Genomic DNA, 72,089 nt, shown 5'->3' on the forward strand with positions numbered 1-72,089 from the left:
CATTGACACACCAGCCTTTGGGGTTATCTTAGGTATTCCGTGGTTAGAGCTCCACAATCCAAAAATCGACTGGGTAAAACGCACAGTAACATTGGATTCAACACACTGTAAAACACATTGCTATCAAGAACATAGAGACCCAGATCTTCCACTTACCTGTGCAGTTACTCATTCAGACCCGGTAGAACTTCCATTTGAATGTCAGGATTTTTCTGATGTTTTTGACCCTGTGAAGGCAACAAAGTTACCTTCCCACAGGGTTTACGACTGCAGAATTGATTTATTTCCGGGAGCGGTTCTACCCTGCAGCCGTATATACGCATTTACTGAACCTGAAAATCAGTATTTACGAACATATCTTGACGAACTTTTGGAAATAGGCTTTATTCGTCATTCCACCTCTCCAGTCTCGTCTCCATTATTTTTCGTAGCAAAAAAGACAGGAGATTTGAGAGCCTGCATCGATTATCGCGCAGTAAATAAAGCTACTATTAAAAATCGATATCCACTACCGTTGATACCTGTACTTTTAAATCAAGTAAAAGGGTCTACAATCTACACTAAATTAGATCTTCGCGGAGCATACCACTTAATCCGCATAAAAGAAGGAGACGAGTGGAAAACTGCTTACCGCACTAAATTCGGACTTTTCGAATATACAGTGATGCCCTTTGGTCTCTGTAATGCTCCAGCAGCATTTCAATATTTCATTAATGATGTGTTGCATGACCTTTTGGACATCTGTGTCATTGTATATATCGATGACATTTAGATTTTTTCTAAAACTCCAGAGGAACATGTGGAACATGTTAGATCAGTTCTACAGAAATTAAGAGATAACTCTTTATTTGTCAAACTCGAAAAATGTGTTTTTAACACTTCCAAAGTTGAATTTCTTGGTTATTGGTTATCTCCAGAAGGCATTGTTATGGACCCAAAAAAGGTTAAAGCAATTTTAGATTGGCCAGCTCCTACCTCCGTTAAGGAGGGCAAAGAATTTTGGGTTTTGCAAATTTTTATAGGAGATTCATCTCAAAATTCTCAGAAATTGTAGTACCAATTACTAGACTGTTACAAAAAGGAAAGAAATTTCAGTGGAACGCTGAGGCAGAACTAGCTTTTGACATCTTGAAAAAAGCATTCACTTCAGCTCCTATTTTAAAACATCCTGACCCTGGCAGACCATTTTTTGTTGAGGCAGATGCTTCACAAACAGCTATTGGAGGAGTTCTGTTACAAAAGGATGTAAACTCAGGGAATTTTCATCCAATAGCCTTTTATTCTAGAAAACTATTACCAGCAGAACAGAACTACACTATTGCTGAGGGTGAACTTTTAGCTATTAAGGCAGTCTTCCTTGAATGGAGACATCACCTCCTGGGAGCAAAACATACAATAACAATATTTTCTGACCATAAGAATTTACAGTTTTACTCTACAGTGAAGGCCTTTACACCACGACAAATGAGATGGCTACAATTTTTTAGCGAATTTGACTTCATTATTTCTTATCGACCAGGAGCCAAACAGTTGTTATCTGATACACTTTCACGTTTGGTTTGCGATAAGGACAAAGAGCCTAATAAGGAACGACAGAGTATTATTCCAGTAGAAAAGATTTGTGCAGAAATTACACAGGTTGATTTTTTATCTATACTCAGAGATCAGACTAAGGATTTAAATCAAGAAGACTGGCTTTCACAGAAACAGACTTCAATTTCTGATGGTTTATTTTATCTTAAGGATAAATTATGTATTCCTAAAGAAGATTTGAGAGGACAAGTGATAAAATGGAACCATGATTTAGCTATAGTTGCCCATCCGGGAATTAACAAAACTTTGGAGTTATGTCAAAGGTATTATTGGTGGAAAGGTATGAAGTCAGACACACAGCAATATATTCAAACTTGTCCTGTGTGTGCTCGACAGAAGTCATCTCACTCATTTCCTATGGGGTTATTGCAACCAATGGAAATTCCTCCAACACCCTGGCATACCATTAGCTTGGATTTTATAACAGATTTACCAAAGTCATCTGGAATGACTACTATCTTAGTAGTAGTAGATCTATTATCAAAGATGGGACATTTTATTTCGTTACCAAAACTTCCATCAGCAGTAGAATTCAGTAATGTGTTCCTAGCTAATGTTGTCAAATTGCATGGTTTACCACAAAAAATTATTTCAGATAGGGGTCCACAATTTCTGTCTAAATTTTGGAAACAATTAAGTGGCCAGTTGGGTATAGACTTGGCATTATCATCAGCCTTTCATCCTCAAACAGATGGCCAAACAGAAAGAGTGAATCAATATCTAGAACAGAGCTTGCGATGTTTGACCACTACCTTATCTTCAGAATGGGTAGAAGCTTTGCCTTTAGCAGAATTCACATATAATAACACAATACACTCAGCTCTTGGTTGTTCTCCATTTTATTTTCTCACTGGCCAACATCCCAAAACTCTGCCAATAATATTTCCAGAAAGGGTAACTGATATGCCAGCAGTTTCAGATAGACTAATCAGTTTGCGTAAGTTTCAAGAAAATGTAAAACAAACATTGATAAAACAGAAATACAAAATGAAGGTTTATGCTGACCAACATAGGATTCCAGCACCCGGAGATCAGGTTTGGTTGTCAACCAAGAACATACAAATAGAGGGACCTAGAAAACTTAAACCCCGATTCATTGGCCCATTTTCAATTGAAAAAGTACTAAATCCAGTCTCCGTAAGATTAAATCTTCCCCAGGATTATAAGATTCATCCAGTATTTCATGTATCCCTGATCAAACCAGTGCATCCAAACACCCGACCTGATACACCACCTCCTCCAGTTGTAGTAGGTGATTACAAAGAGTATGAAGTCAAGAAAATTCTGGACTCAAAATGTATTAGGGGTTGTTTGTATTATTTAATTGATTGGAAGGGTTACGACAATTCGGAAAGATCCTGGGAACCAGAGAATCATGTACATGCTCCCCGTTTGATTCGCTCTTTTCATGCATTGTATCCTAATAAACCACGACCTTTGAGAAGACCTTTGGGGGGGGGGAACTGTCATGAAAATGTAAACATCTGATTCTCCTCAACACACTAGGGTTTATCTGTAGTTAAGATGTATTGAGGTCTATTTAGATTTAGCAATGCTTGTTGGATAATGTCTGCTTAAAAGGTATTGCTGTATTGAACATTATTGGATTGAGCAATGCTTGATGACTAAAAACGGTAGCTAGCACAATGAATATTCATGAAGGCACACGTGGAGCATGTGCGCTCAACTGACATTAAACAACACGTGCATTGCCCCAAACCCGCGTAGTGAAAGCCTATAAAAGGCTTGCCGGTATGCAGAAAGACGCTTCGCTTCACAGCTACATCGTCACTTCAAGAGCTCCAGTACTCCCGCGTTTGATTCCTGCATTCCTGTTCCCAATCCCGCTTGCCTGTCCCTGCTCCCCTTTACCTCATTCTCCTTTGCGAAGCCCAGCAGCAGAAGGATCCTCGTCGCCTTGGTCATCCGGAAGGTTTCTTGAACACCGTCTCCATCAGAAGGCCCGACTTCCGGTTTCTTCATCGGAGCACTATTCAGGTCGGACCCGTTCTTCCTTATTTCGGTCCCCGCATCACGAACTTCCGGCCTCCTGAAAAAACAGTAAGACTATTCAATATTTGCAAGAAAAAAGAAAACAAACTTTGGCAAAAGCAAATTTCGAGCAATGTTATTTAAATGCAAAGAAAGCTATTCAAAGACCGCCTTTTTTGAAATAAGAGAACTTTGCTTCTAAGACTTTACAGTTATTGCAGGACATTATTGTTACTATACTAAGTGTGAACATATACTAAGTGTGAATATAAGAAGGAGTGACATTCAACTGCTAGAATTGTACTCACAGCTGTTTACTTGTAATTATAGAGTCATTGGGTTCTAGGTGCCTTCTTTTGTTTTGCACTCTCTTGTTTTTTTTAACTTACAGAACCCCCATTAAAGGCCAAAGAATTAGAATGCAAGGTAAGGTACCGTTGTATGCATGAAAGTTTAGTTAAGTTATACTAACAAGTTGACTGGTTCTGCGCTAAATTTCATGTAAATGCAAATCTTTTGACTCTTGTGTTTTAATTTCAAAGGTGACATAATATTGTATGAAAATCCTTAAACCTTGTCAATTTCGAAGTATAGGAATGGGCTTTTCTTAGTGTTGGTATGTATTCTGTTAATTAATAGAGTATATATTTTCTGAGCATTGTGATTGTATTGTATTCAATTAGTGTTAATCTTGTTGGGTGATTAAATACAGCTACTGCATTCAAGGACAGCAACTGCATAGAGAAAGCCCAGAATACTTCAGGAGAAACAGAGACACTCATCTCAAGAAGAGATCCTGTGTTTTGTTGTTTGTTTCTCTTCTACTTCCCCTTCCCTTTAGTGGCTAACAGGTTGTGTCAAGTGTTGAATTCCTTGTCACGCTTGTTAGTTCTCGAAGGAATTGGGACTAGTCATCTTCAAGACGGAAAAAACATGGACTCTTGTGGTTGCACGCCTGACATTAGGTCTCTCCCGAAAAGCAGGCCAAGGTATTTGAGTGGTTTCGTCTGCCATGTCAGTCCTGAGTCACCAAGCACCTCTCTGGTGGTGTGGATGTTCATTGGCTTACATTCTGATTTGTCTTTGTTGAGCTTGTATCCCGAGGCTTCAGCGTATTCTCCTATTGTGTGCATGAGTGCTGTTATTGACGTTGACGGGTTAGTAGTTGTGATGAGGATGTCGTCCGCGTATGCTGCCAGTTTGACGGTTTTTTCTTTGATTTTGACGCCTGCTATTTCTTTATTGTGTCTTATTCCGGCTAGTAGAGGTTCTAGTGCTAGAAGGAGGAGGCCCGGTGAGAGGGGGCAGCCTTGCCTGGTGCCTCTACCCAATGTGAGTGTTTCCGATGTGCTTCCATTTACTACCACTTTTGCTTTTGGTTCGTTGTACATTGCCATCACCATCGATCTGTATTTGGTCCTTAGTCCGAACCTACTCATACAGTTGTTTAGGAATGGCCAGGAGACTCTGTCAAACGCTTCTTCCGCGTCTAGTGCTATCATCACCGCCTGTTTGTTGCTGTGTGTAGTGTGGTTGATGAGATGGCACAGCAGTCTTGTGTTGTCTTGCGATAGTCTGTTTTTGATGTATCCTACTTGCGAGTTGTGGATCAGGTTTGGCAGAACCTTGTTCAGTCGATTGGCCAGTATCTTCACGTATATCTTACAGTCAACATTTATGAGCGAGATCGGTCTGTAGTTCTGCGGGTATTGTGGGTCCTTCCCCTCCTTGGGGATTATTGTGATATTCGCTTCGCCCATGGACTCAGTCATCTTGCCTCTTTGTATGCAGTGAGTGTATGTTTCCGCCATTAGTGGTTTTAGTTGTTGGCTGAAAATCTTGTAGAACTTTGCCGTGTATCCGTCCGGACCTGGTGCCTTGTACGGTTTGAGCTGGTTGATGGCTATTTCTATTTCTGTGTCCGCAATGTCCACTTCAAGTGATGTTCTTTCGTCTGGAGTGAGTTCTGGCAGAGTGGTGTCGTTGAGCATGGCTGTGCCGCCGTCTGCTTTAAGGTTCTTGTCCTCGGTGTATAGTTCCTGGTAGAACTGCCTGAATACCTCGAGTATACCTTTGTTCGTCGTTTGGGACCTATTCGTTTTGTCTGTTATGGCCGCGATTGTGTGTTGCCTCTGTTTTGCTTTTAGGTATGATGCCAGTTGTTTCCCCGCCTTGTTGGCAGCACATAAGTTTATGGATTTGAACTTATTCAGCCATGTGCCGGCTCTTTTACTTAGAATTTTGTTCAGCTCATATTTCTTCTTTGTTAGTGTGGTCAGGGTATTCTTGTCCGTTATGTTGGCGCAGTGCCCTCTCTCCAGTTGTGTTATTACCTCCTCCAGTTCGCTGATCTTCTTGTTCCTGCCACGGTTCATTCTTGCTTTGATGTTGATAATTTTCCCTCTTAGCGTAGCTTTGAGGGCGACCCAGATGGTGCTTTTCCCTACTTCATCGTTGTCGTTGTATTCTAGGTATTCGATTATTCGAACTTCACGTTGTCTTTGTTCTGTAGGATGTCGTCATTTAGCCGCCATCTTCTCGTTGGCCTCTCGTTGTGTCTTCCATGTAGTGATAGTGTGATGTGTGCATGGTCAGAGATGGTTATTGGCGCGATTTCTGTGTGGTCGATTAGGTGTGTGTGGGTATTAGACATCAGTATGTAGTCTATCCTACTGTAGGAGTTATGTGGATGCGAGTAAAATGTGTATTCACGTGCACTTGGATTTTGTAGCCTCCATGGGTCAGCAAGGTGTAGTTTGGTGCACAGGTCCTTCAGGGTGTTGGTGTTTTGAGATTCGTGGCTTATTCTATGTGGGTGTCTGTCCGTTGCCTGGTCCATTACCCTGTTCATGTCACCTGCTACCAGCAAGAGGTCTTCTTGAGGAATGTCGGAGAGCATCGTTTCCACTTCCTGCCAGAATTTCTTATCCTCGGAGTTTGGCCCGTAAATGTTGGCTATATGTATCTGTTCTTCTCCTCTCAGTAGGCTCGTTATTAGTACTCGCCCTTCCTCATCTGTGCTTGAGTTTTTCAGGGTCAGGTTAGCTTTCTTGCTCAGTATGGTGATTACACCTCGTTTCTTCCCATTTGCCGGCGAGCAGAAGACCTCCCCGATCCACCTTGCTTTCAAGAGCTTTGCTTCTTCTTCTGTGAGCTTGGTTTCTTGCAGTGTGTAGATGTCGCCTTTCAGTTTGGCTAGGTGGTCTAGTATTTTCCTCCGTTTGATTGGATGGTTGAGGCCTTTTATGTTCATGGATACCACCTTGAGGTTTGTGGTTAGTTTGGCTTTTGGTGTGTTATTCATGGTGGTCTGGTGTTGTCGCTGTCTTCCGTGTTCTTCACTAGATGCATTGCTGAATGTTTTTTTGGTCTTCCTTGGATCTTCCTAAGAGCCTCCCCCGAGGACTGGCGTGTTGGATGTGCGGTGATAGGTGGGAAAAAGATATATGAAGAAAAATATAGTCTAGTTATACATTTACGTACTGTACCATTCGCTTTTCGGTCTACTTGTCCCCTCCTTCTCCCTCGTTCTCCCCCCTCCCTCCCTCCCCCCCACCCTCTGCCTATGGAATTGTGGGTGTGCGACAGCAAAGGCCCTCCCGCTCTCTCCCCCCCAAGTCTCTGTCTGTTGGGAAGGTGTAGCGCTCTTGCCCTTGTGTCTTTGCATAGTGTTGGCACACTTAGTTCGGTTAGTGTCTCTCGTTTGTTCTTCTGAATCGGTCTGGGTTACAGGGTTTTGAAAAAGATATAGCTGGTTGTCTTCTTCTTGGTAGGCCGCAGCTGCTCCCTTTCCCCTGTGGAGGTAGATGCGGTTGTGTCTATGTGCGTGCACCAATGTGCGTTGTCTGAGGTAGTTTATTTCGTGTAGCGCCTAGCTTGGCTCTAGAGTTTGCTCTACTTAAGTTCTCTTGATTGTCAGTGCGTGCAAGTAGTTTCTGTTGCGGCTTTAGGTCGGGGGCATAGTCTCACAAGGTTTTTGCAGGAAAACAACAACAAAAGCAACGAGGGCGTGTAGGAACACAAGAGGCACCCAGCGCGGGGCTCACAAGACTGAAAGGGGAAAGAACGAGGCAACAGCGGAGAAGAAATCAAACGGGGCATGAGAAAGAAGGAGCACAAGATGGCAGCATGACCACGGAGGAGGAGAGGTGAACACGAGAGGCGACAGGCAGAACCAACGCCGCAGCTGGGAAGCGGCATCCAAGTAGGAGCACCCCAGGCGAAAAGCAACCCCGACGCTTAGCGCGAAGCGGGCGGCCAAACCCGCAACCTCTCCTACTACAAAGATAGACATTTGGCAAGGAGTAAACGGCGGCCATATTGGTGAAGGCAAGAAGTAAGAGACAGCCAGCTCACCAAAGCACAAATAACGGCAACAGTAGCGGCGACAGTAAAGTGAACGCAGTGGCCAATTTGACAAAAGCGGAGAAACGCCAGGGCGGTTGTTTCCCTCACGCAGCTGGTAAACGAAGCGGCGGTTTTTCCCCCCAAGGCGCAAGGCAAGATCTACCCAACGCCCAGTGAGCCAAAAGAATTAAGCGGAGGCCATCTTGGCAAAGGCGAAGAAGTAAGGGACGGCCATCTTACCAAATACACAAATAACGGCGACAGTTACGGGGGCAGAAGGCGAACGTAGCGGCCAATCTGACAAGGCAGAGAAGCGTGGGGGGCAGCCTTCCTTTCACGCAGCTGGTGAGTGAAGCGGCGGCGTTCACCCAAGGCGCCTAGCAAGTTCTGCCCCAACGCCCAGCGCAAGCCATAAGAAGTAAGCGGCGGCCATCTTGGCATAGGCGGAGAAGTAAGGGGTGGCCATCTTACCAAAACACAAGTTAAGGCGACAGCTACGGGGGACAGAAGGCGAACATAGCGGCCTCTTTGACAAGGGTAGAGAGGTGCGGGGGCCTTTTCTTCTATATGCAGCAAGTGAACGAAGCTGTGATGCTCAAATAAGGTGCTAAGCAAGATCTACCCCAAGTAGGGAAACAGCCGAGCGTCGACACCACGGTGGCCATCTTGGAGAAAAGAGAGAGGCGGCCATCTTAACATAGCAACAACCGAAAACAACAAGGGAAACAGCAAACAAACACAGCGGCACCCCGAGGGGGAGGAACTCGGAAGTCTGCAGGCGATCACGAAAGGCAAAGAACTTTGCAAGTCCACTGCAACAAACGGCCGCATGAAATAGCCGGCTGGGGACACAGGAGGCACTGATAAGGGTAACTGCATGAGGGTGTGGAACTCACGATAGCCCAAGACAGGAAACTGCAGGAAGGGAGGGCGCGCAGACAACAAGCTAGCCTAGACAATCCAGCCAACACGAGACAGCGCACACCGCCCCCCCCCGACCAGCACGGCGCGAAATAGACACAGAAGTGAGCCCAGACAACCGATAAAACGAGCGAGAGTGCCGCGGAGGAGGTCAAGCGACAAGAGGCATAGCAAGGATACACAAGCGCAAAAGGCTGGCGAGGGCGAAGGCCAGGACCCGCGTCATTAAGGGGCCGTGCAGGTTCAGAGGAAGTACCCTGCCCCCACTCAGCAACCAAACCACCAAAGAAGCAAAAGGCACAAAGGCAGAACCAACCAAACAACAACAAAAAGAAGGAAGACTTCTGACACACCAGGTCAGAAGAGGTTTTGACACCATGTCGGGGAGAGACGACAAGAAGATTACAAACGACCCCAAAAAGAGCAAGAATGACACCCCTGACTCACCAGCAAAGAAACAAAACGGCCAAGGCAGCGAAACGATTACGCTAGACACACTACTGAGGAAAATCACGGAAGGCAACGATCTAACAAAGGCCACAAAAAAGACCGCGGACAGTATCCAAATGGAGCTGATAGCAATAAGAGCCGAGCAAAGCAGAGCCAACGGAAGGATAGATGAAGCGGAGAAAAGAGTGAGCCATTTCGAAGGCCACACAGGGTCAATGCATAAAGACCTGGGTTTAGTGATAAGGAGAGCCTCAACACTACAAAGAGCAATGGCGGAACAGGAGGACAGATGCCGCAAAGGTAACGTCAGACTGCTGGGAGTCCCCGAAGAGGAAGAAGACACCCCCGGCGCGTGCGCCCTGATGCTGGAGCCCATAATTCCGAAGCTTACCGGCCTTAGCTTCGACAGGGCTTTCGCGATCGAAAAAGCCTACCGCATCCCAGCTAAGAAACCGGCAAACAGCAACATCCCGAGACCAATAATCTGCAAGCCCTTACGAGCCAACCATACAGACGCCATATTCGCTGTAGCTAGGAAAGGCCAGCCAATGTTGATCAATGGCAAGAAGGTGACAATCACTCAAGACTTTTCAAAAATCACAGTTGAAGTAAGGAAAGGCTTCCTAGCCCTACGAGATCAGCTGCGCAGAAACAACATCACCTTCACCTTCGCTGGCCCGTCCAGAATGAGGATAACGGACAGACATGGAAGCAAACTCTTTGAGGACCCCAGCGACCTATGGAGATACTTAAAAGTCCCGGAACCAGAGGAAATGGAGCTACTAAGCCCAGGAGCAAAGCGAAGAGCATCATCAGACGGAGCTGAGGAAGGAGCTGAGGGAGGAGGGGAGTGAAACAAGGATAAAGAAGAATACAAAACGGGCACACTTGTACTTATTGATAACACCCCTCTCTGGAGAGCTGCAGCAGTGGAGAGAACAAGAAAGATAACACGGGAGGGAGGGAGGGGGCACTGGATGCCCTGTTCTGGGGATGTTTAAAATCCCCCAGGTTCTGAGGCAGAAGGAGTGACAGCCGCGCATAGAAGACAAAGCATCAAACATTCCTTGCAGTGCCCGGGGTGAGGAAGAGTCCACAGGTGGGAATGAGGCGAGGAAGCAGGGAGGACACGAGGGAGGGCGGGAAAAGGAGAAAGAAGAATGAAAGGGGAGAGGGACAGGAGGATGAGGCAAAAACAGCCAGAAAAGAATGTGCGACGTGCGGAGGAAATTATAAATACCAAGGAAGGAAAAAAGACAACATCTGCCGAAAACCGGGATCGAACCAGGGACCTTTAGATCTTCAGTCTAACGCTCTCCCAACTGAGCTATTTCGGCCACTGTGGAGGCGTCACTGTGCGCCACTGAGAATGACAGGTCGGTGCATTGTTACTGAGAGGTACTGATCGACATTGTAGGTGTTAATTAAACCCCCACTTTGCAGCCACGTGAACTCCCCCCATAAACACGAGGAGGCAGGTGCGGACAGAGAAGGGGGGGCTTTGAAGATATCATTAAACCAGGGCCGATGCACCTGTGGCCTCAACCTGGCCCACACCTGAACCTATTGTAAATTCATTGTTCATTGTCTGTCGCTGGATTTCACGCACGCAATCCCTTGGTTAGAATTTATTACATTGAGCTGCAGAAGTTGAGGATGAGGCTTGGGCAATACAGAACAGTATTTATTCACAGTTGCAAAAATCACAAAACTCGAACTTAAGCAGAAATTGCAAGGATTGGCACGTGAGACCAGGAAGCAAAGAGAATTGGCTAATACCTCAGCTGCAGCCCACGCATTCATTCCTTCATATCATAACTTGCAGTTCTATCTCAGCTTCTAAATAGCGACCAATGCTGTATTGTAACTAGTTCTGTTGTAAGCACAGTCCATTTTATGGTGACATATCATATACACCACACATTATATCTAGATTTCTTGTAAATGTTATAAATCTCAGAGACCTCGTTTTCTGAAAGCAAGTTGTGTTGCATTTTAAACAGTTTAGACCTGCTCTGTTATATTTACAGTCCTTGCAAACTTTACCCATCTGCGCTGTGGTTTTAAGTTTTGTAAACAGAGTTTTGAGGATCAGGAACACTTTACCTGATGAGCACGAGGACCGTATTCAATCTCATGACTTTTTCATCTTTTTAATATGCCTACTGTGTTTATTGCTTCATGTAATCATTTATTGTTGTATAAGATACACTCATTATAGACTATTTGACTTGACTTGTACGCTTCTCTCTATCCCTTCATTTCACTGGACCAGACAAGGCCCCAAACCACAGGTGCCTGATGTGGGGAAACAGCTGGCTGGATGTGGTGGGACAAAGGATACAGGGCTACAACCAGCCTTGCCACCACTGACCTGCACAGGTAGAGCGGGGGAGCTTCACCAGGGGGTCGTTAGACCGTGAGTGGACTCCAGTGGAAAGACTCTGGGGGATGGACGAATGTTGGGGGTCATGTCCGGCAGCCTCGCTCATCTGTGACAGAAATGAGTCCGGAGTCCAAGACCAGCTCCCCTCCAGAGACCCCCTCAGGTGCAAAATACACCCGCCGCCTCCTGCCCTCGCCTTCTTGGGGTGCTCTGTGCCCTGTCAACTTCATAAGTGGGGGACCGCGCCCGAGTGTCTTCTCCAGTCCAGTGAGATCCTCTGTGGAGAAATGTCTGCCATCACTGTCACTCTGTCAATGCTGTCTGGGGCCATATCTCACCTGGTCACCATAGCAACACCCAAGCAGATGATGCTTCTACTAGGGGCTGAGGCCCCTATGACATCTCTGCAGCCTGCAGACTCACCACCCTCCAGCCCTCCCCACTTCAATAGACCCAAGGGCAAGGAAAGGAAAACAAGCACAAGCAACTACCAGCAGGACAGCAGTAGGGTCATATCTCACCTGGTAACCATAGCTCACCCAAGCACTGGATGCTTATACCGGGGGCTGAGGCCCCTATGACATCTCTGCAGCCTGTAGACTCACCGCCCTCCAGCCCTCACCACTAAGCATGGGCGTATTTTGCGAATTGGCAATGCGCGAACTTGCGTATTTACGGATTCGCAATCCGCAAAATCCGTGAACTCTCGCGAATTTGCGGATTTTTTTTGTGTTCGCAAGGGTTTCTGCCAGTTCGCGAGGGTTGTGTACCAGTTCGCAATTGCGAACTTACTTGTCGGCTCGCAACAGCCGCGACTATGTTGTTTCTACGTCTGGTTCATCATCACAGGTTCACAGCACCCTCTGTTTCACCACTGCCACCCTCTGGTACATCACTGCCACCCTCTGGTTGGTTTATCAGTGTAGATTATGGGGGTGAAAAAAAGCAAGCACACCTGCCCTGCTTCAACTGACATGAATTCATTTGGGGTTGATTAATGTGTCACTAAATTTAAACTTCCAGTCTGGCTCGCACCTGCTTCCTTATCTGTAATTTGCTTTCTGTTGCAGTGCAATTTTTTTCACAGGACCTTTGTGGCCTACTTGTAGCTATTCTCTGAGCCTGCTGTGAGGGTCAGAGCAGGGTCATAGAATTGTTGCAAGTAGGCAACTGAACTCTGAAGGGGCCCCTCAGGAAGCACTACAGGGAATGGTTACTAATGATAAGATTGAACTTTTGCACCTGCTGAGTGCCTTCAGTTTTGTCTGTAATTGCTTTCTGTTGCAGTGTAATTTTTTTTAACAGGACCTTTGTTGTATACTTGTAGCTATTCTATGAGCCTGCTGTGAGGGTCAGAGCAGGGTCATAGAATAGTTGCAAGTAGGCAACTGAACTCTAAAGGGGCCCATCAGGAAGCACTACAGGGAATGGTTACTAATGATAAGATTGAACTTTTGCACCTGCTGAGTGCTTTCAGTTTTGCAAAAATCCAAATATCCAGCAGCATCCACAAAAAGTAATCCTTCCAGGCACTACAGGGAATGGTTACTAATGATAAGATTGAACTTTTGCACCTGCTGAGTGCTTTCAGTTTTGCAAAAATCCAAATATCCAGCAGCATCCACAAAAAGTAATCCTTCCAGGTCAAGATCCAAATCAAAGTGACCAGCACATGAAGAAAGCACTGGGAGGAGCATGCTGGACAGGAACAGGAAGTTGGAGACTGTGGGGCACTTCCTTCCTCCCACCCCCCCACCCCCCAAAATGGACTCCTTGCTAAGAAAAAGTACAGGCAAATGTCAACCTGAGGAGTTATTCTGATAAAAATCATAATTTTCAAGGTTTATGCTGCCTGCTGGTGGATTTCTTGTGCGAAATTGCTAATTTTGCAATCTCGCAATTGCGAGATTGTCGCTGCCCGCCGCATCTACGTGTTCGCAAGTGTTTACTCCCGCGAAATTGTATAGTATTCTAGTTGGCAAGTGCGACCAAGCAAAAAATCCGCTTCGCACGGATTTTACTAATTTTCGGCAAGTTCGCAAGAGTTCGCGGATTGCGAATTTGCCGAAAATCCGCAAAATCCGCGAGCGGAACGGATTTTACGCTCATGCTTACTCACCACTTCAATAGACCCAAGGGCAAGGAGAGGAAAACAAGCACAAGCAACTACCAGCAGGACAGCAGTAGGGCCATATCTCACCTGGTCACCATTTATTTATTTATTAAAGTTTTGTATAGCGCTGGCTGGACCCGAGGGTATCAGAGCGCTTCACAGCAAGAATAAAGGCGTTTAGACAGATAATGCGGACAAAAAGCAAGGCAATGAGCACAGGAGTGAGTACAGTCTATACAATAGCAGCCAGGCGTGAAACAGGGCGGAGAGTCGTAGGCAAGTCAATAGCTCTGGGGTGAACGAGAACATGGAACTATAAAGTCTAGGTTGAGATCTAGTTGTTTCCGGGGCGCTCAAGGAAGAGGACTTTGAGTAGCTTCTTGAATTTCGGGAAGGATGCGGTCGTTCTGATGTGTGGGGGGATGGAGTTCCATATCTTAGGGGCATTGCCCGCAAAGGATTTGCTAGATGTAGAGAGTTTCTGGGATTTCAGAGGAATGAGTAGGAGCGTGTTGGAGTTCTGAGGTTTCTAGACTGCCTGGCCCTTTTGAGCTTGTTGGCCAGGTATTCCGGTTTGCCTGTATGCAGGGCTTTATGAGTGAGGCAAGCTGTGCGGAAGCTAGCTCGTTGGTCAATAGGGAGCCACTTCAGATCCTTCAGAGCTGGGGTGATGTGATCATATTTCTTTGTTCCCGTGATCCTTCTTGCAGCGGCATTTAGGGTAGAGGTCAGAGGACGCAGGTGAGATTTGGCTGTTCCAGTCAGAGTGGCAATGCCGTAGTCAATTCTGGAGAGAACCAGAGCCTGCGTGGCCTGTTTCAAGTCTTTTGTGGGGAGAAATGGTTTTAGTTTGTAGAGCAATTTCAGGTTCAGGAAGGCACTTTTGGCAGTTTTTGAGATGTGTTCTTTTATATCCAGTTTGGGGTCAACGGTGATCCCTAGGGATTTTATTGAGTTCGATGGAACAAGCAGCACATTCAGGCCGTTTAAGGCTTTGAGCCATTCAAGAATTTGGGGGTTTTCTTCTTTGTTAGAGATGAGGAGCACTTCAGTTTTTTCCTCATTGAGTTTAAGGTGGTTGGAAGAGAGCCAGAGCTGAACTTCGGTAAGTGTGTGGTTCAGTCTGTGGATGTCCGAGATCGATGTGGTTTCCAGATAGAGTTGCGTGTCGTCCGCATAAAGGTGGAAGGGGATGTTAGCTTTCCTTAGAATTGACGTGAGGGGCTCCATGTAGATGTTGAAGAGTTGAGGAGAGAGTACAGACCCTTGAGGAACTCCTCTGCTGATGGGAAGAATGTCTGACTCGCAGCTATTCATTTTTATTCTTTGTGTGCGGTTGATGAGAAAGGAGGAGAACCATTTTAGGACAGTCTTTTCGAGGCCTGCTCTCTCCTTTAGGACATTGATTAGTAGGGCATGATCGACTGTGTCAAATGCAGCCGAAAGGTCTAAGAGGATGAGAAGGCTGCATTGGTTGGAGTCGAGCGACATGTGAAGATCGTCCAGGACGTTAAGTATTGCGGTTTCAGTACTGCAGCCTTTTCTGAACCCTGATTGATGTGGGTCGAGAAGCTTCGTGTTCTCTAAGTGCTGGGAAAGTTGCGACAGCACACATCTTTCCAAGATTTTGGATAATAGTGGAAGGTACGAGACTGGTCTGAAGGTATTCATATCCTGTAGGTCAAGGCCCGTTTTTTTTAGTAGAGGCGTGACTTGACCTATTTTAAGGCAGTCCGGGATGGAGCCCTCGCTCAGAGAGCTGTTGATGATCTTGGCCCAGATAGGGGCTAGAGTGAGCTTCAAGTCTTTGGTCACTCTCGGGGGAAGCTGGTCCAGAGAGTGGTTTGAGGGTTTGGCGGTGGCTATGAGCTTACTTATCAATTCAACCTGGATAGGTTTGAAGGAGGACCAGCGAGTGGATGTGATTGTTGGTCTTAAATGGGAAGTTGTAGCGAGGTGGTCTGCGGGCAATGTGCCGAGAGATCGGTCAATTTTCGCGATTTGTTCGTTGAAGAAGCTGGCAAAGTCGTCACATTGGGATTTGGACGCCACCATGTCTCTTGTTACCGGAATGGAGGTTTGGTTCTTGATGATGTTGAAAAGTTCTTTGGGGCGGTTTTTGGCATTATCAAGGGCCGCACAAAAGAAGGACGACTTTTTGTTCTTGATATGGTTGTAGTAGCTTTTGCGGGCTGCCTTGAGCTGGTCCCAGTTGCGTGAGGAGGGGTTGGACCTCCAGGATCTTTCCATGTATCTTAGGTGTCTTCTTTCTTCGTTAATGTCAGTGGAGAACCAAGATCTGGAGGGGATGTTTCTTTGTTTTTTTAGTTTCCTTGGTGCCAGCTGGTCTAAGACGAGCTCCAAGTTGGAATGGTAGAGCGAGGTGAGTTCTGTGGTTGAAAGGGGTTCTGTCGTGATCGGGAGGAGTGAGCTGAGGCCCTTTTCTAGCTTGTCAAGAGGTACTCTCGATAAGTTTCTGATCCACTTGGGGGAGGTTTGAGTGGGAGGGACGGAAAGCGCCGGGTGCTTGATATGAAAGAGGATGGCGTGATGGTCTGACCAGTCTACTGGGATGATGTGGTCAATTGAAATTGTCTTTCTATCTGCGATGATAGCATCCAGGGTTGCTCCTCTGTGGTGGGTTTCCTCTGTGCAGTGCTGGGTCAAGTCATGGTCATGTATAAGGGTGTTGAGGGATTGAATGAGCGTGTTTTTGATACATTCCATCTTAGGTTGAAGTCACCCAGAATTATACTGAAATCACTGTTGAGAGCGGTTTGCGTGATCAGATCCGTCAGCTGAGCACCAAATTCAGAGGTGTTGCCCGGGGGATGGTAGAGGAGAAGGCATTGGAGTGTAGGATGATGATGAGGAGAGATGATGTTGACCGAGAGGTAAATGTATGTAAATGTATTGCGACTTATATAGCGCACGTATCACCCGAAGGCATCAAGGCGCTTGCCTTGGGAACCCGTCCTGGTTTTTCCCTGTGAGATAACCCCTACTGGGTATCCCCAGGGCGAAAGCCAGGCATCCCACAGCGGGTGGGCCGCTGTAGTGGAGATTAAGCAACTATTGCCCAGAGTTGCAGCGTGGGACCCCATGATTAGAATAGGCACCGAGGCGAGAATTATCAAGTCTGTGGACATTTTTGGGCTCAGGACCCTGCCGCGTCGGGAATTGAACCCTGGTCCCAGGCCAGACCTCTGCATCAGGGTCTGCCGCTCTAATCAGTGAGCCACACTCCTCCACCAGAGAGGGATTCAAAGGAGTTGTAAATGACGGAAGGAGCTTCAGTGATGGAGAGGTCGCTTTTATGGATAATAGCTATTCCGCCACCTTTGTGAATGGGCCTGTCTTTGCGTATAATTGAGAAACCGGGCGGCACCAGCGTGTCCAGGATGGGGCTGGATAGAGTGTTAAGCCATGTTTCAGTGATGAATTCTACATCCCGGTCATGGGAGAGGATGGTTTCGGCTATTTCTGTTGCATGTTTGACGGCGGATCTGCAATTGATGAGCATACAGTTTATTTGGGAGTCATCCTGTGAGATATGATTGACAGAGGTAGCTCTGGGTAAGGAGGAGAGATAGGGTGGTGGTCTGGCAGTTTTACGACGTGACGGGTCCCTTCCCACTCCAGTGATGACTTGAATTGAGGAGAAGGGAGGGTGGTCAGGGGGCATTATTTGAGCTGGCTGAATAGGCGGGGTTTCATAGGAGGCGATGAGGGAGGTCACTTCCTGTGGCGAAAGGGAGGGAGCCGTTCTTCTAGGACTGTCGATTCGAGCCTCAGTCCTGGGATTAGAGAGAAGAGGCTGGGAGCCTGTGGGGGGCTTGGACCCAGTGTGTGTATGAGAGTCAGTCTTGGCGGGAGGCGGCTGGAGGTGAGGAGGAGGGACGTTCTGGGAGGGAGGCTGGAGTTTCTCTAGGGAGGATAGGGTTTCTTTCAGGCCGAAGATCAGAGTCGCGATCTGGGCTTCTAGAAAGTCCAGGCGTTGTGTCAGTTTTGGTGCTGGGGAGTAGGGGGGCGAGTGGGTGGACTTGCGTTTGGCGTGGGATAGGTCGTGGAGCAGAACATTGAATGGGGGGGTCTGTGACGGGGGGACCGGGTCCAGGTTGGAGTTCGATTGTGGGAGGACTAGTGAGGAAGAGCGGGTTTGGGGCGAGATACTGTTAGGAAGTGAGACGAGAGAGGGAGGCACGGAGTTAGCTTTCGTGAATTTTTGGTCAAGGCCAGGGTGGTGGGAGGGGCTGCTGGGCGAGTTACTATTAGGGGGTGTAGTCGAGATGGGGGATCTGATTGGTGTTTCGAGTTCGGATGGGCGGGGGGTAGGGAGGGAGGTTGGTTGCGGTCTCTTTGGGGGAGGTGGATGTCTTCACTACGGGGATGGCGTGAGCAGTGGGAGTGAGGGATCGCGCAGAGCGATGTGAATCATAGACGGCGGGGGGCTTGTGAGTTCTAAGGGGAGGGGACTGAGAACCTGAGGGGGTGAGGGAGACGTGGTGAGGGGGGAGGGAGGTAGGCGGGGTAGGGGGGGAGGGGGAGTCCTGGAAGTTTGGGAGAAGGGGGAGGACGTTTGGGGATGTAGGTGAGAGGGGGGTGGGGGGGTTCTGAATGTTTGGGAGAGGGGGGCGGGCGCTTGGGGCTGTGGGATAGAGGGGGGAGGGGCTCGGAAGGACGGGTGGTTGTTGACATGATTAAGAGTGAGGGGAGGGAATTGTTGGGGTGGATGGGGCATGTTCTGCGGGATAGAAGTTTAGCGAGGGTCACAGGGGGTGGTGGGGCGTGTATGTAATGGGTAGAGAGCCATGGCCGTCTTAAGAGTGTGAAAGAGGGAGTCGAAGAAATCGAGGTTGTCATCTTTCGCCTGGATTAGAATGGTGCCATTCTTGAAGATGGAGATGGAGATGTCTCCGGTCAGGGACTGTTGGTTCAGGGGGGAGATCGTTAGTGTTCAGATAAGGTGGTTTTGGACACTGGAAGGAGTGAGTTAAAGGTGGAGACCCACGCGTCTGGTCGGGTGGTATGGAAAATGAAGTCTGTTTTTCTCAGCCCTCTCGTTGAGCAATGGTAGGTGTCCACGATAAGAGTTTCAGGGTGTTGTCTAATTAAATTCTGTTTGAGGCGTTTTTTGGCTTTGAAGGAGATGCTGTGTGGGAAGGTAATGGCGTAGGTATTCCGTCCAAGAGGAGATAAATGGTTGAGTGCAGGGCTGGGGTGTATGTCTAGGCGCAAGGACGGAGGCATTATGGTGGAGCAAGGGGGTGTGTGGCCGCTGGGGGACTGAGAGCGGCGTTAACAGAGGGGGAGGATAGAGTTTTAGAATCGGAAGGGAGGAAGTTCGGACTGGGGCCCACACTGCACCTTCCTAGGTTAGGTGTGGCAACCGAGTCGGCGTCCGGCAGCCCTAGCAGGGGTGGAGAGAGCTGGAGCTTACGTGAGTGGCAGAGTCCAGTGCTTCAGTGGATCAGCGTATGTCTATTCTGTATGTGGCTTCGAGCTGGCATAGTGAGGGCCAGGTGTGGTAGTAGGTAGGGAGAAGCTCTTTATTAGTCCAGTACCGGAATAAGCGAAGACTAGGAGGCGGACCTGAGGGGTGGGGCCACTCTAGGTAGGGGCGAGGGAGCTGAACTGTTATGGGGGGTATGGGAGGGTGTCCCTGAGGATCTGCGTTAATCTCCTTGGGTCTGGGCGTCGTGCTTGCGCAATGGAGTGCTTAGAGAAAGGAAACTCCTAAATTGTCTAGCAGATTTGTAGTACCCAAGGTGGGTGATCAACAGAGTACTAGAATGATAGATGTTGTAAATAGGGTTTCCAGAGTCCCTTCGTTAGGGGAAATTGGTTCCTTTAATAAATTTAGTTCGCCAAGTTAAATGGGAGGTAGCCGTTGTAAATAGGGGCCTCCTTAGTTGTCTAGCAGGTTTGTAGTTACCCAGAGGTGGGCGATCAACAGAATACTTGAATGATAGATGTTGTAGATAGTGGTTTCCAGGAACCCTTCGCTAGGGAAAATTGGCTCCTTAAATTAACTTAATTCGCTCGGTTAACTGGGAGGGAAACGATGTAAATAGGGGCCTCCTCTGCCCCTTTGCAAGGAATTGCAGTTTTGGGTAAGTTGCCTTCAATCGAGTCTGATTTCCTTTTTTTTTTTTATTTGGTGTCCCGAGTGGCGGCCATCTTAGGATCAGGCGGCCCTTAGCGTGCGCAAAGTGGATGTAGATAGTGTGGAGGCATTGGGTGAGGCGTCTTTGTTGGTCGTTGCTTTTGTTTTTATTTTAATTCCCCCGGCTACAATGGCGGGGGGCCTTTATGTGCCAAGTGGGATCCTCGAGGTCTCGTTTTTTTTAGAGCTGGCGGCCATCTTGGGACAGGCAGCTCCGGGGGGAAAGGAGCGTTGAGACCGGCGCGGGGCCCCCAGCCCTTCGTGGGCAAGCTAGTCACTCACCGGATCCAACATCGTGAACAGGCGATCCTCAGCCTCCGCTGCTACCCCGTTCCTCATGACGCGGCTCTGCACTGCTCCTGATGATCCGCGCTCTGACGTCCGGCGGCGCCGTCACTGGGAGCCTCGTCACCTTACGCTACTCCGGTGAGAGAAAGGGACAGCTCACTGCCGGAGGGTTGCTGCTGTCGGTGGGGGAGCGGGGCGAGGTTCCGGTAGACGAGGGTCTATGGCGCCAGGGAGCCTGGTCCTCCTTGACGGGAGGGGCAGGAAGAATCTCTCGATCAGATTCTCTCGATCAGCTGGACGTTCCGTGCCGGTTGATGTCTAGGACCAGGTGGGGTTGGCGGGGGGCATTCGGTGGGGTCGCTCCGGACGGGATTTACACTGAAAGTGATCCCTAGGTCCGGAGCTAGTCCCAATCACTCCCTCCTTGCGGCCATCTTCACCATAGCTCACCCAAGCAGCTGATGCTTCTACTAGAGGCTGAGGCCCCTATGACATCTCTGCAGCCTGCAGACTCACCGCCCTCCAGCCCCCGCCCCCCACTTCAATAGACCCAAGGGCAAGGAAAGGTAAACAAGCACAAGCAACTACCAGGACAGCAGTAGGGCCATATCTCACCTGGTCACCACAGCACACCCAAGCAGCTGATGCTTCTACTAGGGGCTGAGGCCCCTATGATATCTCTGCAGCCTGCAGACTTACCGCCCTCCAGCCCTCCCCACTTCTATAGACCCAAGGGCAAGGAAAGGAAAACAAGCACAAGCAACTACCAGCAGGACAGCAGTAGGGCCATATCTCACCTGGTCACCATAGCTCACCCAAGCACTGGATGTTTATACCGGGGGCTGAGGCCCCTATGACATCTCTACAGCCTGCAGACTCACCGCCCTCCAGCCCCCGCCCCCCACTTCAATAGACCCAAGGGCAAGGAGAGGAAAACAAGCACAAGCAACTACCAGGACAGCAGTAGGGCCATATCTCACCAGGTCACCACAGCACACCCAAGCAGCTGATGCTTCTACTAGGGGCTGAGGCCCCTATGATATCTATGCAGCCTGCAGACTTACCGCCCTCCAGCCCTCCCCACTTCAATAGACCCAAGGGCAAGGAAAGGAAAACAAGCACAAGCAACTACCAGCAGGACAGCAGTAGGGCCATATCTCACCTGGTCACCATAGCTCACCCAAGCACTGGATGCTTATACCGGGGGCTGAGGCCCCTATGACATCTCTGCAGCCTGCAGACTCACCGCCCTCCAGCCCCCGCCCCCCACTTCAATAGACCCAAGGGCAAGGAGAGGAAAACAAGCACAAGCAACTACCAGGACAGCAGTAGGGCCATATCTCACCAGGTCACCACAGCACACCCAAGCAGCTGATGCTTCTACTAGGGGCTGAGGCCCCTATGATATCTCTGCAGCCTGCAGACTCGCCGCCCTCCAGCCCTCCCCACTTCAATGGATCCAAGGGCAAGGAAAGGAAAACAAGCACAAGCAACTACCAGGACAGCAGTAGGGCCATATCTCACCTGGTCACCATAGCTCACCCAAGCAGCTGATGCTTCTACTAGGGGCTGAGGCCCCTATGATATCTCTGCAGCCTGCAGACTCACCGCCCTCCAGCCCTCCCCACTTCAATAGATCCAAGGGCAAGGAAAGGAAAACAAGCACAAGCAACTACCGGCAGGACAGCAGTAGGGCCATATCTCACCAGGTCACCATAGCTCACCCAAGCAGCTGATGCTTCTACTAGGGGCTGAGGCCCCTATGATATCTCTGCAGCCTGCAGACTCACCGCCCTCCAGCCCCCGCCCCCCACTTCAATAGACCCAAGGGCAAGGAGAGGAAAACAAGCACAAGCAACTACCAGCAGGACAGCAGTAGGGCCATATCTCACCTGGTCACCATAGCTCACCCAAGCAGCTGATGCTTCTACTAGGGGCTGAGGCCCCTATGATATCTCTGCAGCCTGCAGACTCACCGCACTCCAGCCCTCCCCACTTCAATGGATCCAAGGGCAAGGAAAGGAAAACAAGCACAAGCAACTACCAGGACAGCAGTAGGGCCATATCTCACCTGGTCACCATAGCTCACCCAAGCAGCTGATGCTTCTACTAGGGGCTGAGGCCCCTATGATATCTCTGCAGCCAGCAGACTCACCGCACTCCAGCCCCCGCCCCCCACTTCAATAGACCCAAGGGCAAGGAAAGGAAAACAAGCACAAGCAACTACCAGGACAGCAGTAGGGCCATATCTCACCTGGTCACCATAGCTCACCCAAGCAGCTGATGCTTCTACTAGGGGCTGAGGCCCCTATGATATCTCTGCAGCCTGCAGACTCACCGCACTCCAGCCCTCCCCACTTCAATAGATCCAAGGGCAATGAATGGAAAACAAGCACAAGCAACTACCAGCAGTGTGGAAAATTAGTACGGTTTGGTAAACATTATCTGCGCCATCTTGCCTTTTCCCCTGATGCCACACTTTTTGTCGTGCGCACCCGCCATTTTAGGTGCCTCGATCAGAACCACCCTCTGCACGCCACTGGCCCCCAGCATAGCCCTTCGCCCTCACAAAGCCCGCACGCTGACAACCCCCCGCTCGCACATGCCTTGGGTCATAAACCCCTCTTCAGCGCAGCTCTGCCTCAGAACCCCATCCTGTTCCCAGCGCGACACCTCCCTTCATTCCTTTCATGGTCCCAGGCCCTTTGATACAAACCCCCTTTCCTGTGTGCCCGTTTGTCTTCCTCGTTCCCAGGCCGACACCTAGCTCTGCAGATACTGTTTATTGCCCCCCCCGTACAGTAGGAAGCTTCCCTCATCAAAGGACCCCCGAGTTGATCAAAGCCCCCACCCTATGAGATCCGATCAAACCCCCGCATTCCGTGAATCGGCGGAATGTCCAGCTGCGCGATAATCATCACCTGTTGTGACCGGGGTGGGGACTTCAACTGTAAATGTTTGTGGGAACGGGCCTGAAGGGGAGATTCAGAGGATGTCCTTTCATACTTCAAAGCATTACAAAGATGTGTTACCTGCAATAAAGATGATGAAAATGTGTATAAGAGGCCAGGCCTCAGAGATGCGGTTAGAGCACCTCGTGACGATACTGGCTGTCTGAACTGATGTGTTCTCCTCCGGAGAGAATAAACCTTGTTTCCTGCTTTCCAGTCTCCAGCGCCTGCCTCTTCATTGATTAATATTTTGTGGGTTAAAGAAGTGATACCGCCGGGCAAATATTGATTGTCCCTGACCTGGTTTTTACAATTGGCGTCCCAAGCGTGGGGCCCATCAGCGACACGTGGATCCAGTGGGAGAGGTCCTGACGACAGAGTGAACGACTGCAACGATCGGGAGAGCTCTTGCCCAATAGACCCTCGTCTGGCAGCCGATCATCCGAACTTCACTAGTTCCGAACAGACCTCTCTCGAGTGATCTACGGTCCTGACTGGGAACCATCAGGAGTGCCGCGAGGAATACGAGGAAAAGAGGACGATCGGGCGCTGGATTCGGAAGATAGGAAACTGTCCATACGGTCCGGGTAAGGTCGTGTAAACACGACGAATTGCGAAACGATTGTTTAATTGACCGGAAAATACTAGTATTACTCTTTGTTAACTTATTTGGAGATTCACTGTCTGCACACGGAGAAACAATAGGCTCTTTCTCTTTGCAAACAGTGAAGGATAGGTAACGCAGCCAGCGTGCCTATCTTTCTCCCCCACTGATATTGATTATTTGTTCACGAATTGTTTTCGGGAGATTTCCCTCTCCCACACTGATTAATTGTTTTTACCCCGAACTACTGTTCGCGGATTGTTTTCTGGAGATTCTCTGTCTGCAAACAGGAAAGAACAGGTTCCCCTTTGCAGATAGTGAAAGGGTAGAGGACGCAGACCTTTTGCGGGCCTACTTATTCTCCCCACTGGTTGTTTATTGATTATTTGATATTGGTTCATGAGGTATTCACTGCCTGCAAACAACGTAGAATAGAAATATTCTGTCTAGTCTTTGCACGCAGTGATAAGATAGGCAGTGCTGACTTTTTGTCCTCGTTGCGAGCCGTCATGTCTGTCTTCTCCCCACTGGTTGGTAGTTGGTTCAGCCCGGACCATTTATTAGAGGTGGACCATCTAGCTCCGCTGGAAGGCACCCCTAATAAAGACATGTTCATAAACTATGGATTAGTTACCATAGCCTATAGTAAGCTGTGGCATAGGTATACCAAAGAAAATCAAGAGAAACAGTGGCCACTGATAGGATCCTTCGATCTTGATATAATAGAAACGTTAGAAATAGCCCTTCGTAATAATAAGACAACGCCTATTATGCTCGACAGTCTCGGTATGTGGCGCAAAGAAGCAATGCAACGAAAGAAAAGAGACGAGGACAGAGTAGGTAAAGGAATATATCGACAGGACAACCCCAGGACACAACGACCCGAAAGTAATCCCCCGACACTACGCGCAGGACGACCAGACTTAGGGCAAAACCAATGTGCTTTTTGTAAATATGCCGGGCACTGGAAAGCCCAATGCCCGACTCTACTGAACGAGAGTAGGAGCAGAGGGCCGACAGGAATAACAGGCCGGCAGAAAGGGAAAAGGCGCGAGACAAAGATGAATCAGACTGACATGGAGAGGCCAGATAGAACCACCACATTTGATTATGCCCGATGGCACAGATTTCGCCAGGCCGATTTAGATCGAACAACGCTAAGACAAGAAACCCAGTCTAGCTCTAAATTACCCGGTAGCGAACCCTGTACTACCGCTACTGTTCCCTAACACAAAACAAAAGAAAAGCCACCCTTTTCGGATAACTTACAGAAACAATACACAGAGTAGTCTCGGACAGATTAGTATACATTCCATTAATGAACTCAAACTTCGAGTGCAATGGGACTGATTACTCTCTGCTGCCCCCCCACTCTGTAAAAAGAAAGGAGCAATTACAGGCATGCATAGACAACCCCTCATTACCCAGACATGCCTGTCCAAACAAAATACCTACCCCCACTCCGGAAGTTCCCGAAATGCCGCAGGTCACCGGTCACGCCCATCCGGAAGGTGAACCACACAGCACGTGTGGGGCGGGGCCTGCTGACAGCCATCGATCGGATCACCAGTGGGATGTCCAGGAGGCACCACGGGCCCGGCATGAAATGGCTGTCCCATCCTCTTCTTCGTGGGGTGGGCTGGGAGGGAGAGGCGACGCGAACGGGCCTCTCCCACCTCCTCGGATAGGAGGCTCCCAGCCCCAGTCTGACCATCACAAATACCTCCGCTGAAATTAGTCCAGGTTGGGCTGGGAGGGAGAGGCGACGCGAACGGGCCTCTCCCACCTCCCCGGATAGGAGGTTTCCCAGCCCCCGGCCCGGCGCCGAAATCCTTCAGCCAGGCGGCGCCCATACTTGCGCAGCACCGAACATACAACAGCGGCGCCCATACTTGCGCAGCACAGAACATGCAACGGTGGCGCCCATATTTGCGCAGCACAGAACATGCAACGGTGGCCATACTTCCGCAGTACAGGACATACGCCGCAGGTGGCCATACTTCCGCAGCACAGGAAATGCACTGCAGGCGGCCATACTTCCGCAGCACAGGACATGGGACTTGTGGAGCACGGGATGTAGAGTGGCCATCATGTATTGTCCGTAAGAGGGAGACGGCGCGAACGAGTCTCCCTCGCCCCCCCGGTGGGGGCACCACAGCTGCACCCTAGCCGAATGTCCTGCTTCCACAACACGGAGTTCCATTTCTTTCACCCCAAAAGGTCTCTTCCACTCTTGCAGACTCAACGAAGGGCGGCTGCTGCAGGGCCTCAAAATGGCGTCTGGGCCCCCTGGAAGGCGGGTCTAGGCCGCTAGAGTAACTTTGACCAGCAATGTAACTCGGACGCTTGCCCACCGGGGCACGAGCCCCCACCTCCGACAGCATCTCCACAGCCTTGAAGATTCTACAAAAGTCCCCGGAGCCCTCGGCCCCTGCAGGCTTCCGGTGAGGGACAACTGCCTTGGTCGCTAACGAAATAACCACGATATAGCCACCCCTTCTGTTAGCACGAGTTTTTGAACTGCCGAAAAGGACTCTGGTCCAACCGCCGGTTGTAGGAAACATTTGTCCCTGATGCTACTTCCGGACTAACCCAGCCCCGCCCAAAATGGCGCCGGTGTCAATGAGAACTTATGAACACCTCGTGGTATTTTTAGTTAATAAAACTTGATATTCTGAGATATGTATATGATCCTTTGTACACTTGACGAAAACGAGGGAGGGTTCACTCGACGAACATGTGAAAGAACCCCGTGAAAAATGTTGTTTTCAATGTACAATTTATTATGATATTATTGTAGCCGATACATCACCTCGCTGGTGACACACGCCCACGGTATGCATATAGGAAATTTGATTGCAACTAGCCTGACCGTGCTTCCAATTATGAAATGAATGCTCCTTGATCCCCCACCTATTGATAGACCTTTTTAGTTTCCTGCAAATGACTAAATAAACCCTTTTTTTAATGTTTTTAATGCTGCAAAATACCCCCCTTTACTGTACGTGCTTCAGCCGTCGCCATGTCCGGCCAAATACGATTACACCCTCATATCTACATGCTGAACGATTGTGCAAATAAAGGTTTTCCAAACTATGAATAGGTATTGCATGCTTTTTTAAATATGGGATCAGCGGGAGAGTTTTTCTGTGCACCCTGCTTTGCTCTCTCTTTAAGGTTATTAGAAGATGGTTGCCCAGCCCCGGATGAAGGATCGAATCTAAGACACGATACTCTGCCTCCAAGTATGCGACTGGCTTAGGAACTAACGCATGGAGAAGGACCTCGACTTCTGAGGATGGGTAAAGTGAAGCGGTGTAAATGATGGAATGTTATAAAGGTACGGTACTTAAAGGTACTAGGGAACAAAGTTGGCCGAAGAACTGATATGCCTTAGAACATCACAACGTTGAAAGAGATATAAGGACCCCGATAGCTAGATACACTTACCAACTAGATACCTCGCACTAAGTGCTTCTGATCTTTTAACGTTTCCCTACACACGGCCTATAAGGACACACTGCCCCCCTGGCTTCAGAAACCAAGACCCCAGGGGTTCTATCCCGAGGAGATAAGACGAGTACGAGGTAAGTAAAGGACTTTCGTACCCATGCATTGGATATGCTCGAATGTTGTCCCCCTCCCTTCCCCTCTCTTTCTCCCTCTACAGGTTACATTGGAATCACGACTGAGGTATGGTGAAGATCTGAAGCCTCGCCATGTCTGATACATGAAGCGGACTAACGCTGCAAGGTGGCACCTAAGCACACCCACAAACTGCTCTTGTAACGAAAGAGCCAATAAGTTGTATGATATGATAAAACACGGTCACCCCTAATCCGTGTTGCGTGAATGGGCACGTGTCACGTATGTCTGAAACTATGCCGTGTTGCGTGAATGGGCACGTGTCACGTATGTCTGAAACTACGAGAAAATGTTTTTGTGTGACTGAAGCGTTGACTTAACTGGTCAAAAGACCGAGAATGCAAGAAGTGCGACACAATGGTGCCCTTTTTTTTACTCAATGCATGTCCCCTGTACCCGTCCTAATGCTCGTCCGTCCCAAACTGCATGCTTTCGAAATTCTAACACAGACCCGTAATGTTTCATGTTGTGTAATGCGCTGAATAGCCTATCTTAATACACGGCCGCTCCCCATGTCGCACGTGTACTATTTAGCCTATTGTTGCACATCTCTCTCTCTCTCTCTCTCTCTCTCTCTCTCTCTCTCTCTCTCTCTCTCTCTCCCTCTCCCTCCTCCACACTCCCACTCTTCCGAACGACTAGCACCTAAATTGGCAAACCGCCACTCCTAGTGCACCACCCAATTGGCTCCAAATACCGCAAGTATTTGCACAAAAATTGTCCTAAATAAAATCACCCTGATGCCGTGTCACTACCTCTCCTTTCTGCTAAAAATTGATGAAACAGAGAATTGGCCATAAGGGAAAGGACAGGTAAGACGACTGAGGTTCCCTAATCTGACCCGTAATAAGGGAACTACACGTCAGTGGCTTCTATAAAAAAATGCCTCAGATAACGCGACCTTCCCCGTCCCGAATTGTCGCAATCCCCAAACAGTAAAGGTGATCGAAACATCCCCATCTTCCCAGAACGCCCCCAGTTTTGTATCAGCTGCCCCAGACGAGATTTTTAAAAATGTCCCTCACCCCCGGTTGTAAGAGAAGGGGTCGACTTACGACTAACACAGGCCAGCCGTTGTTCCTAGAAATGATTTGTTGATAAGCAAGCTACCGAGTTTAGAATTCGAGAAATGTCACTGAACGCTTACCAACTGAACTGTGGCCTTCTGCTAGATAACGCCCTTATGACACAAAGCAAGACGATAGTCCCTCACCACAGTTTGCTATGTCCCTAGTTGTTCTCCATAAGACCCCGGTTTTTAATGAAGTAGTCGGGTTATAAGAAGCTATGTAGGAACTAGAATGATGTTTGCAAAGTTAAGATTAGACCGAAATGAAGAAATTGTTGCAATGAACCCTGTTGAAAGTAAAATGTTTAGCTGAGAGGTAGGATGCATTGATAGAATGGAAAATTGTTTAGCCTATGTTCATTCCTCAGAAAGATACCTATCAGACCATGGTGATAGCACGTTGCACTTCTTCGCGAAATATAAAGCCCTGGAGAACGGTATAACTTTGTAAGGCTCGTACTAGGAAGGTGGGTCTCTGTCAGAAGAACTGACGTAACCGTAATAAACAAAATGCAATAAAAAGGTACCAGATCTCGTACCACGACAATGAATGTAACACCAACAAACACCAAAGAAATAGTTACGAAGGAAAGTTATAGAAAATCCAACAAGCCCATCATCAATTATTTATATGTTGGTTGTGAACCCCAATGTAACGGATGTTTCTCATTTGCTTGGAGCTGGGAGAGAAATAGACTTATGTGATTACCTTCCTCTGCCACTTCTCTAAAGACTGTCTTTTCAAACTCATTTAAGGGTACCACTGTCGGAGGAGAAAGAGACCGGATGTGGGAGCACGCGGCCTGACTACAGACCGTGGAACATCTGCGACATTGGCCAAGGCGAGACCGCGACAGTAAGGAGTTGCAGGACGTGGCACTGTTTCCGACAAAATGAGAGGAAAGGGCTGACTTGATGCCCCTGCTCGAAGTTCAACGTGTGCCGAAAAGTCCCCGCTCTCTGAACTCGGTCATGAGCCCGCCTACCTGAAATTTTCCGTCCCCCTGGTCTGTTCCCGATCTGGCCCTGCTCCATCCCCCTTTTTCTCCGACCTTCCCTAAGGACTACTCACACACACACACTTCTTCCACCTGAACTTTTTGACAATCGACTCAAAAGGACACAGGGCGAAAAGGACCTTTTTGACCAGAAAAGGGAGGAAAAGGTCATGCCCTGCGACGTGGGACCTAGAATAGAGCTGGACCCATAGCTCCACCGCCGGTGCTCCACAGTGCCAACAGAAAATGACAAAGAATGCTGAGAACTCACTAACTTCGAACAATGACACCCTTGATTATTGTTTTTACTACGTCTCATTTCTCTCCCAGCCACCATTGTATTGATTATACTCCAACCAAATATGAACAGAACTTACATATGTAATAACCTATCAGTTCACATTCCGAATGACTATAAGCTTCTATGAAATGTACTCAATGCTCTCACTACAGAATCGTTTTTGTCCGATATTGCATTACTATGACTTTCCTGCAAACTAATTTTTATCGATAAACCCGCCTCCTAAGACGAAAGATTTTAAATGTAGTGTTTATAGCTCCTTCACCTGGGTTCCTACTTCTTTACTTATGACCACCACAGTAGACATGGATAGGAAATAGGCCAGCAAGATGTCTTGGATATGTTAAAGGGAGGACTGTGGAAAATTAGTACGGTTTGGTAAACATTATCTGCGCCATCTTGCCTTTTCCCCTGATGCCACACTTTTTGTTGTGCGCACCCGCCATTTTAGGTGCCTCGATCAGAACCACCCTCTGCACGCCACTGGCCCCCAGCATAGCCCTTCGCCCTCACAAAGCCCGCACGCTGACAACCCCCCGCTCGCACATGCCTTGGGTCATAAACCCCTCTTCAGCGCAGCTCTGCCTCAGAACCCCATCCTGTTCCCAGCGCGACACCTCCCTTCATTCCTTTCATGGTCCCAGGCCCTTTGATACAAACCCCCTTTCCTGTGTGCCCGTTTGTCTTCCTCGTTCCCAGGCCGACACCTAGCTCTGCAGATACTGTTTATTGCCCCCCCGTACAGTAGGAACCTTCCCTCATCAAAGGACCCCCGAGTTGATCAAAGCCCCCACCCTATGAGATCCGATCAAACCCCCGCATTCCGTGAATCGGCGGAATGTCCAGCTGCGCGATAATCATCACCTGTTGTGACCGGGGTGGGGAATTCAACTGTAAATGTGTGTGGGAACGGGCCTGAAGGGGAGATTCAGAGGATGTCCTTTCATACTTCAAAGCATTACAAAGATGTGTTACCTGCAATAAAGATGATGAAAATGTGTATAAGAGGCCAGGCCTCAGAGATGCGGTTAGAGCACCTCGTGACGATACTGGCTGTCTGAACTGATGTGTTCTCCTCCGGAGAGAATAAACCTTGTTTCCTGCTTTCCAGTCTCCAGCGCCTGCCTCTTCATTGATTAATATTTTGTGGGTTAAAGAGGCGATACCGCCGGGAAAATATTGATTGTCCCTGACCTGGTTTTTACAGCAGGGCCATTCTTCTTTGACCCCAGTGATTCTCCAGCAAACCCTTCCCATCCACCCCCACCTCCGTGCTCCCCCTCCTGAGCAGAACCAAGAGTTTTAGGGGTTGTTACTGAGTGGCCTGAGAGAATGTCAGCATTGACCACAGAGAGTAATTCTGACGCCCCGGGGTTCAACATTAATCGGGTGCCATAAAATACACCCATTGGAAGTATTTCTCCTTCAGTGTGGAATAACGTGGATTTTGATGCTTTTCACACCAGATTCCAGGTGCCCTGGTAAACACCGGACCCATTTCCCTCTGTTAACTCCTGGCACTTTTGACCTGCCAAAATGTTATCTGATGCGCAAACCTTATTGCACCCAGTGACTTACATTCGGGATAATCCCGCCCATTTATAATCCCAATCCCTGCACAGGAGATCAGCGGTTCGGCAGGGACCGGGTTTAACTGGCAGCTTGCATTCAGGCCTCTCGGCGCTCAGTGGGGAGGGCCCGGTGAATGTGGGGTATTTATTGCACCTCATTATCCCCCCATAATCCCTCTCATCTTCACAAATTATCAGGTGTGCTAGTTAAGACCCAATTAACCGAGTCATTGGTAATACGGGCCCAGGCGTCCATTGGCACAGATTCCAGTGCAGAGCTCTGGGTGGGCCAGTGCTTAATTTGCACCTGTGGTTTCCGGAGCTCGGCACCAGCACTTAATTTGTTTCCGGTACTCGGCAGGGCACTTAATTGTCAACACCACAATATTGACATTCTGCCACATGATGGGCGGCTCGTCTAATTTAGAGATGAGAAGAACAAAGGTTGTTTATGACTACAATATACATGAAAAGTTACTAATGCCTGCCTCCCAAGCCATGCCTTTATCTTTGAGGAGCTGGAATGAACTGAACTGTATTACTTGCAGGCGGGAGAGATGGTTAGTAGTTTTTTGGCAGCAGTGACAGGGGCGATGGGTGTGGTGCAAGCTGCAGTGGCCTCCTGGTCAGAGTCCTGGACCTTCTTATTTTACAAATTAAGCACTGTGGGCCCTTCACCCTCTGCACCTCCTTGAAGCTTCCAAAGTACATGTCAGCAAGAAACAAGCTCCCGCCAGAGCTCACAGCCCTTTCTTTTCTTTGGAAAAAGTAAGATTAAGCAATTCCATTCAAGAATGTTGCAAATTAAAAAGCCTCCATGAAGGAAACTTCTCTCGGTGAGATACAGATCCAGTCTGCAGGTCTCCTAGAGTGCAGGTAGACAATCATCATCAGCCGCGCCAGTAGTGTAGTGGTATCATGCAAGATTCCCATTCTTGCGACCCGGGTTCGATTCCAGGCTGGCGCATGCACTTTTAATCCACTGTCTTCAAAAACAATTTACAATTTTAGTTTGATTTTTGCATTCATTTGTTATTTTTATTCAAGAATAAGAGAACAGGTTATTGACATCTGACCCTGAAACTTTGTTATGGGATGCTTTACGCTGTAGTGCGCACATTGTCAACACATGCTAATAACAAGAACCCCGTAAACCTGCTCTGAAGTTGATGTGCATCGAGTTTACGGAATGATGATGTTTCTGAATTAAAAGATTCCGACTTTAACACACGTACTCTAAATACATATGGCGTAGTAAATTGTTGCTGTCGCCAGCTTAGCATATTTATCGGGGAATAAGTTCTTCAAGTTAAGTTCCGATATTAAAGTTCTTTACCCGATCATCTGAATTCAAACTTATTAATCCGCGAGCTAAAGTTTTTTTACTTATTAATTTTGTCATAAGATGTTTGATAGGGTGCTGTTATGATCTAGAAAGGTATTTCCAATTTGTAAGACTGTTAATGTATATAAACTTCAACCATTTTTTTTAGATTTGTTCTTTCAAAGTTTTATATTTTAGTTATTTATTATTATTATTATTATTGGATTTTATAAAGCGCGTAGTCACCCGTAAGTATCCCAGCGCTAAGATCCGATCTGACCAGAGGGAGGCTCAGGAGGGTGGGGGGGGGGGGGGGGGGGAAAGAAGATCAGGGGAACAAGTGTGTCTTGAGCCGTTTCCTAAAACGGAGGTAGTCAGGTTCCATCCTAAGGTCCCGGGGGAGGGAGTTCCATAGACGGCCCGTATTGACGGAGAAACGCCGTCCGCCCGTACGCACCTTCTTCACTCTAGGGATAGTGACTAGGTTTTCATGGTCCGAACGAAGGGCTCTCAAGGCTTTATAGGGCCTGATGAATTTGTTTAGAATAGGGGGTCCTTTGTCCTGTAAGATTTTATGTGACAGGCAAAGAGACTTGAAAGCCACTCTCTCTCTCACTGGGAGCCAGTGGAGCTGCCTCAAGGCTGGTTTAGCGGAGGATCTCGCCGGGGTGTTAGTGAGAATCCTGGCTGCAGTGTTCTGGATTCTCTGCAGTTTGTTGAAAGTTGCCTCGGGAGCGCCAAGATAAATGGCGTTACTAAAATCCAGCCTTGATATAATAAGGCCTTGGATTATTAATTTCTGGGAAATGGGAGGGAGCAGGGGCAGAATCTTTCTGATAGCTTTAAGGAGCCCAAAGCAAGTCCCGGCGATTTTTGTGGCTTGTGTCGCGAAGGTCAGATCTTTTTCAATCCATATTCCCAGACTTTTAACCTCAGACTTGGGAGTAGGGGGTACGCCTAAAACCGGGGGCCAGATGTTCTGCGGGAGAGAGAGCCCTTTCTGGCCAAGGAGGAGAATGTCCGTCTATGAACCGTTAAGTTTCAAAGATGACCTATTCATCCCGCCTTGAATTTCTACTGGGTAGGAGTGTTCTGCTTAATTCAGATACTCTGTCCATCACCACCCACTTTTTGAATCGTTTTGGCCACCACAAGTGTGGAAGGGTATGCTCAGATGTGAGTCCCTTGCTCACTGCACCATCAGGATTCAAGCAAGCCGGGCCGAAGACGGCTGTAATGCCAGAAACCGGTCCCCGGAAGCTTGTTTCCTTTCCAGTAAAGAATTGGCTTGGTAGTTTGGTCTGCCCTGTTCCCATGATGCACTGGGCCAGGGTCAGACTCATTTGCATGTAGCCAGGTTCTGAACTGGGATGGTGCAGTGAGCTAAAAAACGGTGATGGATCAAGCCCTGATCTTTTGACTGGGTAGGAGTGTTCTGCTTAATTCAGAAACTCTGTCCATCACCACCCACTTTTTGAATCGTTTTGGCCACCACAAGTGTGGAAGGGTATGCTCAGATGTGAGTCCCTTGCTCACTGCACCATCAGGATTCAAGCAAGCCGGGCCGAAGACGGCTGTAATGCCAGAAACCGGTCCCCGGAAGCTTGTTTCCTTTCCAGTAAAGAATTGGCTTGGTAGTTTGGTCTGCCCTGTTCCCATGATGCACTGGGCCAGGGTCAGACTAATTTGCATGTAGCCAGATTCTGAACTGGGATGGTGCAGTGAGCTAAAAAACGGTGATGGATCAAGCCCTGATCTTTTGACTGGGTAGGAGTGTTCTGCTTAATTCAGATACTCTGTCCATCACCACCCACTTTTTGAATCGTTTTGGCCACCACAAGTGTGGAAGGGTATGCTCAGATGTGAGTCCCTTGCTCACTGCACCATCAGGATTCAAGCAAGCCGGGCCGAAGACGGCTGTAATGCCAGAAACCGGTCCCCGGAAGCTTGTTTCCTTTCCAGTAAAGAATTGGCTTGGTGGAGAAGTGTGGCTCAGGGGTTAGAGGCAGCAGACCCGGAAGCTGAGATCAGTCCTGGACCTGGGTTCAATTCCCCGCCTCAGCGGGGTCTTGGGCTAAAAATTCCACGGACTCGATAATTCTCGCCTCGGTGCCTCCTTGACTCACGGGTTCACACTCTGCGACTCTGGGCAATAGCTTGCTTAATCTCCACAACGGCCCCTCGCAGTGGGATGCCTGACTTTCACCTTGTGGATACCCTGCTATCTCACAGGGGAATACCAGGAAGGGTTCCCTAAGCAAGCGCCGGGAAACCCACTGCGGGTAGCTGTGCGCTATATAAGCTCAACTACATTTACATTTACATGAACTGGGATGGTGCAGTGAGCTAAAAAACGGTGATGGATCAAGCCCTGATCTTTTGACTGGGTAGGAGTGTTCTGCTTAATTCAGATACTCTGTCCATCACCACCCACTTTTTGAATTGAATTTCTACCAGACAGTTGTAAAGGTCTGATGGTTCCTGGTTCGGGTGAGATAGGGACACCACTAGTTGTGTATCATCAGCATAGCTGATGATTCTCACCCCGAACGGTGTAACAACCTCCTCCAAAGGGGACATGTAGATATTAAATAATGTCGGGCTTAATGATGAGCCCTGGGGCACACCACATTGGAGGAGGGTTTCGGGGGAGCGGGCGTCATTCTCCCAGACCTGAAAGGAACGGTGGTCGAGGAATGATTTGAACCAGTTCAGAGCCATGCCCTCAACACCGATGTTCTTAAGTCGCTCGATCAGCACCTGATGGTTGACAGTATCAAAGGCCGCGCTGAGGTCCAGGAGGATCACTGCCACTGATCCTCCTGCATCTAACAGGGCTCTGGCCTCCTCCACTGCTGCGAGCAGGGCGATGTCAGTGCCCTGCCCTGGGCGGAATCCAGTTTGTGAACATCTGAGCAAGTTGTTGGTTTCCAGATATTGCGACAGTTTTTTATTCACTAGTCTTTCCGCAATTTTGCTGGTACCGGGGAGAAGAGAAATTGGCCTGTAATTGGCCAGCTCCGAAGGGTCCAAGGAAAGTTTTTTCATTAATGCCTTCACAACTGCCGCTTTCCAGCCTGTAGGGACTTTACCTTGAAGCAGTGAGGTATTGATGAGGTGCGTGAGGGGGGGGGGGCGATGGTGAGGGCCACTTTTTTCAAAATGCGTAGAGGGACCGGGTCCCTAGGAGAGCCGCTTTTGATAGAATCCAAAGAAGCTAAAACCTCTTCAATGCTGACTGGCCCAAGGGAGCTTAAATGGGGAGTGGTGTGGTTTAAGCTCATACCGATTTCTTCAGCCGTACTAGAGTCAACGGCCGGGAGGGAAACGAGGATATTCTGAATCTTCTCCTCGAAAAATTTGGCCAGTTTGGTACATTTCTCTTCGTCTGCCTTGGGATCAGGCGGAAGCTTTGGAGCCGAGTCTGGGACTTTCAAAAGTTCTTTTAGAATGGTGAACGTTTCTTTAGCAGAACAGGAGGAGTTGGCTATTCTTTCCTGGATGAAAGTATTCTTAGTGTTGCGCAGAGCGATTTTATAGTTTTTTAGGCAGGTGCGAAATGCGGCTTTTTTAACAGTTGCTTTATCTTTTCTCCAAGATCGTTCTGCTCTCTTGCACTCCTTCCGGAGGAGATTAAGCTCGGGAGTGTACCAGGGAGCTGGGGTCACTCTTTTAATTCGCTTAAGGGTGGTGGTTTTAGGAAGGAGTTGGTCCAATGACGAGGTGAGCCAAGAGTTGTACTGATTGTCTGCAGTGGCTGGGTCAGAGGTCTGGGCAGGGGTGGACGCCATAAGAGCAGATGCCCATGTATCTGGTGAAAGTTTGTGCCATCGTCTGTCTGAGACCCAAGTTTTGATTTGTTGGTTGGGTGGAGTAGGCAGGTGCCAAAAGATGGGTACGAGGAAGTGGTCAGTCCAGGGAAGGGGGAGAGGGGGACCGGTGGTGAGGGATGCTATGGTGGTGAAAACGGGGTCCAGGAGGTGTCCTTTGTCATGAGTGGGTTCAGAGTTGACTAATCGTATCTCAAATGACGTGAGATCAGCCAAAAGTTCGGACATGATTGAGTCACTGGGGTCTAGAAGATGAAGGTTGAGGTCTCCCACAACGAGAAAGTTGGGAGCGATAGTTGCTATTTGGGTAATAGTGTCCATAAAGGTACAGGGGAATTTACCTGGGGTTCCCGGCGGGCGGTAAATCAGTAGCCCCGATAAGGAGTGTAGAGGGGATATTTGTAACATGAAATGGCAGCTTTCGCAGTCGGTGATGTTGGCATCCCTTGTTCTACACAGAAGTGAATCTCTATAGATTATAGCCAGGCCACCTCATCTGCCGAGGGGTCTGTTTTGATATTGAATTTGGTATCCTGGAGGCAGGGTGTCAATGATGTCAGACTCGGACCAGGAGGTAAGCCACGTTTCCGTGAGGAACAGAACGTCGAATCCATGGTCACTAATCAGAAGATTGATTTCATGGGAGTGTTTGGGTAGGGACCGGCAGTTGAGAAGGCCAAGCCGTGTGCTGTTCTCTCCTGCAATGTTGGTGGGGGCGGGATTACACATATCACACTTGGTGAAGGGTATTCCACCTGGGTGGAGATAGTTGCATGCAGGGTTTTTGGAAGAGTTGAGTGCGAGGAGACTGTCTCTAGTATAGACTAATCGTCCATCTGGGGATTTGGGCAGAGTGGCTGGGCCTGGGTCCGGTAGGGCCCGGACGGGCCCAGACGGGCATGCCTTAGGCGCGCCTTCGGCACACAGACGGCGCGCCCGCAGCGCCCGTCCGCTGCGCGTACATGTGGTGCACATGTTTTATAGGCGTAATAGGGGGGTGTGGCCTCGTCGGAGGTGGGCGTGTCAGCAAGACAAGCTCTCTCGCTAATGGCGGCAAAGCACCAAAATACAACCCCGCCGCAGCGTTAAGATCGGCTGCGCGGGTGTCACTAGTTGAAGTGAGCTGTCCCACCAGAGTGTGAGCGAGTGGAGACAGGTAGGATTATTTTTTAAAATAGCACACAATACGTTTTAAAAATAAAATTTTTACACAGAGCTCCCGGCTGCGCCTCAGGAGTAGAAGGATCTGCTCTAAGCTAGTAATCAGCTCGTTATGTAGGGTGGGGGGGCGTGGCCTCGTCGGAGGTGGGCGTGTCAGCAAGACAGGCTCTCTCGCTAATGGCGGCAAAGCACCAAAATACAACCACGCCGCAGCGTTAAGATCGGCTGCGCGGGTGTCACTAGTTGAAGTGAGCTGTCCCACCAGAGTGTGAGCGAGTGGAGACAGGTAGGATTATTTTTTTTAAATAGCACACAACACGTTTTAAAAATACAATTTTTACACAGAGCTCCCGGCTGCGCCTCAGGAGTAGAAGGATCTGCTCTAAGCTAGTAATCAGCTTGTTATGTAGGGTGGGGGGGCGTTGCCTCGTCGGAGGTGGGCGTGTCAGCAAGACAGGCTCTCTCGCTAATGGCAGCAAAGCACCAAAATACAACCCCGCCGCAGCGTTAAGATCGGCTGCGCGGGTGTCACTAGTTGTAGTGAGCTGTCCCACCAGAGTGTGAGCGAGTGGAGACAGGTAGGATTGTTTTTTAAAATAGCACACAATACGTTTTAAAAATACAATTTTTACACAGAGCTCCCGGCTGCGCCTCAGGAGTAGAAGGATCTGCTCTAAGCTAGTAATCAGCTCGTTATGTAGGGTGGGGGGGCGTGGCCTCGTCGGAGGTGGGCGTGTCAGCAAGACAGGCTCTCTCGCTAATGGCGGCAAAGCACCAAAATACAACCCCGCCGCAGCGTTAAGATCGGCTGCGCGGGTGTCACTAGTTGAAGTGAGCTGTCCCACCAGAGTGTGAGCGAGTGGAGACAGGTAGGATTATTTTTTTTAAATAGCACACAATACGTTTTAAAAATACAATTTTTACACAGAGCTCCCGGCTGCGCCTCAGGAGTAGAAGGATCTACTCTAAGCTAGTAATCAGCTTGTTATGTAGGGTGGGGGGGCGTTGCCTCGTCGGAGGTGGGCGTGTCAGCAAGACAGGCTCTCTCGCTAATGGCAGCAAAGCACCAAAATACAACCCCGCCGCAGCGTTAAGATCGGCTGCGCGGGTGTCACTAGTTGAAGTGAGCTGTCCCACCAGAGTGTGAGCGAGTGGAGACAGGTAGGATTCTTTTTTTAAAATAGCAAACAATACGTTTTAAAAATAAAATTTTTACACAGAGCTCCCAGCTGCGCCTCAGGAGTAGAAGGATCTGCTCTAAGCTAGTAATCAGCTCGTTATGTAGGGTGGGGGGCGTGGCCTCGTCGGAGGTGGGCGTGTCAGCAAGACAGGCTCTCTCGCTAATGGCGGCAAAGCACCAAAATACAACCCCGCCGCAGCGTTAAGATCGGCTGCGCGGGTGTCACTAGTTGAAGTGAGCTGTCCCACCAGAGTGTGAGCGAGGGGAGACAGGTAGGATTATTTTTTAAAATAGCACACAATACGTTTTAAAAATACAATTTTTACACAGAGCTCCCGGCTGCGCCTCAGGAGTAGAAGGATCTGCTCTAAGCTAGTAATCAGCTCGTTATGTAGGGTGGGGGGGCGTGGCCTAGTCGGAGGTGGGCGTGTCAGCAAGACAGGCTCTCTCGCTAATGGCGGCAAAGCACCAAAATACAACCCCGCCGCAGCGTTAAGATCGGCTGCGCGGGTGTCACTAGTTGAAGTGAGCTGTCCCACCAGAGTGTGAGCGAGTGGAGACAGGTAGGATTATTTTTTAAAATAGCACACAATACGTTTTAAAAATACAATTTTTACACAGAGCTCCCGGCTGCGCCTCAGGAGTAGAAGCAGTTCATATGTAGCACAAACTCGATCCGAAAATATTAGAGCAATTTAAATGAGCACCAGTTACATTACAAAAGCACACAGAGGTGTAGCGCAGCAGCCAGAGTGACTAACTCTGGAATGCGGGGCTCTCGGTACAGTAGGCAGCTGAGTTCAGCGTCATGTTACTCTGGGGGACAGCTCTCTGGATGGCCCCAGCTCAGCTCAGCATCATGTTACTCTGGGGATAGCCCCTTCATAGCCCCCGGCGCCTGGAGACCCTTAGGAGTGATTAGTTTGTGCTTTACAAATACCAGATTATTATAATAAATTCATTACCCCTATGTCGCTGTCCTTGTCATAGTCATTACAAGTGAGTTCATATCACCTCATACCAGGAACTAGGGTGACCAACCGTCCGTAAATTTCACGGACAGTCCGTGAATTTACTGTTGTGTCCGTTGTCTGTGAAGGATGTTTCCACGGACGGCATTTGTCCGTAATTTTATCCTTGGGGCCAGAGCAGGGGCGGCTGGTAACATTTGAAAGTGGTGAGGCGTAAACTAATTTGCATGTTGCACCGCAGCGATCGAGCGCAGCGATCAAGCGCAGCAAGCGAGCCCGAACCACCTTGCATCCATCCATACATCATTCATGCATCCACCCATCTATCCACCCACCCACCCTGCATCCATACATCATTCATACATCCACCCATACATCCACCCACCCATCCTGCATCCATACATCATTCATTCATGCACCCACCCATCCATCCATCCACCCATCCATCCATCATGCATCCACCCATCATGCATGCATCCATGCATGCATCCATCCATACATCATTCATGCATCCATCCATCCATCCACCCATCCATCCATCATGCATCCACCCATCATGCATGCATCCATGCATCCATCCATACATCATTCATGCATCCACCCATCCATCCACCCACCCACCCTGCATCCATACATCATTCATTCATGCATCCACCCATCCATCCATCATGCATCCACCCATCATGCATGCATCCATCCATACATCATTCATGCATCCACCCATCCATCCACCCACCCATCCTGCATCCATACATCATTCATTCATGCACCCACCCATCCATCCATCCACCCATCATGCATCCACCCATCATGCATGCATTCATGCATCCATCCATACATCATTCATGCATCCATCCATCCACCCATCATGCATCCACCCATCATGCATGCATCCATGCATCCATCCATACATCCATACATCATTCATGCATCCACCCATCCATCCACCCATCCTGCATCCATACATCATTCATTCATGCATCCACCCATCCACCCACCCATCCATCCTGCATCCATCATTCATGCATCCATCCACCCATCATGCATGCATCCATCCATGCACCCATCCACCCACCCATCCACCGAACAATCATTAATGCACCCACCCTGCATCCATCCATCATTCATGTATTTTATGACCATATAAAAATAAATGACGGACTCTAACAAGCCTTTAGGATCGATGCTGAAGGATGTGCCAGTTTACCTATTACATCACCCCTACCTTTTTATGCTGGAAACCTTCTACCGCCCATGTATTTGCCATCCTGTAAGCCCTAGGTATGTACTATACAAATTCACATACAAACATACACCAACATGCATGCAATAATAAATGCATATATCATGCTATTCCGCCTCTTCCGTTTGTTAACATTTTTACATTTTATAACCTTAGTTCAAAGAGTACATTATATTTGTGGTAACAAAGTTGTTAACTCATTTTCTGGAAAATGTTTATAAAATGAAATCTGTTGAAGGCTGTTGTTGCAACTATCAAAATAGAAATTCTGAGAATTTTTACATTTCCAAAACCCCATGCCGTGAAATAAACGGGTGACCTGGAATAGAAGCACACATTTCTGCAGCAGATGCTTTAACACACTGAACTATCTCAAGTCATTTGTGCAAGCTAGTTTACTGGAACACCGAAAAACACACACTCTTACCTTGCCGCCGGTCCCGCACACGTCACAGGCTCACAGTGCCCCAGGCCAATCCTGGCGCCAGTGGCACAGGTACCCTCTCGCCCGCAGCACGCCCATTAGGGCTCCTGATGGGCATGCGCAACGCCGCCAAAACACAAGTGCGCATGCGTGGGCACGGGTAAAAATTCCCCCTCCCTCCCCACGCATGCGTACTTGTGTTGCCGTACAATCATGTCAATGAATCAACATGACGCCCGCCCGGCGGTCTGACGTCATGTTGATTCATTGACATGATTGTCATGAGGGAGCTGCGGGCGGCGTCGGGCAGGGGGGCTACGCCCCCACGCCCCAATGGACGAACCGCGCCTGGGCCAGAGGACAAATGTTCAGCAGTTGAGATGGCTCAGCTCAGGCAGAAGGGAGGGGGTCTCCTGTACAGTGATTCAGAGGGAGGGGCAGCCAGGGTGCCGGGCTGCTTCATGGAAATGGAAATGTGGGGCCCGGTTAATCTATGCATGTAAAGGCTGCTTGAATGAGAACTAAATAGGTGTTAATTGACCCTAAACTACCCGAGGTGAAAGATTTTTCTCCATCGTATTGTTAAGGTGTTCCAAGCTGAGCTGTGAAGTGTGTGCTTCACAACCACAACTGAGGTCACAAACCACTGTTACGTTACATTGCGACTCACAAAGAGGATGCGAATAGCTCTTTCATGCCGGCTCATTTGTACAATTTGGAAGGTGTCGCAAAACCCGTTCACAATTCAAAAACTCTTTCCCCACTCTTAAAACAAATTCTCTGCATTGAAAAAAGATGTTTCGCCAATTAAGCGTGATTCAAAGACTTTGCAGCTTTAAAAAAAAAACCTTTATGACATGAAGCCCCTGGTGGATTGACCTGTCGGTATTCTTGGTTTAAACAGGATTTTTTTCTTATTACGCTTTTCACTGTGGAAATGTAGGCTCTGGGCTGTGGTAGTATATGACCTGCAGTAAATATACATATATCAATGTCACCTTGCACATAACATCAAAGTAAATCATAGATGGGATGTGATATTGTGTGTGCGGGTACCTCATGAAACAGGATGCTTTACTAGGTCAGGGCTTTAAGAGGGCCGGGTCCTGCCCGTGCTCAATGCCGGATGTAGTTCTAAAAAGCAGTTGCTAGGATGTCTCCTTATTGGGCTCTCCATTTTTGCCCTAATCCTCAGGGTGGAAACAAAATCTTAACTCTGCTGCAGTTCCACCCTTCACTGCCTTTGATGTAACTCCAAAGAGACTGGTTACAGTTCTTTCACAGTCTCATAATTTTAGAACTGAAGCATTTTCAATATTATTTACAACTAAGCCAAAGATGCTGCTAATTTTTCTTATGCAACTAACAACCATTGATAAAGCCAAAAGTCCTGGCTTGTTCTAGGTGGATTGTTACTTATTGTGTTATTTATCTGAATGCACTGACATAAGCAGCAAATTTACCAGTCGGGCGGCAAAATATGCTAAGCAAAGATTTTGAGTTTACGTGTTTTTAAGCCGCGCTCTTAGTTACATCGGCCAAGCCCCTTTGACAGGCCCCCCCAGTTTTTTCATCCCACTTGAAGCCCTGTACTAGGTACTGTACATATGGCTTTCCTGTAGCTCTTCTTCATCATTTTACTCCAGCAGTCAGCAGAAACATATCATGCATCATTTGAGGTCATTTGTGTCCTGCAAGCTAGAGTCAGAGAAGACATAAACCTTAGGGGTTTGCATTATATCATCATCATCAAAACTTCATTTCGATCATGTACATCTTAAAAAGTACTCATCACCTCAGTATATCTGCTGAGACATAAAACTAGCTACACGTGAGGGGGCAGGACACTTTAGGCTATACTGCCCCACCTGTGATCCTCATCTTCTTGGTAAAACTATACTGCTCTCCTACCTTTACCCTGCTTTCATCCACTCTTTTTGCTTACCGCTCCGATTTACTAGTGTATATCTTGCTGGTATCTTTTTGGGCTGGATTTTTTTATACTGTGGACATTTCAATATCTCATGGTTAGTATTGATCAGGCAATTCCCTTGTCATGCTTTCATGTCATACATCTACTGCTCATCTATGTGGACATGCTACAATGATTACCGTTTCTATGCTAATGTGATCCTTCTAAGTGTTCACTCCTGTTATGTCAACACTTTATATGGAGCTCCGCAAATTGTTTCTCTGCACTCCTGCTATTGTGAAATCTATTGTGTAGTGCGCTGTTATAGTTTCATCATGTGCTTCCCCTACCCTTCCATATTCCTTTTACAGGTCCCTCAAGCCAGTTTGAGTGGACTCTGCACAACTGAAAAAAAGAAAATAAACTGCTAGGCTAGAGATTTTACGAAGAGAATGTGTGTGTTTCATTTTTCCTAGAGTCTGCTTTCCTTTTCTCATGCACCATGTACGGATTGAAAGACAAAGCATACTTTCAGTGCTCTTGAAATAGGAACACATGGGGCAGGAGAGATGTGGTACTATCCTTGTGCTCTCTTCTGCTGTACATGCGAACAGCAGCAGTTCAGTGACTTGGTGCAATTTTCATATTTCAGACTGGGGTGCAAGGTCATCATCATTAACAGCAAATGTACCTGCCCATGGACGTTGGCACAATAGATTAGGTCTCACATTAGCCAAGACCTTTTGATTTTGCTAAAATTATATGTATAATCTATTCATCGGACACAAAGCTGGCCACTCGGAGGATTGCACTCTAGTCCAGCAGGGCAGGACCTTTTTAGCTACATGCTATGTGTGCTGCTTTACATCTCACAGTGCAAACACAAAGAGATGATGGACGGGGCACTGAAACTTTTCAGACACTCACGCCCAGTCACAGATCTGGGTTGGATCCATCATCATTCTTTAGCTCACTTCGCCACCCCAGTTCAGACACAGCTATATGCAACTCAGTCTGACCCTGTGCCTCATGGGAACAGTCCAGCCCGAACCGCCATGCCAGTTCCTCACTGGACTGAAAACAAGCATCCTATGACCAGTTTCTGGGTAACACCACATCAGCCAGGCTAGCTTGAATCCAGTAGCAAAGGCAGCAAGGGACCCATGTCTGGGCATACCCTGCCAACTTAGGGCGAACAAAGCAACCACGAGGAGATGATGGATGGAGCACTGAAACTTTTCAGACACTCACCCCCAGTCACAGATCTGGGTTAAATCCATCATCATTCTTTTTTTTTTTTTTTGTAAAAAACTTTATTGTAAAGTGCAAATATGGTTACAAGTATGGGCCTACAACCATTCGAGCCGGCCGCTAAAGCATGTAAGATAGCATATGCAAATCAGGAAACAGCGGCCAGTCACCAAGAGGTCTGGGAAAATACAGGATCCAGATCGTTGCACACATGACGTAGTCAGGATACAGCCATTTTCTTTTTTAGGGAAAGAACAAAAAACAAAGGAAAAAACAAAACAAATCTCAAGGCGAAGAGCATGGCGGACAAAGTCGTGCTCCAACCAGGGGGGGGACCATCAATACAGAATACCAAGTAAGTAATGGAGATAGTCAGGGTGGGGGAGACATCGTGAGGAAGTCACAAATCAGGAAAAATAGTAGAGTCATTGAAGGACTGGACTTTTTAACAGTACCAGCGGTGCCAGGGAACAACACCTATAACCTTCATGGGATACCTGTTTCGGCGCACAAACTACAGAGACACGGGACACTTCCCTCGGCGTCAAAGATTCAAGGTTTATTACTGCAGGGAACACAGAAGTCACGACAAGTACAACACGTGCAACTTGGGGAGACTGCTTCAAATTGGTTCTGTGGATCGCTCCTTTTATACAAAATTAACTCATAGGACAACATGGTACACAAAAGTTTACAACCTGGTTCCCATAATTATCCCTCAGAGGGGTCGCTTTGGTCACTTTGGTACACATAAGGTCCGGAACATAAGTGCGGAAACATTTGGCGGTTCCCAACTGTAAAAACCCATCTTCCCAACATTAGTGAATTCCAATCGGCAGTAAAACAGATCGAAATAGGGACAAAGACAGGTGCAGAGGGAGATGGAGACAGTGGGGAAATCGAAAAGGGTGTAAAAGGGGAGGTATCGGGAAACACGAGATACAGGCATCAAAGGGACGTGCCTAATGAGATGCACGGCTGAGACAATAAACCGGACGGCACGATGAGCCTCGAGCGGGGCCATCTGCCTTACAGTATCATCCCCCTCATCGTAAAAGATATTTACAAAGTACATGTGTCTTCCACAAATATCCTGAGAGTCCCAGGGTGACGAAGCGGACAGTGTCCGTTCGCTGGCTACTTGAGGGCAAGAGACAAAATGGATGCCGTATCTAAGATGGAACCCGTGGGTACAGATGAAAAACCCATATATCAAATGAACGGTTTAAGTTAGCACAGCGAAACTGCGCACACTTACTAAACTCGTCATTTGCGGTTCTTAGATATCAGACTCGACCATATTCGTGCGAGTCGAAAACATCACTTACAATTTTCACGGAACCTCAGACGCTCCTTTTGCCCTCATGTAGGCAAGCACTAGTCGGAATCATATTCGATATTCATCAGACCCTCGAGATGTTGCTGTAGCATAGCTCTGTCCAACCGAGACCCTTTGGTAACAGGTGGCTGTCTCATACACGTTGTAGCACAGAGGCCACATAAGGCAGGACCGCACTGCACGCAAAGGCAACAAGTGAACAGGAACACTACAACGACTCCAATGATCGTCAGAATTTTCCAACCCCAAGTCGACATCAGGCCCCAAAACCATCCAAGTAGCGTCCAATCCCCTACATCCACGTGTATGGATTCGGAGATCTTATGCAACTTCGAAATGGCTTGATAGACAGTCGGAGCATTATCAGGAATGAAAATACAGCAGCTCGAATGGATCACCTTACATACCCCACCTCGATCTGCTAAGATCACATCTAAAACCATACGGTTTTGTAACGTCATAAGTCTATCCGCCTGAAGTTCTGTGGTGATATTACCAAGGGCACTGGCAGTAATATTAGCTGTCGATTCTACCACTCGAGTCAACTGTCTTAGGTTCCTACTATTAACCATAGGTCCCCAAAATGGGAGGAAACCCTTGAAAAAGTCTCCTGCCTCTTGACCGGCAGTATCCTCTTCGCTAATTACGCCTCTCACAACTCTAGTTTTGTGATAATCTGCATCTACAGTAAATGTCGGAGGCAACAAGTTTGCGATAAAACATGAGCCCATGAAGTCAGAGGGCAACCATGCATATGCACGATCATGACAAATAAAGTATGTACCCTTGGCAGCCAAAAACACAGGGGACGAGACCATTGGCAATATATAATTTTCAGTGCAAGTACTCTCTCCAAGTCGGGCTTTCGTTCTACGGCCGCGACCTATTAAACAAAAATTACCAGTGTGGGGTACGACCCATATCGGAGGCGAGCTTTTAAGCTGTTTTTCACCAGTGAACACACTATATTCGCCTCTACTTAGGACCCTATAGGCTTGTACCTCTTCTTCAGGGATAAGCGAGGGATCATAGATATCGCTATCTAAATCCTCTATTGCTATAGACAAAGATTTTTGGTACGAGGTAGGACCAGAGTAAGGGGAACGTGGTTCTCGATTGGGGTGGAAACCCAGTGCGCTTCGAAACATTGTTTGAAATGCCCGAGCAGACCCTTGGGAGCTATACGGTAACACCAGATATGGAATTCCCTTATCCGTAGTATGTGGCATCAACCCACACACCCAACAATTAGTAGTGTTAACCACTAACTGATGCTGATGAAGGAGTTGAATAAAGGAATTGTTGCGGAATTCTGCACGTCTAGCCTGCTCGTGTTCAGGTAAGATGTGAAAAGAATGAGGAGAGTCAGTGGAGATGAGTTTAAGGTCAGGGGTAGGAGTAGGTATAGTAGAAGGCAAGAAGTAAGACATTGTGTAATACACCCCACCCGCCAATAACGCTGAAACAGTCACAAACAGTACAAATATTTGGAACACAAAACATTTGGTACGACTGAGTTGCTGCAGCTTGAATCTTTGTGCTTGAGCTTTTTCCAAGTCCATCAGCTTCAAAAATGCCATTCCCTATGACCGTCCGCAACGTTTCTTGACGCACTTCGTTCTGTGTAGCAATAGTCAATTCCTAGGAGTTCCCAGGAATCGACGGTCTTTAACCTAGCGTCAAGACCTACTAACCAGGAGGAAGTACACGCGCGGCCCTACGGCCTTTATTTCACATATATATATATATATATCAAAAACAAATGTCTCTCAGCTGTGGAAACAAAAAGTGTAAGGAACGAAGCTCAATGAATATATACAAAATAATTACAATGGTATGAGTGTTCAAACTGATCATGGAAAACGGGATAATGCACTTGTCAAGGGACAGAACGGGGTTTTTTATTAGTCTTTAGTGCTGGATCTTAAAAAATATCGGGTTTTCCCAGGACGTGTCTGTTCGTTAAACAAAAGATCCGTTGAGGGACAACGCCCTGTTGATCAGCTGAATGTTCTGGTCTTGAGTTTTCTGATGACAAGTGTTCAATAATGCCTTTTTGCTGCACTGAGGATTCTCCGATAGGTTGTGCGTCACTGAAAGGTACCAACGCCGGCAATCCTTCGGTTTCAGTTGATGCAATGCCTTTCCTTACCCACGAGTCTGCTGGCAACGGAATGGGGACTTTCTTGGTATGGGTGGCATGCACCCAATTTTTCCGCCCCTCAAGACGAACTGCAGTTCTCGTGGCAAGGAGGACCTGATAGGGTCCAGTGAACCTGGGATCCAAATTGTTCTTGCGCGAAAAATTGCGCGTTACCACCCAATCTCCGGGCTGGAGCTGGTGGCCTGGACCCTCCGTCTGTGTCGGCAATGCTTCGTGAACCTGTTGGTGAATTAACCTCAGTTTAGCAGTCAAGTCATGAAGATAATCGATTAACATTGGATACTCAAGTTCACAAAAGGCACCCGGTCTAGGGACCCCCCAAACATTGGCAGGACGACCGAACACTATTTCATAGGGACTGAGCCCTACTCGGGAGTGTACAGTTGCCCTTGTTGACAGCAATGCTAAGGGTAAAGCGTCAGGCCACGAAAGACCTGTCGTAGCCTGAATCTTTGCTAGTTTTAGTTTAAGGGTGCCATTGTACCCCTCAACCAAACCAGCTGACTGAGGATGATTGGCACTATGAAATTTCTGTACAATCCCTAACCCGCGACACACTCTCTTCATCACGCTCCCAACAAACTCACTTCCGTTGTCTGACCACACAACCCGAGGCATTCCGTAGCGGGAAAAATACTCTTTGAGTAAAATTTTTGCCGTGGATAAAGCCGTATTATCCTTAAGGGGGTAGGCCTCAATCCACCTAGAAAATGCACACACCACAACCAGCACATACTTCAAATTATTACATCTCTCCATGTGGATAAAGTCCAACTGGATAACTTCGAAAGGGTACGCAGGAGGGGCAAAATGGCCAGGTGGAGTGGGAGTGCCCTTACCAGGATTGTGCATCAAACACACCATACAATTCTTAACCAAGCGTTCAGCACATTTCGTAATACCATCATTCTTCCACACAGGAAACAGCAATTTACAGATACCTTTCGCGCTAATATGTGCTAACCCATGTGCCATAGTCACAATAGCCAGCACATACGCATCAGGCAACATCCATCTTTTCTGTTCCGATAAGTCAGTCCAACAACCATTCGCATCCAACTTTCCCGTACTTTCTTTCCACTTCGTCTTTTCAGTCTCGGTGGCCTCATTCTGAATTGCTTTCACACTCTCGATAGTGTTCTCACACATACTTGATTCTGCAGGCCACCTAACCGAACTCGTCACATACATTCGAGTGCTAAGGTTCCGGGCAGTCTCCTTAGCAGTCTCATCCGCAAACGCATTACCACGACCAACATCATCCATCACTTTACGATGCGCACTACATTTAACAATCGCCACTTGCTTAGGCAACGTAAGTGCATCCAAAAGATCATTTACAAGCTGGCCATGCTGAATCTTCGTACCATGTGACGTAAGGAATCCTCTCTCTCTCCACAGTCGTCCAAAACTATGTGCCACTCCAAACGCATACTGGCTATCTGTAAACACATTCACCCGTTTGTCTTTAGACAATACACACGCTCTCGTCAAAGCAATTAGCTCAGCAGCCTGAGCCGAATTCTGACTTAACCTTGCACTTTCCACAATCGTTCTCAATGTAACTACAGCATACGCAGTCGTCACATCACCGTTCGGCAACTTGAAACAAGAACCATCCACATACAAAGTACCATCGGGATCTGTCAATGGAGTATCTTTTAGGTCAATGCGACCCTTAGTTTCCTCTTCAGTTTTGAGATAGCAGTCATGTACTGCTTCATCGCTTGATTCTGTGTCGATCGGCAGCAATGTTGCTGGATTCAACACATTACACCGTTTTATCCGTTTATGACTGGCCAGCAACGTCAACTCATATCCGGACAATCTTGCACTTGTCAGATGTTGAGTTTTCGTTCGGTTCAATAGAGTGTCGACTGCATGCGGAACCATTACCGTGAGTATATTATCCATGACTAGACCTGCAGACTGTCGAATGGACGCCGCAGCTGCCGCTGTTGCTCTTAAGCAACTTGGCAAAGCCCTTGCTACGGGGTCTAAAGTCGAAGAAAAGTAGGCACATGGGCGTTGCTTACCACCAAAAGGTTGTGTCAAAACACTCAACGCGCAACCATCCCTCTCGTGAACGTATAGTGTAAATGGCTTACTGTAGTCAGGGGTACCCAACACAGGAGCCGAACACAGCGCATCACGCAATTCAGAAAAACTTTTCTGACATTCTTCAGACCAAGGTACTGGGGATGAAACGTCCTTGCACGTAAGGGCTATCAATGGTTTCGCCAACAATGAAAAATTTGGAATCCATTGTCTGCAGTAGGACGTAATACCTAAAAAGGCGCGAACATCTCTTTGGGTTTTTGGCACAGTCATTCGGGAAATCGCTGCAATTCTCTCTGGGGTCAACCTTCTCCCTTCTCTTGACAATAAGTGACCTAGATAGGTAACTTCTTGACAACAATACTGTAGCTTTGAAGGCGATACCTTGTGGTGCAATTCATGTAGATAGTGTAACAATGATACTGTAGCCGTTTTGCAAATAGCCTCCGTATCAGCTGCCACTAAAAGATCGTCAACATATTGAATCAAAGCTGCACCTTTAGGTAGTACAAAGGCATCAAGTTGACCTTTAAGTGCTTGGCTATAGATTGACGGACTTTCACAGTAGCCCTGTGGAGCGCGTTTTAGCCTAAAACTGCGACCTCCTAATGAGAATCCGAATAGGTCTCTGCTTTCCTCTGCAATCGGGATGCTAAAGAAAGCATTCTTTAGATCGATCACTGTGAACCAGGAGGCAGATGCTGGAATCATTGTTAGTAAAGCCGTAATGTCAGGGACCACAGGAAATTGCGGAACCACTATTTTGTTTACCTCTCTCAAATCTATAACAAAACGATACACAGGAGGTTTAGTTGGGTCAGTTCGTTTCAGAATTGGCAATACAGGACTATTACATACATTTCCACGAGTTTCTTCAACAACACCCTTTCCAATGAGGTCATGAATGATTGCTAATAGCGCTCGTTCGCCCTCGAGAGAAATACGATATTGAGGTAAACGCGGTAATCGCGCATTTGGTTTCAATTGAATCACATAGGGTGGAATGTCTAACAGGCCCACGTCATTGGGACCTGTGGCCCATAAGGACGCAGGGAGGGAATTCAATTCCGGTGGGAATTTATCAACCGATAAATACATGGGAGAGATCACTCTCCTTCCCAATGTAAGCTCCACTCCTTCGGGGGAACAATACAATGTTGCATATAATCGTTTCAACAAATCCAGACCCAAAAGATTTTCACCACAACCTGTAGATAGAATCAGTGGAGCCGTTAGCTCACGAGATCCAATCATAAGAGGCAAAGGGTTAGAGACTGGGTTACTAACAGGGGCGCCAGAGAATCCGACGGAAACATTCGTTAAGCCAGACAAAGGTGCGCCAGGGAGTTTTGAATGCATGATGGAACTTTTTGTCGCACCAGTGTCTAACAGAAAAGGCTCAACTACACCCGATGTAGCCACTGCAACGTAAGGCCCACTCTGATCGACCGGAACTGACACTACTCCCTCTCTTTGTCGTTGGCTGTCCTAGTAATGGTCATTTACAACAGTCTCGTGCTCTACATAATAGTCATCAACATTATATTGTGCAGATCGAACTGACCCCGCATTTCGTTGGTCAAAATAATTATTTGCATCCGATTGATTTTGATGACGATCAATCTGATTGTGGGATGAACCACGACCTCTACCACATGGTGCCTGCTGAGGACCACCGCCACGATTTCCACGTGTCGACACACCATTCAGACGGTCCCGTAAAGCAAGACAATCATATTTTAGGTGTCCCTCTTTCCTACAATATGCGCACTGGTTATACCCAAGTGAAGATCTATAATCAAAGTTATCAGAACGCGGCTGCATCCTATCAGGCTGTGCTCGTGGTCGATACTGCTGTTGTGAATCATTTTGGTTTGATCGTGGAGGGTATGCTTCCTGCAACAAAACCTTCGTTTTGAGTTCTTTCGTTTTCTTTTCTACACGATCACTTTCTTCCTTTTCCCTATTCTCATAATACTGAGCCGTTGCTAGTATTTGCGCAGGGGTTGAAACTGCCCACGCACTTTCTGAATTCTTTAATTTGTTGCATAGCTTAGGCAGCAAATTTGACACAAATTTGTCAACGAATAACCGCTGACCTCCCTCAGCGCCCATGTCCTGGCCGCTGTGGTCGACAAACGCTTCCTCAAACCTTGTAAAGAAATCCGAGACACTCTCGTCTTTCTTTTGTTTACAAGCTGATAACTTATCCCAGTTCACCTTCATCGCTGGCATGAGAGTTTTCATGAGCGTAATGATTTTCTGAGGCAAATCCAAGATCAACTGTTCAGGTTTAGCCCCACCAACTTGTAATGCATCAGCTGCTAGCAGTGCAGCCCAATCACCCCCTAATTCAGCTGCGTGATTGGCTTGACGAATTTTAGCCCAAACTGGTTGCGGTACAACATTGCCAAACAACATGTCGATGTCGGCAATATTCATAATAGAAGCTTCTACCAGTTGTGATAACTCCTTATAATAACCAGCCGGATTTTTACGCGGATCGGGTAAGGATTGCTTCACTTGCAAAACTTCCGATCGTTTCCATGGAAGATGTATCCACACCCTTCGAAAATGTGGTAAAACCGCAGGGTTAGCTTGCGGATCTCCAGGCACCCATAGTGGCGGGACTTCTCTCATGGGATACTGACCAGGAACCGCTTTCCAGTTTTCAGTGGTATCATCTAATGACACCCGAGAATGTGCTGTGGGTCTGAATGCTAATAAGCGTTCCACGGCACGTCGTACATCGTCTCCTATAATCATACCGTTCGAAAAGTGACTCTGGAGTTCAATTATGTCGGACGGTACATCATCTACATCATTATTGTACCATTCTTCTCTCAAAAAGTTACACATTTCCTCAAATACGAATCTCTGCGTAGGCTCATTAAACTGAGAAAACGTATCAAAGACTACACGTGGAGTGTAATTAGCAGGATGTCTTATCCACCTATGTGCCATTGTTACTAACGTCTCTTTCTCCCTACCACTAGGGATCTGACTCCGTCTCTGAGGAGTTTCAGATGAATCAGACGAAAATAACGGACCAGAAAGAGGTGAATAAAGGGTAGCAACAGAGTTAGGAACACGCTTACGAACAGAAGGAGAAAGAAAAACAGGAGCAACAACACTAGAGGTGAAGGAAGGCATAGTAGGAACGGACAAGATAGTCGGAGTAGCAGAAACAACAGTCTGCAAAGGTACAGGTACAGGAGCAGTAGGAACGAGGACAGGTGGTGGAACAAACGTAGGGTTAACAGCGGGCTGGCCCGCAGCCGCTGGAGCAACAAGAGGAACAACAGGAGAAGCTATAGGAGGAGCAGTAGCACCCTGTACATAAGGAGGTGGTGATTTCATCAAGTATGATAACAAGGAATCCTCCTTCAAATCTTCTTCTTTCTTTTCTAGATTATTCGGCAAAACTGGGTAACATTTATCTATTTTCATGTGATGCAATCTAGTAGCGATTTCCATATCTTTTTCTTCTTTGTCTTGTCTACATTCTTTTATAGCTTGCATTATCGGAACAAACTCTTGCTTTTTATCCTTTTTAAGTTGTTTGATTTCTTTCTGTTTGGCCTCTTTACGCCATATCCGAAAGGAATCAAACATAGCTGGCCTAGCTTTCTTTAAAAATAATTTAGCCTCAAGATTATCTAAAATCGAAAGTTCAAAAGTTCCGTGTGGTGGCCATCTAAGGTCACCGTCTTTCTTTGTATAGCGGATCCAGTAATCATTATAGATTATAGGACCCACCCCATGTCGACTATATAGATCATGTATCGGAGTTCCAACTGGAGGTATCGGACACGAGTCCTCCAACCGGGAATCCATTGCGCAACATTTGAAAATACGAAACAAATCACTATGGCTAGGCATCGTGCACACTAACCTAGTATCAAACTTCAAGGATTACCGAAGCAATGAAACCTCGTGTAAGTCAAAACCCTCGGTTTTTGGCAATTGCAACTGTCAAATAATACTAAGAACCAATACTAAGAACCACAAATGCAATGGAACCATGCAATACAACAAAGCCTTAAGGCTATTACAAAGCTCGGAGAGCTATTACCACAAAGCCTTAAAGGCTAACCACAAAGCTTTCAAAAAGCTAGAACAACCACTAAGGACTGGGAGCGACCCACAAATACTTAACTCAGAACTTCAATGGCGTCACCAGGAAGGCCCGTCTATCGTCTCGCTTGTACATAAGGTCTACGCCGGGCGTCGAAGACAGGTCGACAGTCAGGGCATCGGTCCGTCGCAGCCGTCAGGAGGCGGGAATCTTCGCATGGAAAAACTTCGGGCCACTTATTTCGACAACAGGATCGATGAAGCGGGGTGCACCTTCCCTCGGAGATTTCACACGAAGTTCCTCACGATCATCAGGCTTTGGACCGGACCGGTACCACTGAAGTCGCCCCACGTTGGGCGCCAACTGAAGGACTGGACTTTTTAACAGTACCAGCAGTGCCAGGGAACAACACCTATAACCTTCATGGGATACCTGTTTCGGCGCACAAACTACAGAGACACGGGACACTTCCTTCGGCGTCAAAGATTCAAGGTTTATTACTGCAGGGAACACAGAAGTCACGACAAGTACAACACGTGCAACTTGGGGAGACTGCTTCAAATTGGTTCTGTGGATCGCTCCTTTTATACAAAATTAACTCATAGGACAACATGGTACACAAAAGTTTACAACCTGGTTCCCATAATTATCCCTCAGAGGGGTCGCTTTGGTCACTTTGGTACACATAATGTCCGGAACATAAGTGCGGAAACATTTGGCGGTTCCCAACTGTAAAAACCCATCTTCCCAACATTAGTGAATTCCAATCGGCAGTAAAACAGATCGAAATAGGGACAAAGACAGGTGCAGAGGGAGATGGAGACAGTGGGGAAATCGAAAAGGGTGTAAAAGGGGAGGTATCGGGAAACACGAGATACAGGCATCAAAGGGACGTGCCTAATGAGATGCACGGCTGAGACAATAAACCGGACGGCACGATGAGCCTCGAGCGGGGCCATCTGCCTTACAGTATCATCCCCCTCATCGTAAAAGATATTTACAAAGTACATGTGTCTTCCACAAATATCCTGAGAGTCCCAGGGTGACGAAGCGGACAGTGTCCGTTCGCTGGCTACTTGAGGGCAAGAGACAAAATGGATGCCGTATCTAAGATGGAACCCGTGGGTACAGATGAAAAACCCATATATCAAATGAACGGTTTAAGTTAGCACAGCGAAACTGCGCACACTTACTAAACTCGTCATTTGCGGTTCTTAGATATCAGACTCGACCATATTCGTGCGAGTCGAAAACATCACTTACAATTTTCACGGAACCTCATCATCCAGGAATGTCGGATCAGGGGGATAGGGAAGTATCCCGTGCTTCCTCAAGCGGGGGGGGTACAGATGTTCCCTCGATATGCGTTCCATTGACCCCACACTTTGGTCCATGCCCTAGGCTTACCCCTAGCCGAGTACACCGTCTTCTCTCTAAACATACACCAGTCCATATTCTCCTTCCATACTGACATGGTGGGGGGCCGTTGGGAACCCCACAGCTGCGCAATATCTCGCTTTGCGATCATGTTCCCAAGGGCCACCCACCGGGCCTGAGCAACGTTGTAATCATTCGGTTCCCACACATTCAACAAACATCTCCGAGCCTCTGGCAGCAAAGCGACCCCAGTGACACTCTCCATTACAGCATGTACTCGCGTCCGATACGCAGCCACCTCCCGGCATTCCCAGATAATATGGAGGAAGGTAGCACTCGAACCACACCCACGCTTGCACAACCCATCCGAAGAGAAGCCCATAGCGACCAAACGAGGACCAGTAACATACACCCGGTGTAGAATTTTAAGCTGGACGAGACGGACACAGGCAGGAATGGCGACCTCCTTCGGGGAAGACAATGCTGACTGCCAATCTTCGTCATCCAATTCCAACCCATCTCCAGTCCAGGCCTCCCTGAGGCGCACAAGGAGGTCCGCCCGACTGTTGATTAACTTCTTGTATATCAAGGAGATCGTGCTATCGGGCAGATGACCATCAAGTATACGATCCTCGAGCGGGGAGGAGTCGGGAACAGTAGTGTTGGCAGCGAAGACTGACGTCAAGGCGTGGCGGACCTGTGCATACCTAAAAAACTCTCTTTCACTCAACTCATATTCACGCTGAAGTACCTCAAAGGTCTTGACCACCCCTTTCGACCAAAGGTCACGCACTTTGCTTATACCAATCATATCCCACCTCTCAAACCCTTTTGTCGTCCAGAGACATCCCAATCTTTCCGAAGCATACAGAGGGGTCGCAAGTGTCAATCGATCGCTCCATCCGATGGCCGCATTTGCGGCCTTCCACACATTCACCGCAATCTTGGTGGGTCCTGTCAGATTCTTCCCGGCCGTCAGGGAATAGAGCGCTCTGTTATAGTCTCCGCCCGGCAGCTGGAACTTGTCCATTACAAAAGCTGGATTCGGGCTGGGTGAATACATAGCGTGATTGATTGCGGACAACTGGGAGGCCCAATAATACCGCCTGATATCCGGGAGCGCCATGCCCCCATCATGCCAGGGGAGGGTGAGTTTCACGAGGGCGATTCGCAAACGGCCGTCCCAGACAAGCCGCCTCGGTAAACTTTCTACCTCCCGAAAGTAGCTTGCCGGAATGACTTCGAACGAGTTCTGGAGTGCGTATAAAAACCGGGGCAGAGACATCATTTTAAAGAGTGCGGCCCGGCCGAGCGGTGACAACGGCAATCTACGCCACCGAACCACGTCTAGTTTCAACCTGCGGAGAGGAGGAAGGAGATTGTGCTCAAAGCGGGCGGCCGGATCCAATGATATAAAAATACCCACGTATTTAAAGCCGGAGTGGGAAATTTGAATGGGGAATCTACTTGGCAATGGAGGAAGACCGCCCGAGATAACATACACACAGGACTTAGACCAATTTATAACCAGGCCAGAATTCTTGCCGAATGAGGTGAGAACATCAAATAGGACGTTAAGGGATTTACGAGGGGAGGTAAGGTACAAAAGAATATCGTCGGCCTACAACGAGACGCGGTCCTCAAAATTGGGGGCCCACTGAATGCCCTTTATCGACGGTTCCCATCAAAGCCAGGCAGCGAGCGGCTCCAGTGCAAGGGCAAAGAGCAGGGGGGACAGCGGGCACCCCTGTCTGGTACCCCTCCCGAGGGTGAAGGATTTGGACACTCGACCGTTTACCACCACCTGGGCTAGAGGCTCCTTATACAACAGTTTCACCCGCCCGACAAATTCCGAACCAAAACCAAATTTCGCGAGGGCGGCCCAGAGATAAGGCCACTCTATTGTATCAAAGGCCATCGAGGCGTCCAACGAGGCCAAAATAGTCGACTCCGAGAGAGACCCCGCCCTCGCGAGAACACCATGCAAGCGCCGAAGGTTAAGAGCAGTGTTACGATGCGGGATAAAACCGGATTGATCCAGATGGATCAAGTCTTGAATCACCGTAAGCAAACGATTGGCAAGAACCTTGGCAAGAACCTTAGGTTCAGCGTTCAACAGGGAAATGGGCCTATACGATGCGCAGCGGTCCCGAGGCTTGCCCTCCTTGGGAATCACCACGATCATTGCCAAACGCTGGTCACAGGGGAGGGTGCCGAGGTCACGCGATTCCCTGAACATATCGCGGAGATATGGCGCAACCTTATCCGGGCGCAGTTTGTACAGCTCAATAGGCAAGCCGTTCGGGCCCATAGCCTTACCCGAACGGAGAGATCGAATTGCAGTCGCAATCTCGTCTGCAGACAACGGGGCATCCATACACACACAATCCTCCTCGGAAAGGCAGGGAAGCGCAATGTCGCGTAGCAAGAAATGGGAATCGCCCTCATCCCTTTCGGACACCGGGGAACAGACAGCACTAAAATAATCAGCAAAGCATGCCACAATTTCAGTCGGGTCAGTCACACTCTCACCATCCGAAGTCTGAATGACAGGGACCACACGACACGCTCTCTCCTTCTTGTCCAGCCATGCAATCAATTTACCCGCCTTATCCCCAACATCGTACAGTCTACCCTGCTGTTCCCTGTATAACGCCTTGGCAGCATCCGTAACAAGGGATATATAGTCAAGCTGCTTCAGACCGAGGGCATGAAGCCTGTCAGGGGTAACATCCGATACTAGGTCGGCCTCCAGGTCCGATATTTCGGCCTCCAGACTCGCCACCTCCTGATTCCTGGCCTTCTTAGTTTCAGCAATTAAGGATAGGGCCTGCCCACGGATGACAGTCTTGAAAGCCTCCCACAGGGACACCGAGGAGGAAACAGACCCCTCATTATCCAGGAAATAGTGGTCTAGGGATTTGATCAAGTGGTTGCGGGTCACGGGATTACGCAAGTACCAGGGGTTAATAGGGGCGACCCGCCCCGCAGCGTTCACCCCCGTGGCGATGCAGAGCCAAAGAGGCGAGTGATCCGAGATGCCCCGGGCCAGGTGTCTGATTTCCCTAATCGAGGAAGACTGGACAGCGGGCATGAGGAAATAATCAAGTCTATAGAGACTCCCATGAGCCCCGGAGTGAAAGGTGTATTGACTCTGAGTTGGATGCATCAGCCTCCAGCAGTCCACCAGACCAAAGGTGTCCAAGAAACCACTGAGCCACGACTGGGAAGGAAGAAGATCCCTGGGGGGGGTGACGATCCATCTTGCCGGAGAACACAGAATTAAAATCTCCACCCACCAGAAGGAAGCAATCAGGGAGCTCAAGCAGCACACGACCAATATCAGAGAACGTAGAGGTCTGGAGACCCGGGGGAACATACACAGAAAGCAATGAAAGAGTCTTACCCTCCCATGTACCCGTGAGTGTGGCATAGCGCCCCCTATTGTCCAGGATCATGTCATCAATCTCCAGGGGAAGAGAAGACCGAACCAAAATACCCACCCCTCTAGAGCCTGTGGTGAACCCGGAGTGTGCAACCAGTCGGTAACCCCACCTATTCATAGCATGACACATATTTCCCATTAAATGCGTCTCCTGCAAAAGTACCACATCAGGAGACAAGCGTCGCAAATACTGCAATACCACACCTCGTTTTATATGATCCCCCAAACCGTTGACATTCCAAGATATTAACCTCAACCCACTACCCCCCATCCCAACAAGTAATGCAGGAGTTACCCCACCTAGAGCAGGACACTTGAAATAGAGAAAGATACAATACGTCGCCTTGAGAAAGAAAAACACAACCACAAACACCCATGCCCTCCCCCCAACACCCGTTACAACTCCCCCCGCCCTGCACCCCTGCAATAGACTAAAAAGCCACCCCAACATGCAGTGTGCCTGTCGCCCAAAACAGTCCCATTCTACAAAAAGACCCTGGAGGAGGAAAAGGGCCCCGTCCCTCCCGCCACTCAGAAGGGAACGTCAGTAAAACATAGTATATAAGTCAATAGAACCCAATGAGCAATGCACAGTGTCCGGAGATCAGGGGCCGAAACGTCATTCCTGCAAAGGCTCACCACCCTCGGCGCCACCGGGGTGCTCGGTCGGGTCGTTCCGGCAAAGCAGGGAATCCAGCCAGTCACTCACATTCTCTGGCCGATCGAAAAAGAATGTCCGTTCCTCATACTCCACACGAAGCCTGGTAGGAAAAAGCATGGCATACTTCAATCCTAAATCCCGTAGACGTCTCTTAACTCCGCGAAAGCCCATCCTCTGTCTCTGGACAAGCTGAGTGAAGTCCGGGTAAAAGTTCACAGTGGAATTCTCGAATCTCACCGGGCCGCTCACCCTCGATGCCTGCAGGATAGCATCACGGTCCCTGAAGTGGAAAAGTTTGGCGACGATAGGCCGCGGCGGTGCGCCCGGCTTAGGCTTCCCACCCGGGACACGGTGGGCGCGTTCCACTGCAAAGAACTTGGTCAGTCCAGAAGGGGCAAGATAGTTCTGGACAAGGTCTTCAACCAGGAGATCAACAGAATGAGCCTCAGGATTCTCCGGAACACCTATGACGCGGATGTTATTGCGTCTTGCCCTGCTTTCAAAATCCTCCGGCCGATGGGACAAGAGATCATTCGCCGATTTAAGGCAACCAAGTTCGGTCTGAAGATCCGACACATCGGTCGTGAGGCTAGAAGTCTTGAGGTCCAACGACTTCACCTTCTCGTTGGTCTTAGACAGATCGGCTCTAATCAGGGTGACATCGATGGAAACTGTGTCGATTTTATGAGCGAGAGCCTCATATTGCTGACCGATGGTCTCCTTCATGTTGGTAATGGCGCCCATGATGTCCTGCAGGGAAAAGTCCGTAGGGGAGATAGAGTCCTCCTTCGCGTCCCCCGGGGTATGGCCGGTGATTCCAGGGGATCCTTTAGGCTGGGTATACCGGTCCATAACATTGGACTGGACCGGTCCCCCCGAAGGGGCGCCTTAGACTTCCGTTTCTCAGCGTCTCCCCTGGCAGTCATGTTGGAAGATATGCCAAGGCTCGCAGGTTTCCCGAAGGGGCCCGCGAGACCTGGTGAAAATGGCCGCTCGCGGGCAGGGCACCAACAGTCGTCCGATGCGAAGTTGTGCGCCCAAAACAGAGACACGACCTGGCCCAATCCGTGTAGGTGGTAAAGTCTCATTCACGCTGCAAAGAGGCTGGACAGGTCCCCCGCCAAGCAGAGCCTTCTCACAGTTCGATCATGCCAGGCGCAGAAATGAAACCGAAAGTTGGGGTGGGGCAACTGGGGAAACCCCTCTGCCGTTGTTGTTCAACTCGGTCTCGGCCTCACACGCCACCAAGTCCCCGGCGCACCGCAGGGTGGGCCAGGAAAGTTCGAATTGACGTAATTTCGGTTCCCCGGGTCCAAATCAAATTCTGAAACGAGTAAAGAGATCAGCCCAGGTTCCTCTTCAATAATCCGTTCAAGAATTCAGGATATCATCAGGATAAATAGCAAAGAGCGGCGGGGGTCCGGAGAGCTATGTGCTCACGCGGCCATCTAGGGTGCCCGCGTAGCTCCTCCTCCCCATCATCATTCTTTAGCTCACTTTGCCACCCCAGTTCAGACTCAGCCATATGCAAATCAGTCTTGACCCTGTGCCTCATGGGAACAGTCCAGCCTGAGCTGCCAAGTGAGGTCCTCACTGGACCGGAAAGAAGCATCCTGGTACCGGTTTCGGGGTAACACCCCTTATCAGCCAGGCTAGATTGAATCCAGTGGCATCTGACACAAAGCTGGTCACTCGGATAATTGCACTCTAGTCTAGCAGTGCAAAACCCATTTAGCTATATCCTATGCGTGCTGCTTTATATCTCACAGTGGCACTCAGATATGAGATGCTAGTAATAAAGTCCATCCAAACAAATGTTCCCGACTACTTCTCTCACCACACATGCTTGCTCAGGACCATGAACTGCAAACACAATATGAGACTGAACAACCCAGTGCAGTAACCATATAAGTAGATTATGATCCTATGAAATATTACAAAAAGACCTGCAGAGTTGCTCAAAGCTGTGAGCATACCGAAAAAACGTGAAGTGCATGATTGTCTCAAACTAATATAAACTTATTTTGACTTGTTCTTATGTTGATTGTCTATTTGCTTATATACTATTGCGCGACCTCTTCTGATGTGTCTGTAAAATGTACCTTTTGTTCCAAATTTTTGTCCTGAATTTTGACCTTCTGTCCTGAATTTTTGTCCTGAATTTTGACCCTTTGTCCTGAATTTTTTACACTCACCGTCCTGAATTTGCCCCATGCCAGTTGGTCACCCTACCAGGAACAAAGAAGGAGGATCCCGATGCCCCACCCACCCGTCCAGCCTGCCATGAAGTGGACGGGCACGCCTGGCTCCTCCTGTTGTGTTTCCTGCACTTCAGAAGGAGTATGAGCGATTTATTTGTTTATTTATTTAAAGAGTTGTATGTAGCACTGGCTATACCCGAAGGTATCGGAGTGCTTTACATAAGGTTCCACATAGTTGCAAACTTACATCAGTTACATATTATCAATGATACCAGTAAAAACATTTAAGGAGCATACAACAAAAGGAAAATGGAGTGAGAAGGGTAAGCAGGTAGGGGAGAAAGGGTTAGGGTACAGATACAACGGAGAGACGAAGGGAAAGTCTGCCCAAGGTCCGGCTGGAGTGAGAAGGGTAAGGGGTAGGGTATAGATACAATGGAGAGACAAAGGGAAATTCTGCCCAAGGTCCGGCTGTATAGGTGACGGCTGAGGTGGAATTCGCAGCTCATCTCCTCTTCAGCTATCAGGTAGTTCCACCGGCCATTGGTCAAATAGCTAGGTCTCAACAGAAAAACATTAAAGGGATAGAAGACAAGAAGAAGGGAACGTAGAGGGGTAAGGGGGTAGGGTGAAGGGGTAGGAGGGAAATACGACAGAGAGACGAAGGAACGTCTGCCTAATGTCCTGCAGGGTAGGTGATGACCGAGGGGGGATCCACAGCCCGTCTCCTCTTCCGCTAATAGGAAGCTTCACCGGGCATCGGTCAAATGGCAGGGTCTCCATGGTCGAGAGAAAGTTTGAAGAGTACATGTCCGAACGTGATCACCATCTCACTGAACTCCATGTCATCGTCATCTGTGGGACACTGCACAGTGCTTTTTATTTTTCCATTAGAATATGGGGGCTCCCCCAGGTGCAGGGACCGCCTCACTGGCACAAATTCTTCACTGTTAAAATCACTGCCTTCTTTGGTGAATTTAAAGTAGAGGACGAGGGATCTTTCACGGAGTCGCGATGATCCCTGGGGCTCAGAAATCCTCCTTGGCAGGGATTTGGGGGATTCTGGCCCCTGACGTGGGACATACATGCCAACATTTTAGAAGGCAAAAGTAGGAGATTTAAAGAAAATAATCGGGAGACTGTATTTCCCATATTGACTTCTATTGAGGCCTGAATCAAGTTAGTTTCAGGTATGAGACTTGATGCACAATCGAATGTAAGAAATGCAAATTAATAGACTTTCTACTTACCTGTCAGGAGCATTGAGAAAGCGCTATGGCAGGCAGAGAGACCATGATACAAATGTTGTGCACTGGCCTGCAGGAGCAGGTCACTGGCAGTGCACACTCCGAGCCACGCATGACCAGCCCCTGTCAGCTGAAGCCTGTGATGGAGCGGTAATATTTTCTGGTAATTTCTCAATGCAAAACCCTCATGCTACCTCTTATTTACCGCTGAAACGGTGTTGGGCCCTTGACACCATGTATTACCTTCAGGAGACTTTAAATCATCATGAACAGTCAACATTTCAATTATTATTTAAGCCAATAAAGAGAGTTGTTGAGTATTTTAAAGGGTTTTATTTTCTAGTCAAAAGTAAATTTTTCTCTGACCCTTTATTCATTAGTAAAATATCAATCAGATTACAGAATTTGAAAAACAGGAAAAATAGCATTAATATAGAACAAATTACAGTGTGCATATAAGCATCACACTTAGAAAAGAAAATGTGGCGCAAAATTCTTAAGGAGTTTCTACGAAAAAATAGTCTTGCTAGGCTAATCAATAATTAAATAGTTTGCAAAAATCTCCCATAAAGAGAAATAAATGCATAAGACAAATAAATCTTTTCAGACCTAATTAATTAGTCAAAGCATAAACTTAAAGTTCAGCATCTAATTCAATCTTAATCAGCTGCACCCTCTGCTATGTCTGTGTCTAAAGAGCAAGCAGCCCCTCCTTCAACAGACCTCAAAGGAATGTGGCCTGCAGTGCCAAAATATGACGTGCCAGGACTCTAAAAAAACATGAATAAAGAAAACCCTCCTCTCTCCTCGGACGCCATCTCCGCCCTTAAGCAATCTACCGTGGCGTTCTCGTTCCTAACCCATATGAATGAAGCAGAAGGCAGAAGTGAGCTGAAGCCAGCCAGTGAGCAAAAAAGCCAGAATGAGCTTTGAAGCCATCCCCGCCTCCAGAGAGGTCATTATTTATACTCTAATTCTTGGCAGACTACACAAAAATGTTTCATGTTCTGAAAAGCTTGTACTTGATTGGTCAGTCACGATGGCATGAGGCCTCCTCATCCTGACTCATTGAAAATTCTAGAGCATACCAGTTTTAACAAAAGAAGCGCAATTAATAAATACATTTTATAAGTTTGCAACATTTGCTAGGAAAAATGTTTCATTCAATTCCTCCTTCCTTCCTTCCACAGCACAATCTAGTAGGATACTTTATCTAACTGGTACATTAGCACAATCACAAGAATGTCCAAAGTTTAAAATGGCCTTGACTTCTTCGTCATGAGGAAAGCTGCCACAGTCTGCGCATGCCCTCTTCTCTGAAAATGCAAGTCATAGCCTTGCCGGATTCACAGGCAGCCATTTTTTCTTAGGCCCCAAAAATAAAACAAACACAAAGAGAATATTAATTTCATGTAAATCAGCCCATTATGTTTTCCAACTCCATACTAATACCCCTTATAAATGTTTACCTAGCCAAGCTATTAGTTTCAAGCAGCTTTTCTATTATTTATGACAACATGCAAAATAAATGTGCAATGTGCAGCATAGCATTTCGCTTTAGTGTAAATTTTAAAAGCGCACACAGTTAATACAGCGGACACAATTAATACAGTGCACACAGCAACATGCTTTCATGTTTTAGATAGCTTTTCATGCAAAAAGCATTTAGCCCCATAAGTAGTGTGGGGGCATTTGTTAATTCACACACATTATAGAAAGAGGTGTTTTAAACTAAACATGTTTATCTAAATATGCAACAAGCCAAAGTCTTTTAAGACAGGAATAGTGAATTTAGATTGCAAGGGATGAGCTGGGAATAGAGAAACACATTCTATTAATGTTCAAAGCCAAAGAGGCCACTTATCACAAGTTTTTCTCTACACTGCAAAAACACATGTTAATTTAGCACAAGCATTTCAGACAGACTAGGCCTCACTTTCATATTTTTCATGTACCATGTTTTTAACTTGCACCAAAATGTGCGTGGCAATTTAAATGCAGTCTGTCTGTAGCACAAAAAAAATATAAAACAAGGCCTGACTGCAGATGAAATCTGCTCCATCACCTGCAGAGGAATCCGGTATCTGCGTGCAGGACTCGGGAGGCGGGAGGCGAGCCGTCAAATCATGTTGTCTCCCGCCTGATTCAGGAGGGTTGTCATGTACAGTGGGAGCACTTTACCAAGATGGAGGCCGGACGAACGAGTGGCCATCTGTTTAGAAGGGGCTGGGAGTCTTCTACCTCAGGCAACACGGGGATGCAAGAGTGAGCAGATTCCCCCCACGCGGCAGGCAAAATGAAGAGAGTGGTTGCGACTGCAGGACGCACTCGGCAGCGCATGCAAGGTGTGTGGAGTGAAATCCTTGCATGCGCAGGCTTTCATTTCATCCCTGGGGGATAGAGAGCATAATTTCTACACGTTTATAAGCGAGCAGATAAGCTCTGACTTCATTTCCATGGCGTTTTTCCTGTTTTAGTGTTTATATTTATGCATACATGCCAACGTTTTAGAAAATGGAAGTAAGAGATAAAAAAAAATAGTCGGAGAATGTATTTCTCCCATTGACTTCTATTGAGACCTGAATCGGGTGTATTGGCATGTATGGGACTTGCAAGTGTGCCTCTGTAGGACCGTGCAAACATACTTTTTTCATTATCTGTCAGGAGCACAGAGAAAGAGCTATGGCAGGCAATGAGAGCCTCACAAACATGTTATGCACAGCCTCCCGGAGCAGGTTACAGGCACTGCATACTACAAATCACACAAGACCAGTCCCTGTCGGCTAAAGCCTACAGAGGGATTTGGATTTTTCATCGAGGAATCGGGAGGCGGGAAACTAGCCTTGAAACTGATAATCTCCCATCTGAATCGGGAGGATTGGCATGTATGTTGGTGCTGACAGTGCTTAATTTGTAAAATTTGAAGTGCAGGTGCTCAAATCTTTGTCGGAGGCACACCTACTTGTCTTTGGCTCCAGTGTATGTACGTGTGCGGGGTTCTATCTATATGTCTTTGAGTGCGTGTCTGACTGTTGTGTCTTTGGGAGTGCGCGAGTATTTAGGTTTGGGTGGGAGTTTTTAGGACTGTGTATGGCAGTATTTGTGTCTGGGGTGTGGGCATCTATGTATCTGTGTGTCTGCCTGTATGAGTGTGATATGCGTGTTGAGGTAAATGTTTGCATGCGTGTTCCAGTTGCGATTAATGAATTCTCATTAAGTGCTTTCTGTTGTAAAAAAAGGCGTGCTTCTTGGTCCAGATGTTCTCGTGTCAAGAGGAGGGCGCGGAGGTCGACCCCTTTCCTCCCACATGGTTCTTCCGCTCCTTACATTTCCAGAGACCCCGCACCTTCCTTGCGCGCCTCTATTTCTTTCTGAACAGGTGTCTGCCCCGGCCTGTTATTTGAACCATCAGCCCCCAGCCGCCTGGAGAGGGTTAGCAAGCGCCCTAGGGCGCATGAAGGGTATTTCGTGCAGCAGGGGATTAAAACCTCAGCTCTTGAGAATGAGTCGGGTGTCTCAAAGAAGTGGCAATTCATATTGGCAGACAGTGTCTCCGGACGAAAAGTAGTTGTTGAACACTTGAGTTCAACAGTAACACTATGCCACTGCCAAGTCCCGTAGCAATAGCTAAGCATGGAAATTACTGTACATCAATTACGTGCACCAGCGTGTGTAGACCCGGTCCTGCTACTTAGGTGCCACCGGAAAGCACCGGCACAAATTAAGCACTGGTGCTGCAAGGCTTACTTTGGATTATTGTGCCTAATATTGGCAAACACACAAAGAAGGGAAGGCATGCCTCTCCTTCTTCTTTACCTTCATCCTCATTCTCTCCTCCTTCCAGGCGATCTAGAGGTTCGAGAGAAGATGAGGAGCAGAGGATAAGGAGGATTGTCATCCAGACTTTGGAGGCTTTAGAAAAGGGTGTTCCTTATATCTCCAGGGGAGCAAAGCTACAGAAGCGACTCAGCATTCTGATGATTCAATGTCCGGAGATGATGCCCCTTCTACTTCTTTGGACGTTGAGGTCAGATATGTTTACAAGGGAATGATAGGGGATTTCTGGGCCCATATCATGGGTAATATGAACTTTCGAGCGGTGGAGATACCAGGACCAGTGGACGACTCATTACTGAGACAATTTAGGAGGCCTTCTAACTTTGTTTGTTTGATGTGGTGAAGTAGGAATCGAAGGACCACATATAAAATAATTTTACCACGCTTCATGTCATAGCTGCACCCTTTGGCAAATATGAACTTCATGTTCGCTGATAATGTCCAAGTGGATTCAGTGGTTGCAAACCCGGTGGGTCGCGGCTCTATGGCAGAGGAAAATAGAAAAATAGGATCCTTCTTAGAGGGGGGCGTGGCTAACCGCCAAACATGGCAGTCGTTTTTTAGCTGAGCTCCGGGCAGGGCTGAATATCCTGTAATATATACAGCATTGTGAGGCCATCCCGAGCTACACACTGACCATCTGCTACCCAAAGCTCATGAAAAGCTAGATGATGAGGAAAGAGCTTCAGTTCAAGGTATAGAGAACTGCGCTGGACGGGGCAAACATCCGCAGCTCATACTGCGCCACCGGGTGGAGGCCGCTATGGGCTGAAATCGGCCACCACGGTTGTCCAGAGGTGGGGTATCGGCGCAGTGAGCAAGACGCTGGAGCTTAGAATTCTACCTGACCCCTGCTATCATCACAAAGGAGCGGATAGGGTTTGGAACAAGACATAGCGACCTGTGCAGGCTCGGGGAGCTCTCGCCTTGGCCTGCGGTGGTGTGGTTCCGAAACTGGATGAAAAGGAAAATACTGGGCCCGTCCAGACGGGCCCAGGAGCCTGCACCGCTACAAGCCCTGACCAGCGGTGAGTGCGCCACAACTCCCAGGCCAAATACAGCATCCATAGCCCACGATTGGCCATATTCTACCTGACCACTTGGACCTTTTGGCAGGTTCACCCTAAACGTTTTGCCTTCTCCTAGCCTTTTCTGTGACCTGGTGTTGGTGGTTTTAGGCCTCTGGGCACTGTAGCACTGCTGTCCAGGGTAAAGTGTGTGCGCTCTCTGTGTTACATTGGTGAGATTGGCCTGTCCTCTCATAGGAATGCATTGGGGATTCCATGATCAGTGTGTCAGTGTTAATTCCTGTTATGGGAGGAGCAGAGTGGTCGAGTTTAGTATGTATGGAATTGTAATAATAAATGCTGCGCAATGGTGGGCTCAGATTTATTATGACTATTTGGGACTTGCCACTTTTAGAAATTGGCACTTCTGTCTGCTATGATTCTGCCTGCCTGATGTGAATTGCATGTCTGGCTTGTGAGTGACACGGGCTGGGAGGTGTGTGTGGCTCCAGGAGGAGCAGGGCGAGTCAGCACTAGGCTGAATGGGACATCTGTGCTAGGAGTAGTGGGAGGAGTAATCCCCTGACTCTGAATAGGACTGTGCCCAGCCTGTACAATGCTGGCTCTACCCCCTGTGGTGTGTCTCATCACCTAGCCCCCACCTGACAAAGGGAAGAGGAGCTTGGAAAACAAAGTGCTCCAAATACCCAGCTGAACCAGTTGCATCTGGTTCCCCCATGCCCTGTATTACAAACAAAGAGCATGTGAGTGTAAGTATAGGGGCTGTGACCCCATTAAATTGGTCTACTCTGCCCTTGTTCCTGACCTTACTGGGGCGTGCTAATGCTGGGGCCCAGGAGGAATCACCATGAGAGCTTGCCTCCCTGAGCCCTGCATTGCCCCCTTGATCCCCAGGGACCTAGAGGAACTTTTGCTGCATTTAGAGCATCGTAAGCACTATATTTTATTGAGGAACAAGAAAGCCTGGGCTTTGCAGCATGAAGCTGCAGCCCTTTGAGAGGAAATCCCCACTGTAGGGATTCCCCTGTGATGCCTTGTGAGCGGGTGCCCCACCAGCGTATTTGTGCTCAAGAGGGAGCCCACCCCGCGTGGTTGTGCTCACAGTGGGTGCCCTCCCCACATGGAGGAGGTTATTGTAGCTCACGGGTGCCCACCCCGCTTATTTTCCTTTTGCTGGTGCCTAGCCCGCATTTATGATTTAATGGGTGAGCTGGTGCCTACCCCGCATTTGAGGATCGTTGTGGGTGCCCACTCTACCTTGCCGTGAGGAGGCGAAGCGGCCCAAGACCTGACCAGGAAGCCAGGCAGCCTTGCCTGACTCCAGGAGGGCCACTGAAGGAAGCAGCCGGGGCTGCCAATGGCAGCGTGACCAGACCCGGAAGCATTGTGGGAGGCGGGGCTCCAGGAGCTGCGAGGAGAGCCCCGTATGTGGCCGAGAGATGCCAACAAGCTTTCCTCGACCACAGGAGAAGTTGGTCTGCCGTCCACAGAGACCGGAGAAGTCCCCAGCACCTGTCTGAAGTAAAGGAGAGGAGCCCAATCCAAGCCACGGTGAGTGGGGCTGAGGCCGTTCTCGCTGCCATGGGGGCTCACAGGCACCATGGCAGTGTCTGTATTTCCTGAGCGGATCCACCGTTGCGGGCCGCTCCAACGAGGGGTGCATCTTTGTTGGTAGAGGGCCCAGAGGGGCCCGTGCTCTCCCCAGTTGGCGATGTGTTCACAGTTGCCCCGCTTGACAGTGGGCAAGTGCAACGATGGGGCGCAATTTGATGGAGAAAGGACCAGTGGGGCTGAAGAGGCACAGATGTGCCAGAACCCTTCATTTTGTTTATTCCCAGCTGCGCCGCTCCAGCGCAGACAGCTGCAATGTTTTTTGCATATTTGTCAGAGGGCACAGTGATTGCCAAGGGCCACGTTCTGCATCACAGCTGCACGGCAATTAGCGTCAGCTGCTACGTTTAGGCCAACATTTCTTTGGGGGCATTTTTAGTGAGGTCGGAGTGAGGTGCACTCCTCTGCCCCAGTGCAATTGCACACATGAATTCTGCTGCATGGGCAGCCACCCTGAAATTATGGACATAGGGCATTTGAGCCCTCTGAGAAGGCCAGTTGGCCAGGGGGACTGTTAGGTTGATAGGGCACCAGGCCCTAATGTGATTAATGTGGTGCGCAGGTAATGTGATTCGTGTACTGTAATTTATGCACTGTGATTTATGCCTCTAATGTGGTTTATGTTTATGAGGTTATTAGCATACTGTGGTTTATGCTTGTGAGATTATTCTCCACTGTGATTTATGCCTAATGGGATTTATGATTAGGATTATGAGGTTGGCGCAGAATATATTTCCCACCTAATGTGATACTGTACATAATATGATTTATGTTGCAGGATAATGATAGTAGAGTGTTTGCCAATAATGCCTAGTTGTGTTATACATTTAATATTGGTTCTATATTTACTATTTTCACTTTGTGATGGTTCTGACAGTGGCCAAATTGATCCTGTCATGTGTATATAATCCCCTGTAAATATTGCCTAGTGCCAGTTGGCACAGTGCATATTGTGTTATTACTAGTCTAATGTGTTTTATGATGATACAAAGGCTAGTTTTGATATTAACCTTGTGTGTAGTTCCTTTTGTGGTGTTCCTAGTATGTTGCTGCTGTGTGTGTGTTGCACAAATGCTTTACACATTGCCTCTGGGATAAGCCTGACTGCTTGTGCCAAGCTACAAAGGGGAGGAGCAGGGGTTATCTTGGGCGTGTAACTCCCTTGCCCTGACTAGAGTGGTGGTTTCTGCTTGGTAAAAATTACTATTCCAACTTCAGAGGGTGCAACAGTAGGGAAAGCGTTGGATAGCGTAGGGGGGAAATTACTATTCCAACTCCAAAGAGTGCAACCGTACGGAAAGAGTTGGATAGCGTAGGGGGGAAAATTACTATTCCCACTCCAGAAAGTGCAACAGTAGGGAAAGCATTGGATAGCGGGTGGGTAAAAATTACTATTCCCACTCCAGTGAGTGCAACAGTAGGGAAAGCGTTGGATAGCGTAGGGGTAAAAATTACTATTCCAACTCCAGAGGGTGCAACAGTAGGGAAATCGTTGGATAGCGTAGGGGGAAAATAACTATTCCAACTCCAATGGGTGCAACAGAAGGGAAACCTTTGGATAGCGTAGGGGGAAAAATTACTACTCCAACTCCAAAGGGTGGAACAGCAGGGAAAACGTTTAATAGCGTAGAATTTTATTTAAACATACTTATAAATAATGTTTATATTTGAAATAATGTAAAATTACTTTTTTAAATACATCAACATCAATAAAAAACAATTATTAATTAATAAAAGCAATGACATTTGAATAATTATTTGACAATAAATTAACGACACCAAAAAGTAATAATAATGAAATATTACTCACCAAATAATGAAAATCAAAATATAAACTATTTATCATAAAAAGAATTTTTGTGTTTAATTTAAATCACAATTAAAATTTAAGAAACAATATACAAAATCTAAAAAAATTATAAAAAAGTTTACCAATTAATTAATGATTTTTTTCTACAATTACAATTTAAAAATATGATTTCCCAATAAAATAAATTAATTATATTTTAAATTAATTATTTGCAAATTAATAATTAATTAATACATTAATTATCCGTACCAAAAATGTAAAAATAATTAAATATTTACAATTAAATTACTTCCCACCCAATACCCCTATAATCCCACAACACGCTCCGGTACTAAAACATAACATTTAATAAAAATTAACATTAACTACCAATTAAATAATTAATTTATCAATTAAAATAATTAATTGCCAATTAATAAATAATTACAAAATAAATTATAAATAAAAAATTAATTAATTACAATTAAATTACTTCCCACCCTATTCCCCTATAAACCCACAACCCACTCTGAAACTAAAACATAACATTTAATACAAATTAA

General features: G+C 47.8%; 2 non-coding genes across 2 annotated transcripts; one reads left to right on the top strand and one right to left on the bottom strand.

The window, feature by feature from the left end:
* Positions 1 to 10,567: 10,567 nt before the first annotated feature.
* On the bottom strand, positions 10,568 to 10,640 carry TRNAF-GAA (transfer RNA phenylalanine (anticodon GAA)). Its single transcript has one exon. It is a non-coding gene; the product is annotated as a tRNA-Phe (tRNA).
* Positions 10,641 to 32,291: 21,651 nt separating this feature from the next.
* On the top strand, positions 32,292 to 32,362 carry TRNAG-CCC (transfer RNA glycine (anticodon CCC)). The gene has a single exon. It is a non-coding gene; the product is annotated as a tRNA-Gly (tRNA).
* Positions 32,363 to 72,089: the final 39,727 nt, after the last annotated feature.

This window comes from Lissotriton helveticus, chromosome 1_2, assembly GCF_964261635.1.
Source record: "Lissotriton helveticus chromosome 1_2, aLisHel1.1, whole genome shotgun sequence".
Classification (NCBI taxonomy): domain Eukaryota; kingdom Metazoa; phylum Chordata; class Amphibia; order Caudata; family Salamandridae; genus Lissotriton; species Lissotriton helveticus.